Source organism: Lacerta agilis, chromosome 1 (genome assembly GCF_009819535.1).
Source record: "Lacerta agilis isolate rLacAgi1 chromosome 1, rLacAgi1.pri, whole genome shotgun sequence".
Classification (NCBI taxonomy): domain Eukaryota; kingdom Metazoa; phylum Chordata; class Lepidosauria; order Squamata; family Lacertidae; genus Lacerta; species Lacerta agilis.
Genome location: NC_046312.1, coordinates 41,181,705 through 41,253,793, shown reverse-complemented (window position 1 = coordinate 41,253,793; position 72,089 = coordinate 41,181,705). Strand labels below are relative to the sequence as shown.

Below are 72,089 nucleotides of genomic sequence, written 5' to 3'. Positions count from 1 at the left end.
GCTAACACATGCAAGGGATGGTGAACCCACCCAACGGCTTTGTGCCTCCCCCCACCTCCACCCTTAATATTGAGATACAGAGCAGAGCGCTACAGTCTGCATGCAAGGCTCGGCTATCAAAATTCTGCTCTTCAAATGGAGGTTGGGGGCAGATTTGGCCCCATTCTCCCCTCGTGCATTGGCTAGGAAAGTGCCCACTTCTTCTCCATGTTGCTAAAATCTTTACCTGCTGATTTCTGCCCCTCTGTTTAAGGCCAGGAGGAGGCCAGGCTGCTTTTGTTGTTGTTTTTCTGGACAGCTGGCAACCCCTACCCTGCACTCCACCATCAGACTCACATGTTGGAAGACGTTGGCTAAAGTAGCTGTACAACTCATAATGGAATATGAGAGTCACAACATGAGCGAAGAATAGTCATGGCATTATATAACCATCCTTCTGGAATGTGTTTTCCAAGCGTAGTATGATTGTGCTCCTCACTGGGTTCAGGTGACACAGCGGTGTCAGGATTGCATCACGCTGCAGGCCCTGGCAGTTTTAGGACCCAAAAGTACCTTGCTCCGAATCAGCTAAGGCTGCCAACCTTCTGCTCCTCAAGAGCTGCTTCAATCCGATATACACTCAGTTTTTCCAGGACTCCACCTCCCCGCAGGCTGATAATGGATGTTCCCTCTTTTCTCAGCTGCTGGAGCAGGCTGTTTTGAAACCAGTTCCAGCCTTCAGTTACTCATAGCTTACTGTTAAGTAAATAACCCTTCTTCTCACTTCCTGATCTTTGTGGCAAAGCCATTCTTTTGCATTGATAATTCTTTCCCCTCAGTACAACTGTTTAGGCTGTGTACACACCATGCATTTAAGACATCCCCCCACAAGAATCCAAGCAACTGTAATTTATCCTTTACAGAGCTACAATTCCCAGCACCCTTAGCAAACTACACTTCGCAGGATTATTCTTTGGGCACAGGGGAAAATGTGCTTTATAAATGCTTCAAATGTATGGTGTGTATTCAGCCTTAAGAGGGAAGGAGAGGCTGGCTGTGTAGACATTACTGGCTAAAAATGTGCTGAGGTTTTATCTTGTTGCGTTTCAAGTCTGATTTGCCTGTCGCTGTACCCCTCAGCATGGGTTGAGGTGTACTGAAATCACCTGCTATATGTCCATTTCATAACCCAATGGAATTGCCTTGTTGGTTTCCCTGCCCTTGTCTCCACCCCCCTATAATCCCCCCTATAATCTGGACAGAATGGAAGGTTGTGCAAATATACACACCTGGGATCAGTGTAAATTGAATAAGCATACCATGCTCAAGTTGGCCTGAAGCTGGCTAGAAGGAAATTACATCAAAACATAGTCTTTTTTCCAGAAACCATGAGATGGCTCTGGACCCTGGGCAAGTTTGTGTGTACATGAATTCAAAAAGAAACAGCAGGAGCGGACTGGAGCCAGAGTAAATGGCAGTGCGTACACAGCCAGAGGGTGAGCGAAATAAGCAAGATGTTTAGCATTGTCAATGTCAGTTGTGCACTGGGCCTCTCCAGGTGGCAAGCAGTTAAGTATCTGCTCTCTCTGCTGGGTACCTTTTCTGAGGACACCTCAGCACTCCTAGTGGGAAACCCAGCCACAAATAGTCATCCTTGAGGTCACCTTGTCATTTGTCAGTGGTATTGATGTTTAGTAATGATGTAGCCTTCCCTCCTAGAAGTCTTTCTCAGGACTGACACCATGGCTTTGGTATATCTTCCCTAAAGGGGCATAATCTTTACAATCTTTTTGGCACCAGGTTAAGACATCATTACTTACCCAGGCATTTAAATTCCCCAGGGCACTTTGTAATTTTTGACCTGTTCTCTTTTACTATGGCTACAAATGCTTGTGTTTTATTGTACTGTACACCAGTATTTCAAATTAATTTATTACTTGTCTTGTTGAACACCATCCTGGAAATTGGTTTTGATGAAGGTGGTATAGAAACGTTTTAAATAAATAAATAGCAGCTAGTGTCTGTTAGCTCACTAATTCCCAAAACAACTCAGTGAGGTAGGCTACTGTTGTTATCTTAAAATGCAGATAGGCAGGTGGACACTGAAAGACAGAGAGCCCTGTCTAAAAGCCACTGGACTTTCATGGCTGTGGTAAAATGTTAACCAGGGACTTTGTGGCCCACAGCTCATTCTCTTAAGCAGCTCCCAATTACAATTACTTCCCCTTCTTCAAGCACTTATGAACCACTTAAACATTACCACTATGATCACTGCATCCTCAAGATCTCAGGTATCATCAGATCTGAGTGTCATCTAATTTTCACTAGCAAAGCAATTTGCTACCAGAAATGTGTGATTTAAGTTTCAGCTCCCCAAAGGCAGTACATAGCTATTACATCATCGTGGAAAGTGGAGATTGTCTAGGTACTGTTTCTGTGGGGGTAAATGTATGTGAAGCTAGGGGTTTTAACAGTAAAGGAACTGATAAATAGTTGCTCATATAGAGAAAGAGGAGTCATTTTGTGAGCGTGACATAGATTATTACGCATAATTATTATGTGATGTTCATTGCAGGGTGCATACCTGGAGAGAAAGGGAAGCGTAGCCCCTGAGGGGGAAGATCATCTTTTTATGAGTCAGGGTTCACCTGAGAAACAGTCCCAGTGACATAAATAGTAAGATGATAATTTCAGGTGAAAGAGTAATTGAGATAGTCCTTGTGGCCAAGGGAAACATCTCTGGCTTGGTTCCAACTAGTTGGCTTAGCTTACTTTGGGGAATAACCTCCTCTCATGTTAAATAAAAACCACATCCCAGAATCAGACTGATGCATCAGCCAGTTCCTCTGATGGATGCTGTGACCTTGGAAGAGAAGCATCAGTGGTGACTTAAAGGTAAAGGTAAAGGGACCCCTGCCCATTAGGTCCAGTTGCGGATGACTCTGGAGTTGCGGTGCTCATCCTGCTTTACTGGCCAAGGGAGCCGGCGTACAGCTTCCAGGTCATGTGGCCAGCATGACTAAGCCACTTCTGGCGAAACCAGAGCAGTGCACAGAAACGCCATTTACCTTCCTGCCAAAGCAGTACCTATTTATCTACTTGCACTGCATGCTTTCAAACTGCTAGGTTGGCAGGAGCAGGGACCGAGCAACAGGCGCTCACCCCGTCACAGGGATTCGAACCACCAACCTTCTGATCGACAAGCCCTAGGCTCTGTAGTTTAACTTCCCCTAGTGGTGACTCAGAGACATTATTATTATTATTATTATTATTATTATTATTATTATTATTAGCCTACTCGATCAGACCAGTGGCTCTTCTTGTCCGCATTCTGTTCTCACAGTGGCCAACCAAATGCCTGTGGGAAATCCACAAACAGGACCCAGACAGGAAAGTGCTCTCCCTTCCTGTGGTTTCTAGCAACTGGTATTCCAGTTGTGGAGGCGTAGCATAGCCACCCAAGCTAGTAGCCATGGATAGCCTTGTCCTCCATGAATTTGTCTACTCCTCTTTTAAATCCATCCAAGTTGGCGGCCCTCACTTCCTCCTGCGGAAGCGAGTTCCATAGTTTAACTATGTACTGTGTGAGGAAGTGCTTTATCTGCCCTGAATCTTTCTGAATCACTCTGTAATTACAGCATTAGCCTCCATTTATTTTTATTTATTAAATTTTTATCCTGCGCTTCCAAAGGAGCTCAGGGCAGTGTACAGACGTCCTCTCCTAATTCTGGCCTCGCAAGGTAGGTTAAGTTGAAGGAAGAAGATGGTGGTGATGATCATTATTATTGCCAGTAGTAGTACCATCATTTATTTAGCTGAAGTGTGTGTGTGTGTGTGTGTGTGTTTGTAGACACATTTATGTCAGGGAGATCCCTTCCAACTCTACAATTCTGTGGTTCTCAGTCTGGGCATACATTGATATGGGGTGGTTAGTACTATCACAGAACACCAGAGAGAGGGAAAGATTGGGCAATTGTTTCATAATTGGAACACTGAAGTCACAAATTGAGCATGTACTATGTAATTATGTAAAGGTTAAGTTACTGGAATGTGCCAAGAAGGAAATGAAAGTACCCAAGTGGCACAGTGCTAGTAAGTCATAATGTATATTTTAAAAATGGCTGTAGTGACATGAGTGTTACCCTTTATTGCACTGCAGAGACTTAGTAGCAATGGAACTTGGGGATTCCTTCTATCAGAGACTTGGATATAGTCATTTAATATGGCTCAGTCAGCTTTCTGCTTTACATTTCCCCTTGTTTCTTCTGATATTTTTTTTTTAAATCTGGAATTTAAAATTAAATTCTGATTTTTAATTTTTTAAAAAAAGGGTGGGGTGTTAAATATTTTCTGTCTGGGTGCCATCCTAAAAAAAACGACAAACGTCTGAATGTCTTCTTTACGACCCATCCAGACCTGTGGCTTTATATTTGTAATTAGAGATTCTGTAGTAGAAGGAACAGCTGAAGTTGCAAAACCAGTCTCTTTGTGAAGTTAATGACCTTAGCCACATCTGCTAAGTATTTTTTTTACATGACTAAAGAACTCTTTAGTCAAGTACAGGTGTGTGGCCATAGGAATGACTGGCTAGCGCTGCTTTCAGAAGTGGGGAGCAAGCCATTCCCCCTCACCTAGCTAGAGGCAATGTCAAAGCAGGTGTAGGAGAACAGCCTGCTATGCTCTCCTCTTGATATGGGAAATGCAGAGGCTAGCCTTGTTCTCTGCTGAAACCACAGCCATACCTTGGGAAGCCCCTAGGAATCTCATGGGGGAGCAAAATCTATTGGGTTGCTAATGCTGGGAACCCTTTCATCTTATGCTCTCTCTCTCTCTCTCTCTCTCTCTCTCTCTCTCTCTCTCTGTGTGTGTGTGTGTGTGTGTGTGTAAATAAAACCATATATCACAACATAGCTGTCAACTTTTCCCTTTTTTTGCGAGGAATCCTATTCGGAATAAGGGAATTTCCCTTAAAAAGGGGGGAAAGTTGACAGCTACAGGTATGTATCACAAAGACACCACAGTCTCTGGTAACCTCTGTACCAAGGAAACCAAGCGCAAGGTATGTGCTAGCACCCCTTGAATTTCTCACTGCACTGAGAGTGGAGTGTGCTGTGCACAACCATATTAAGCATAGTCAATAGGAAGAGAAGCAGTACCATTCAGCTGGAAGCAAAGGCAACAGGGCTGATAAACGTCAGAGGATGTTGCCTTTGAGCAAGCTTGAGCAAGCCTATGGAATGCATTGCCACAGGATATTTCTGGGTGAAGTAGCTTAGCAGGATTAAATAGATGTGTGTATGCATCTGAACAACTAGATCAAAACCATTTCAAAGAATACCGGCTGTCTTGCTTCTGGGCATGCACCGATTTCCTGATAAATAATTTTCTCTCTTCAGTTTGTATTTCTGGATTCAGGCAGAAGATGCATTGTGACTGTTTTAGAACAAAGGCATCACTTTGTCTGCAGACAAGCACTTCTGTCTTCCAGCTTTGTTTTGTGTGTTTTGTGAGAGTCCCTCTCACAAGCACCTGTGCCCTTAATTATACACTTCTTTGCAATTATATGTTACTTCCAGCAAAAAAAGAGAGTTAATTATAGTAACCTAGATAGTAATAACTTCCCACGTTAAAGCAGTTATTAAATTACCTTGATGACAGTGTGCTACTACCCAGTGAACTGACACCATTACAACAATAAAGCTTTAAACCTTTCTTAAATAAAACCGAGTAAAAGATAACGACTGTAATGGTGATGCCCAGGGTTGTTTTCAGAGCTTCCTGCATAGCAGCTCCAGAACAAAACCTTCTGCACCAAACACTCCTGATCTCAGATTCACAATACAGTAAGCCAGAACAGTTAAGCAGTTCAGGGGAGAAAAGCAGATCCTCTCTAACTTCTATAGGGAGAGCCAGCCTTTCTCAACCTGGGACCTTCCAAATCTTTTGAACTACAACTCCCATGATCCCTCACCACTAGCCATGCTGGTTGAGGCTGATGGGGAGCTATGGCCCCAAACATTCAGAGCACACCACATTGGGGAAGCTTACAGAAGACACACAGGTGGCGGCTGAGTCACAACCCACACATACAATAAAACGAAGTCATTCACAATTGCCATTGGCTGGGATCGAAGGGCGCATGGCTGTTGCATCCAGCTCCGCTATGCTGGTGCACCCTATGGAAAGTAGAGATTATATGTTTTTCTACCCTGAACTGGTCCCAGTTTCCAGGATTCTTTGCAGGAAGCTGTTTAAAGAACCCGGCAGGCATGGAAAATAGGAGAACAGATAGCTCAGAGGCAGAAAGCACAGATCAGCCATCGTAGAGATGGTGTATAATAGGAGAGACGGAGGGAGTGGGGCTTTACTCAGAGCAATGCCATTACTGCAAGAGAGGCACTTTTCAAAGCCTCTCTCTGTGAATATTGAATAAAAGACTTGGTAAGAACTCTTCTTGTTTACCGTATCTAATTCTTGACTGTGCATTGTGGGAGGGATCAGATTCCCTGAAGCCTGACAATCACTTTGTCTGATAACATTGCTAGCAATGCAGCCACATGGGGCTGTGGTGGGTGGGCAATGCAGAGGTGAGTAGTGCCCGTTAGAAGATGCATGTGTTGAGCCTGAGCCAGGCAGGTTTTATGGCTCAGTTTGGGTTCATTGCACTTCTGGCTTCAAGTATGATGGCCTGCTTCTTCTGCTAATGTGTTCTTACGTGTGTTATGGGTCCCTGAAGAAGATAGTACTCTTAAAACACATGAGTGTTGGTCACACTTGTACCGGTCACAAGCATGGCAAGCCATCTCCACCCCCTCTCCTGGCCTTGTTAGTTTGTACACTGAAATAGTGGCATTACTGCTCCCACTAGCTCCAGCACACCTCCACCACTGGTGTCTGAAGCCGAGTACATAACATTAGCCACCATCTGTAAGTATCTTGCAGTTCCTTGAGAAATATTGCTGTTTTCCCTCAAACCATTTCCCATCCTGTTTGAAAACATAAGCTGCCCTTAAGCTGGGGGTAATCAGATAATTGTGTGTATGGCAGCATAAAATGTGACTTGAACTGCAGCAGAGGGAAATGACCTTGCTGCGTTTTAAGCCGCAAATCTGCACATGCCCTTTGTTTTTCTCCCATAACAATAGGTCTACAAATGCGGTGTGTGTGTGTGTGTGTTCAAGGCGGCTTGCTGCGATTCCACAGGTGTGCTTGGAGCGCCCTCTATTGGTTCACGTTTGCAGAGTACTGTAAATTGATTTCATTGTGCACAGATTCTCCAGCCTCGAGTGCTGCTGCTGTTGTCGTTGCTTGTTGTTCCTTGGCTTTGTAACTCGGAATTCAAATCAACAGGAAGTTCAAAACCGGCCTGCGTCTTTATAGCACGACGTAACCTCCGCTCTCCTCTATACTTATGCGGACTGGATTGGCACAAGCAGGTTTATTTGATAAATGAAGTAAATAGAATACAAACAGAAGGAAGCCGGCAGTAGCCTTTGAAGTACCGGTACTTTCCTAGGGCCAAGCTAGATTTGACGTGGGAGATCCATGATGCAGGATCTCCCACCGGTTTTTTTTTAAGAATTAATAGCAGCCTTGGAGGCATTGAGGATTGGCAAAAGCATGCTGAATCCAAAGAATCTAAAGAAATAGGATGTGCCACAACTGGGGAGGCTGTCACATGGCATTTTGTAGTTGTAGATATGGATTAAAGGGCAATCGTCATGGGTGCGCTAGTTGTATTTGTCAAATTGCACAAGAGGATGTATGTTGCTGTAGTTATGTGCTGAACATGGGGTCAACAGAGACCTGGGTGCAAATCACTGCTTGGGCATGAAGTTCACTGGGTGGCCCTGAGCCAGTCGCTGCCTCTCAGTCTGCTTGTTTCATAGAATTGTTATGAGGGAGGAAATGGGATAATCCAGTGAAGACAGGCTTGAGCTCCATGGAGAAAGGCTGGGGGAAGAAATGTCTATAATAATTTTTTTAAACAGTTTGCTAGGTTGCCAATGAATTCTGCACTATGTAATGTGCACAGGAAAAATAACAATACAAAAGCACTGATGAGATTATTGTGCTTGGCTGGTGCAGGAAAGAAGCGGGGAGTTGATAAAATGTTATTAAATAAAATGATTATCAAGAATTGTGGATGTTATATATATATTCAAATCTGATTTCCAGAAACTACTTTTAAGGGGTGTTACTTATGGCCCCAGCAACAAAAGTGTATACAACGGCCTACTATATTTCTCAAAAGTTTAGCATGCCATCAGTCATAAATAAAACTAAACAGTTTAACCCACTTTTGTTTATGATTGCCACACATTCTGGCAATGGAATGGTTAACTGAAGGAGCTGCACTCTCTTCTGTCAGGACCACCGGTTACAGAGATATTTATTATGGTATTTTTGTTTAACAAGAAAGGGGGTGGGAGAGTGGGAAGTTGGTTAATACTTGAGAAAAACAGTTGGCAAGGATATAATCAGGCAGGAAACAGGAAATGATGTCACTAGGTAACAAACAGGAAGCAATGATTATAATACAATGAGATCTCCTTGCTTTGGGTTGAAGCTTAAGGGGGGAGGGGAATTCCCTACCACCAAGAAGGTGCAGTTTTGGTTCCAACTATTTCAGCTTGAGTGCTTTATTTTCTGGGAAGTTCTGGGAAGAACATAGAAAAATGCTTAGTTAGCGTAATTTGTTAGAAATTCACCTATAAACCTACAGTATTAGATTTTCATACCAACATACAGCAAAATTCCATAGTAAGTCCCTATTATGGATGGGGAAATGGGGATATTAACTGAGAGGTTTTCTTTCCCCAAAAACTTTTTATTGATTATTTTTGTTACATACGAGGAGACACCAAAAAAACAGGTAACCAACAAAGGAGTAATACTGTACAGAGTTGCAGAATCAAAAAATAACAGCAAACCAGAGGTTTTCAAGAGCAAATGATGAATGCTTTTGCCATAATAAATGTGTTAAATTGTAACCCAATACCTATGCATATCTAGGAGTAAATCCTTCAGACAACTATAGGATTGCACTGTTAGTCTTTAAACCCACAATACTCTGCTGTTTGTACAGAAATTATGAATGGACACTTCTTGGAGTGTGAATTCTAGTGGAAAGTGGAATGCTGCCTTTGCTAGCTTTATTTTGAAAAATTGTACTTAAAATAACAAGGTTGCAAATGAATGGTAGGCTTGATAAAATATCACAGATATGAGCTAATATCTGTGAGGCAGATCCCCCCCCCCCCCGGCTCCAAATACAGATACTGATATACATCACATACACATCACATACACATGTTACTGATACACATCAGAAGTCAAGTCTGGTAGAAGGACTGATTCTTAAATCGGAAGCAAAATTTCTGCCCTAGCACAACAGGTCCATTTGAAAAAGAAAAAGAACAAAACCAGACTTTATGTGGTTTAAAAATGCATTGAAAAGTGTGGGATGAATGAATGAGTAATGGGAAGATGTGTAAATACCCTGCAAGCAAATCAGGATGAATGCAAGTTGAATGCTCATTGTCACATAATGCAACTGCCTTCCCCCAACAAATCAAAACAAATGCTCAGTAAAGACCAGACATAGTCTAAGCTTTGTGCAAGTAATTTAGGCTGAATGCTGAATAAACAGGTTGTCTGGAGGAGCCTATAGTTCTTTTCCTCTTTGGAGGAAATGTTTCCTCCTCTGTCTGGAGACTCGGTGGGTGTGCTGTGTAATCTGGGATCTTATACCCTCAACAGGCCTATCTGACACTCAGCTCCCTGAGGGGGGTGGGATCTGTTTTGAGATAGACAGGTGCTTTTAGAGGCAAAATGTGGTTTTGGCATTCCTGACTGATCAAACCTCCAGGACAGGGCTTGCTAGTGTAACTTGATTTGGGCCTAGCATTTGGAGGCATTAGTTTTGAAATGTGGCCATTCTAACTATTTTGCCAATTACCAATGGCAAAAGGGGGCAAGATAGGAATTATCTGTTGGCGGTGTTCCTTAACAGTCACCACTTACCTAAATGAACACTTAATAGCAGCGTTCAACACGTATCTGCACTCCTGGTATTGATGTGGACGTCAGTTGTGCTCGTTGTATTGATGTGGAAGTGTTGTCATGCAAAAGGTGGGTGGGTGTACAGCAAGACCCTCCTGGGCAGGGCTGACTATCGATGGGGTAAAATGAGCAGTACTAACTTGAAGGGGCTGGTTTTATTGATCAGTTCAAAGGGATGTTTTGTGTGTGGTGTACACAATTGCCTTGGGCAGAAGCAGAAAGACGGATGTTTTAGGAAACAAACCCTGACCCACGCCCTGTGGGTTTTTCGTTGTAAGAGCAAAGACCAAAACAAAAGGCACCAGTGCAAGTCAAGCTGGGGAAGTGAGCAACATTGTTGGGGAGGTTGGGATGGAGTGATGAAGGCGTGAGTTCCTCTAGGAATGGACATGCAGAGCAACACATTTCCACACTCTAAAATCATAGAACTGTAGAGCTGGAAGGGACCACAGTTGTCATCTAGTCCAGCCCCTTATAATGCGGAAATGCCCAAGGTGGGGCTCAAACCCACAACCCTCATGCCGTACTGACTGAGCTATCCCAGATGTCATCTGATGTCATCATGCTGGGGTTGACAGTTGGGTTGTCCTGCCCATCTGCCATCTGTGTCACCCTGCAGAGGTGGGGCCAAATAAGGATCTGGCCTGCAAAGCCAAAATGGTTCCTTACCTCTGGTCCTGAAGACCTGTTTATTGAACATTCATTTTGATTTGTTTGAGGGGAGGTAATATAATATTGCATCAAACACAAAGAAATCAATGGTCATAACTAACTTAAGAGTATATATTTCGGTGGATCTACTCTTGGTACAATTTGATCAGATACAACCATAATAAAATTAAGAGCTGTCAGGACAAATATATTTTATTTGCATCAGTGTTTTCCGCTCAGACTCTCTAGAAAGGCTGCGTATGAAACAACAACCTGCAGCAATGAAAATAGAGTTTGGCAAAGAGCTATAGAATCATACACTTATTCAGAGCTAGGGTTTGGATTAGGAGCAAAATGTACAGTCTTCTCTCTGATGTACAACAAATATATATTGACCAACCAAGGTGGATATAAGAATAAGAAATAATGGGGACAATGTAGAGACACAATGGTGTCAGCCATGCAAAGCAGAAATTTAGTTCACCACACAACTGGTCAGGTTGCCTCTCTCACACACAGAGCTTCCAAAAATCAGTTTTCCCACTATATGAGAAAAACTGTGAGCAAAGTTACTACCGTATATTGCTCTTTAAAATTTATGACCCCAGCTATGCAAAAGAAGTTGGTGGAGTCATTACTAGCACCAAATGGCTTCTCAGTAGACCAGGCATGGCCAAACTTGGCCCTCCAGCTGTTTTGGACTACAACTCCCATCATCCATAGCTAACAGGACCAGTGGTCAGGGATGATGGGAATTGTAGTCCCAAAACAGCTGGAGGGCCAAGTTTGGCCATGCCTGCAGTAGACCATGCCATTGTACAACGCACACAATCCTACTTCCTTTCACTTATGGCCACATAGAGTGTTGGAGATATGTGCAAATGTGTATTGTAAATCCGGTCTTTGGGTGTTTGATTTTCGTTGTTGTGTATACTGTGTATATACGGACAATGACAATAAAAAAAATAAAAAAAAATCACTCACCTGAACTTCAACTCATGACCAAATAATCCTGCAATTCAATTTCTGTGGATTACTTAAAAGAAAGAAAGCCTTGAGCTGTCCCTTCAGTTTTAGCTAAGAATTATCCCATTTGAAGGTTATACTGTACTAGCAACCTTTGGAGGTTTGGGAGAAAAGTCAGGGAGGTCTCATCCTGCAGTTGGATGTGTACACGTTCTCTCATATGGTTCACTTTAAAGCAATAATACTTTACATTCTTTTTCTTTAATCTCCTTAGGAGTTCATGCTTAGTTGGTAGTGGTATATATACTGTAGTTTCTTTTAGAGCTCTTGTTTGTTTCGCAGAATACAGATTCACATATAAATCCTTTTCATCTGGGTTCAATGGACATAGTTCTCAGCACTGTCCTTCCTTGATATAATTTTGTGCTTTGTCTTGAGACTCAGAAGCCAGATTTGGGTCTCAGTCCTGTTTGCTAAGCTGTGGGGAGAGCTCCCTGACTATTTTGTTGTTTAGCTGCTTTTTTTGTTTGAAGCAGGACTCTCTCTTTCTCTGTATGTAATCCGTGCGTTCAATTAAGAGAAGCATCTGTTGGGTTTATTTCACATTGCCAAGGAAGGGCTGCAGATCAGGAGCATCTGCTCTGTTTTTTGTCAATGGCTTGTTTTTCATAATTTGCTCTGCAGGGTGAGTGTTTGGGGATTGGAGGGATCTTTTAGTTTCTCCCATCTTTATTATTGTTTGCCTCAAATGGTAGTCAAGGAGACTGATTAGGATTTTCAGCTGATTTTCAGCTGATTTTACTAAGCAAAGAATTAAAGAGGCAAATGGAGTTTTAAAAAAGGTAAACAAAACTGTATCATTAAAAACAAGGGCAAAATAAGGACCGCTCATTAATAGTTGTTATGACTTGTTTAATGATGTGTTATGAATTATAGGCAGGATTCACCTAATGAACTCCATCAGAGGACAACCCTAACCTTAATCCTTCCACCCTTGCAACAGGGCTTCCCCCCCTCACCAGAGGGGGGTGTGTGTCAGGAGAACCCCAGAGCAACACACAGGCGGAGGATCACTCCATTTGGCCAGCTGATATGCTTACACAGACAGAATGTTTGTTAATAGTGTGACGTTGAATTCCACCCTCTGGGTTTGCAATTTCAAGTTGTTTTGAAAAAAGATTTTGTTTTAGAAGAGACAATGCACAGCAACCCACATAACCAAATACTTGGATTTAAACTCTTTCCATTCCTTTGGCTTCATGGACTTCAATCCAAGTACTGCAGCTCAGGTAGATAATGCTTAACATTTGTCTTACTTTAAGGGCCATAATAACTGTAGTAAACCTATTGCTAATTAGCCAACATCCTGTGATTTTTATGAGTAACAGGTTAGCAGTGCCTTTGCCACTCATGATCTGCGTGAAGACTGTCCAAAACCTCATGCTGTATTATTTACTACTACTGAGAAACATCCAGAAACAGTGATGTAAAACCACCACCAGCAGCATCATTAAACCCCTGGGCACTTTCCCCTGCCATTTCTGCCAAGGCATGATGATCAAGTCCTATAAGCAGTAGAGATGGCCCTGTTATGGGGAGGTGCAGGGTGCAGCTTGGCAGTTCCCATTTGGGGAACCTCTCTGCTGAGGTGCATTTATGTAACGCATTAACTTTCAGAAGGAATTTTAAAACAATCCTGTTTACCCAGGCACCCGATGGGTGAAGAATACTTTTCCTAGTAACCTTGACATTATTAGCTGTGCAAGTATGTTATTGCTTTACAGGTTTTTAGATGTTTTGAAGATGTTTCCACTGTATTGTTTTATCACTGATGTTGCACTGCCCTGCCCTCTTTTGGGAGGAAAGATACAAATTTAATAATTAAACACATTATTATTTGGGGAAGCAGGAATCTGGAAGCATACCCAGACCTGTAATAAACAATGCTGTGATCTAATGCTGAAAATAATTCAATTAGTTATGTGTCTTATATGCAGTTTCTAATTTCTGTTTTCTCACACATATTTTATCCTATTTACTTTGCATCCTGTTTAAAGCATTTTGGAATAGACAGCTGCTCTGATACACCCTGAACTCTGTTAGAGCAGAGAAAGGTAAAAAGCCAGCAAAGGAACTTTGTCGCTCGTTAATAGAATATAAAGTTGAGAAGTGAGTTTATTTATGCCCTGAATCCTTTTCCAGAATGAACAACAGATGTAATTTCTATTGTTGTGTAATAACTAATATAGGCCAGAGTTTTGTCCTTATTCTAAGGACTATGTAAAAAGCTTGGCTTTATTATACTTCTAGATTAAAAATGTAATAATTCTTACATCAAAGAAGCTTATCAACTTAAAAAAAATTACATTGAATTCATTCACCAGAAAGTTTGTGAACTTTGCACATGTTATGTAATGCCAAGCAACAAATTTATATTACTATAGGACCTGTTAGAACTCTTAGCCTCTATGACAAAGATTTCCTGTAAACACTGGAAGATCATGAAACTCAAGTCATAAAATGAGAAACCACACCAAACTTTGCAGTAGCAGGAAAGTATTTTCATTATTTGGAAAAAAAATAAAATTCAAACTTTGTCATCACATAAAAACATAACATGATAAGTAATAAACATATTTACACTTCTGTTTTTGATTATAAATATACATTATATACAAAATAATGTTACAAAATGTAGAAAATTCAGTGCTTCTGATTTTCTTTTTAAATTATTGAAATACTATGTTTTAAAATAACTACAAACAGACACTAGTATAAACCATATTATTGATTTCTGAAGGTCATTTTCATAACGTTCTTGAATGGTCAGACCAAAAGGTCAGTAGTGAACATTCTGAGCAAAATCTTGCTTGCACAATTCAAGGCTGGAGGTGAACAAAACTGATGCTGGGGATTTACAAGGTCAGGAACATTGCTCTTCCACCACAGAAAGCACAATCCCAACTTCCTTGAATGAAAATTTGCTTCCTCTCTCTGCTTCCGCCATATTCCCTTTCCCACAGTACATGTTTATCACTACAAACATCACAGCACTTCCTATCTGAAATGTCTATTATTATTGCTGTAAATTTGTAAGAGTCTGTGTGCACTGAGTTTTCCAGTTCAGAACTGCTCCTTTGGACTAAAAAACGTAAAGTTACTCCTTTCCTTGTAGCAGTGTGAAGGAATGAAGAAGCAGGACAAACCAAGAAATTTATGATTTCACCCACATATACTGTATCCCTCAATAAGTTCCCCTTGTAGCTTAGTCTTTCTTAGCCCAGCAGAGCTGTTGATAGTGGTGGTTGTTCTGCAGCAAGGAATAAAACTTCAGGGCTCATAAACACTTCCCTGGCTGTAAAAAAACCCACAAGTTTAGACTTGGAGGTTATTTGCAATTGAGGTGGTGGCACCAGATTCAGATATCCAACACAAAATTCCAAATCCTACCTAATGCATATGAAGAAGAAACACACTTCTATTCATAGTGACTAGTAGTGCAAAGGGCATGAAAACAGCTGATTGATTTTAAACGCACTTGTAAGGCTTTCTGTGAGCACTGGGATTAAGGTTCCTCATACTGAGGCGGCGGCAGAATTCTCCTCTGCTGTTTAAGTCCATGGATGTTTCTGTCATTCAGAAATAGGAGCAAATCCCAATTTACTGCTCAGTTCACCAAAGCATCATCCTAGGAGATGAAATGACAGCTCATTATCCATCTCCCCTTACATTGTCTGGAATACATGGAAGGGGAAAAGGGATGTAAAATAGAGAAGCAACAGGAGGTACTGGTAGTAAGTAACTCGTTGCCAATACTGTTTGGGTACTGCAGGGGGGAAAGGCAGTTATATCTTGATTTGGGCTCTCTAGATTCTTAAACACGCTTCAGGCACTTTCAAATCCAGAAAAAAATGGTGAGCTCATTTATTCTGTATCCATTATATGCATAGAAAAACATGTTTCTTCATTCATTCTTCTCACAGTATTGCTGGTTTATTCTGTGATGGCAGAGTGCCTTTTGCACCAACGGGCACCTTCCAAGATTGAAGTTTTGGAAAGTCACACAACTGTCCATGAGCAACTGGCAGCAAAGTAATTTCAAAGGCTAGTAAAAGACACCATCACTGCTTCTCCCCTCCCTGTAGTCAATTACATTCCTTCTATCAGACTTCAAAATAAGGGAACAGGGGGCCAAAAGATCTATTGCATCTTTAAATTCACAGTCTGTCCAGTTCACCCACTTCCATCCTCTCCTCCTCCTGAGAGCAGCAAATTGCATATAATTAAAAAAATCCAAGTCCAATCCAATTGTGAATTGTAAACAATTAGCAGGAATGTCCACCTTGTGGCATCTCCAACACTGAGGTGCAAACAGAGCAACCTTCATTCTTATACCTGTTTATAAACAAATGGGGGGGGGAGAAATTAGAAACAGGCAGTGCTATTCAAAATACAGATTAAAGATGCAATCCAAATTCCCCAGCAGTAGCAGCGGAGCTTTGTGAAGTAGTGGGGCCACCAGATAGGAGCGGGATAATTGACCTGGTGCTGTCAAGTGAGGGCAAGGGGACTGGCATGAATTTTATCAATTTCCCCTTCCTGTTGTAGCCCTTTGCTCCACATCCCATGCCTTTTTGAAACAGGTTTTCAGGGGGTGTGGTGTGCTATAGTGGGTAGTAGGAAGTGAGAATGCACAATTCTGGTTTCAGAAGTAAGAGCCTAAGCCAGTGTCTTTACTCTGGGATTCAGACCTTAAAAACAAAACAAAAAACCCCTGAATTTCTCTAACCCATTAATTTCTCTATTTTCTTAAGTATTGTTTGCAGGGATGATCTGGAGCAACACTAGAAATAGTTCCATTACTACCCACTACTTGCCAGATGTATGCAAATGATGCCTGAAAGTCTAAAACTGCATTGCTATCTTTTCAGATTTTTATTTTTTAAAATGAGACCTTAGCTCTATAAATTAATGACTATTGGTGACAAATATACAGCTTGGCAGCAGGATATCTGAAGGATCACCCCTCTCTGCATAAACCTGCTTGTCAGTTGTGGTCACCTTCCAGGGCTCTGCTCTATGTTCTGCAGCCAAGGCAGGGCCTTTTCAGTGATGGGACTCCAACTGTGGAACTGCCACCCAAGGGAGAATACACTGGCCCCTTCTTTATTGTCAGGTAGGTGGTTAAGACATTTTCCCTCTTTTAATATGTGTATTGTTATCTCTGTTTAATTTTTAGTTTTGAATGTCATTTTTGTTTGTATTGATATTTATTGTTGTAAACTGCTTTCAGAGCTCTTTTTGGAGCTAAAAGCAATATAGAAATGTTTAAGTAATTATAACAGCAGGCAGTGTAACACTCCAACAGTTTGACTTTAGCCCCAATGGCGCACTCTTCCGCGGATGACAACAAAAATTTAAATCTATGTAGGCAACATACATACCTCTGTGGCTATAACACACTCATTTCGCTCTTCTGCTATCACAAAGACAGACTGGTACATGGAATCCCTTGGAGAGCATATAGCTGATATTCTACATTCTGGCTTTTCACTGTTGGGGGGAAAAAAACCATGATAAAATTTCTGAGCAAAATTTTCTCGTTTCATGTGTTAAAACGGAAGAAAGGATCTTTTACAGTACCTGAGGCCATGAATGACAGCAAATATTTTAAAAAATGAGTTTCCAACCAATGACAACCTCAGTCTTCTATTAGGTGAGCAGTTTAAGCATAAAGGATCTAAGTAGAGGTGTTTTTGTGAAGTGAACAACTTTGACAGGAACAACCGCTTGCAGCCCTGCCTCATGTGTCATGATAAGACACAGTTTGTCTTAAATCATGGTTGAATTGTGAGTGTGCCTCTGCTGTGTGGGCCCTCTGTGTGGCTTCTCCCTACTTGCCCCACATAGCTCAAACAAGCCATAGTATCACGTCATTCAAACCCAGACCATGAATTGTTTGCTTTAAACTGACGATGAGCGATAAGCCAAAAATAAACTTAAGAACAAACATTAGTTGCTTTCTAGCCCACAGATAATGGTTTCTTGGAATCTGTTACAACATAGTACTACCACCTATCTAGCTACAGGATTGGCCTTGAATCAGTGGGCTGCAACCTGGCCGTAAGATGGGTCGTGCCAAGGCATTTACCATAATGTTATTTTATTTAAGTTTTAAGGAAGGTAAACTACTTCCAGAACTTGACAGACTGTCAACTCTCCTCTGTTGCTATGAGCAAAGTGTACTCTGCATGAAATATAAATGTGACAGCTATCCACTTTCCATGCTTTTCAGAATCTAACACACTTATGAGTTGCTCCCTACAGCTGTTCTTTGCACTACATAGGCTTCCTTGTTCACAAGTGCAGAGAAATTAGATTTCTTTAGAAGGAGTTCATACCTGCGTAACCAGAAGGGTGATTTCTCTCCTATACATTTTTCGCTTTTATGATATTTATCTTCCTGAGCCCCTCTACACGTCAGTTCCTTCATCAGGTTATAATCCAATGTGTGATTCTTAAGTTTGTAGTTTGATTTCTCCAGCACGCAGTCTACTTCAAGGTCTTTGTTTTTATTGGTGTTTTTAAGTTGAGACGCTGGGATGAGATTTTCCTTCTGGAAGTCAGACAGGTTGTTCATGGCTTCTGAATTCTGTTCTGGCTGTCTCTGCATCTGCCGGATAACTATAGCGATCATGCAGCACAAAACAAGAAGAGCCACTAGCCCAACTCCCATGGATATGGCCACCCAAGGAACCTGTTTAGGAGGCTCTGAAACTGAATGCACTGGAAATTCACAATGGCTGCCCATGAAGCCAGAAAGGCAGTGACAAGCAAAAGTAGTAGGATAAAGCCCAACATAGCATGTTCCCCCATTCTGGCAGGGCTCAGAGGCACATTCATCTCTAGTTCTGGTTTCACAGTTTTTGCCAGTGTAGCCTGGCAAGCAAGTACATGTATAATCATGTGTAGTCACAAGGTCATGACAAGATCCTCCATTGGAGCATGGATTTCTGGAACACTTGCTGATGTTTATCTCACATTTCTGACCGGAGAAACCAGGACGACAACGACACACGTGTTGCTGGCCCAAAACAAAGCACTGCCCACCTGTAGAGAAGAGCACAGTAAAAAAAGAAGTTAGGAATGTATTTTTTATTACTATTATTTAGTGACTGCTGTGTGTTGCACTGAACATAGAAGCAAATACCAAGAATACCCAGGCACTAGAATATACAGGGTGAGTCCTTTAAAAGAGGCCCCGTGGATGCAGAGTACACATGTTCCACGGGGCCTCTTTTAAAAGACTCACCCTGTAGTAGTACAGCCAACAGGGCAAAGTTTAGGAGAAGACATAACCTGATACAGAATCATCAAGAATGAAGCAGGAGGACATAAGCAAGTAGCAGGCATCACAGAATGTGTCTCATGCCCAGGGAAATGTTGTGGGAAAATATCAATTGGGAAATATTGACTTGATGCACAAGGAGACTTTTCTAGACACAGAGCAGCAATACGGAAGGTGCAGAAATGAGGGAATGTAGACAACAAGAAGAGGTCCAGTGACAGCTAAGATTGCAGAAAAGCAAGAAGATACGGTATAGAACTAAGATTTGGAAAACCAAAAATGGGTGTCAGATGGTCCATCAGTCACTTCAAAAATCCGATGGACCACATGAAAATTGCAGAGGGTCTTGGAGGCACTTATGGATTTTTCTGTCAGTTGTAGCAATTATAATGCACTACGCTAGATGTTGTATTATTTTGAATTCTATTTTTGGAGACACACTGTTCCACCTGAATAACATTTGTGGCCCATTAGTGGTCTACAGACCTATTTGGGAACCCCTATACTATAGTCTTATGAAGTGATTATGTATATAAACGAACAGCATTGCAAGCTACTCCTCCACCCTGTGAGTTAAAGAGCAACTTGGGAAGAGTTATTTTGAGCTGGGGGGAAAGAATCACTGGAGGGAAAGGGTTAAGGAGACTCTTTCACCCTCTACTCGGCCGAAGCTGATCCTTTTTTTAAAATGTGGAGAAAAAATATGCAACTCCATGTAACATGCAATATAAACCTCACAGATCAAGGGAGGAACACAGAATCAGATTAAAGTTTCATTATTGTCTGTCCCCAAAGGTGAAACTCCTCTGGTGAAAGGACTTACCATTAGAACAGGGGTTGTTGGTACACCTGTCTTCTTTCTTTTCGCAGTTGGATCCTGTAAAGCCCATAGGACAAATACAAGCATAGCTGGTTCCTCCTTCTCTTTCTAGGCATGTGCCACCATTAAAACATGGAGAATCAACACAAGTCAAGGCACTGTGCTCACAATTAACACCATCGTATCCTGGGGGACATGTGCATTTGTAGTATTTCCCTAAATCCTGTGGGGGGAAATTAAGGAATACTGTATATAAAATTTAGCTCCTTCAAACTAGTTGCTTTCAGTTACATTTCCTGTCCATTTTTCAAAGGGACATAAACTTTCAGAGATGTAAAAGCAGGTGCATCCAAAACAAATTAAATTAAAATGGAATCAGATTGGGTCTCCAGGTAAGTAGTAACTTGGGGACCAAGCAGGGCTAAAACACAACAAAAGTTTCATCTTACAGATGAAAAAGTAAATGCACACTATAAATTAAGTGATACTACTGCAAAGAGACTTGAGTTTATACCAACAATGTACTTATCAACTATTCATGGTTACTAAAAAGAGCACTGAGGGAATAAGACATATTAACCTGCTATGGACTGTACATACTCAGACACTACCAAAGTGAAGTAAGACATACTGAAAATACTACTTGCAGTATAACTGTAGCTAAAAGAAGGTACATGAAGCAGATAGGTGTGTTCTATATAGCAGTGTTTTTCAACCTTTTTTGGGCAAAGGCACACTTGTTTCATGAAAAAAATCATGAGGCACACCACCATTAGAAAATGTTAAAAAATTTAACTCTGTGCCTATATTGACTATATATAAAGTAATTCTCTTGAATAGGAATCAAATAAACACAAAGAAAGTATTTTATAATTACTTTTCAATTTTTCCCACGGCACACCAGGCAACATCTCGCGGCACACTAGTGTGCCGCGGAACAGTGGTTGAAAAACACTGCTATATAGCACCGAAGGCTGGGACTATGCAGGGTGATCAGTAATATTTTTGCTTTTGTATGTGTGCAAGCCCTATGTGAGCTTCAGGGCCCCTCTATGCCATAGCCGGGGATGCCACCATATCTGCATTAGCGCTACACCCCCCCTTTTTTGCCGATGCCACAGTGCCTGCTAACTTCTCCTTCCCCAGTGGCCATGAAGAGTCTCCAAGATGATATCCACCAACTATCTACCTTTAAATCATCATCAGAGGCCCTCAAAATAGCAAGAGGCTGCTAGGAGGAAGGGCCTTCTCAGGAACAGCATCCTGGTTCTGGAATGTTTTCCCTAGAGAGGCTCACTTGGAGCCTATTCTGTATTCCCTTCAGTGTCAGGCAAATGCTATTAAAAAATTCTCCCAGGCTTTTTAGGCACTTTTAATAGATTTTGATATTTTTGCTTTAAATTTTAAAGATCTGCCTGTGGTTGGTTTTCTTGATTTTTTTTCAACTGCAATGTGTTGTTTTTATTGTTTGTACTGTATTTTAACAATGTACACCCTCCTTCCCCAGACCTTTGGTAAATGGAGGGCACAGAAATACTGTAACCAGTCAATCAGTCCCTCCTCTTCACCTGTCAGACAGGGGTATTGTGAATATACAATAAGTATATTCATGCATACTACCCTGAACTCATTGGTGAAAGGACAGGATATAAATATGGAAAGCTGCTTTTTCTCTTTTCACAAATAAATTTCCAACATATAATTAGTTCTTACTGTGCAACTGCCTCCATTCTTGCAGGGGTTACTGTCACATTCGCTGATATTCCGTTCACAGTCAACACCAGTAAAACCATCTTTGCAGGAACATGTATAACTTCCCTGGCCAGTGTTCATGCAGGTGGCCCCATTCTTACAGGGTCTGTGATGGGTGCAGTAGTTCAGATCTGCAAGGACAGAAACATGCCGATGAGATAATTATGTTTTAACAAAGAACAAAAAAGATGAGGCACTAGAAGTAGCAGAACAGAGACTTTGACCAAAACACCTTCAATTTATTGTTCAATAGAATCAATGGAAATTTGTGTCCCCAGCCAGGAGGACTTTTAGGAATGCCTAAAATAAACTGATGCTGGGGGTGCATAAGCTCGGTACTTTTCCCACAATGTACCGTAGTTTCCATGTGCAATAAGACGAAAAACAAAGATAGTCAGCTGTTCATAACCTGGTATATCAAAAGGACATGGAAGGAAATGGACTTATGAGCTTTTAGTATCATGAATATAACCAAGGTAAGATGGCATACTTTACTTAATGATAGACAAGCAATCAGCATTTCACCTGCTAGGCCAATTAAAATACCCTTAAACGGATAGGCCAAGAAAAGGCCATATCCTGCAAATAACTATAGATGCATCTTTAGGGCTATAAGAATGATTTTGCTTTGAATCTGGGTGGACTGATAAGCCATTAACTGTACTGTGTTTGGAGCCAATACTTGTCTTTGTAGGTGCCTAAAGCTATTAGCAATAAGGGGATTTAAATGTGCATTTATCAAGTTGAAAAAGATACTATTAAGTTTATACACTTCCAACATTCTCATTAGAATAGGCTTTCTCTAGACAAAGTTTTTTCTACAAGGTTCGGAAATGTTTCTTAGGATGTTCAATCATACATAGGTGGTATGACTACCCTGATATATATTAACCATGTATGTGGTTAATAAATTAAATAATTGCATGTTTGCATATTCCCCATAAGGATTCCATTGTAGCAAAACAACTTGTAACCCCAGTTTAAAGTACAGATATGACTTTGGAGAACTATAGTTATTCAACTGAGATTACATCAGAGATCATGGAAACATGTAAGGTGCAGGGTCAAGCCTGTCCCTTGAAACAGAATCTTTCCCCCAGTTTTCATTTACCGGTATTTTAAATTCTGCATTTGTCATATAAGAATATTCCCATGAGTAAAAATAAGCCAGATTCTGTTTGCTTGTGATACTGTATGTTTAGAAAACTGCCTCAGTTAAGTACTGTATATGATAGATCACTAAATATAGTTTTTATAAGGGACAAGAAGCAAGACTAAATGTGTAGTGTAAATACTTAAAAGAAAAATATGTGCGAATACTTTTGAATGTTCCTGTAAACATATACCACTTTTACAGAAAGAGAAGAATTTAAGAGAAAATTTGACATTTAGCCACAATCATCTAAGATAATCAGATTCAAGCTCTATTAGTTAGACTTCTTGCAGTAACCTAAAATGTTAAATTTTTCCCTAAGAAATTTATCAGCAAGAAAAAAACTCACATCAAAATTAATGCATTTTTGTTATAACTACGTCAACTAACCTTGATCACAAAAAAGGCCTCCCCAGCCTTCATCACATATGCACTTTCCTGGTTTTGTACAGGTCCCATGGCGACAACCCACATGAGGGATACATTCATTACAGTAACGGCCTTTCCAACCACTACGACAGCTGAAAAGAAACAATTGAAATGTCTGAAGTAACTGTTACAATACTTTGAGCTTACTTGAAGTCAAAGGGAATTTTATCAGATGACCACTGAAATGAGTAAAGTGAGAAGGGAGAGAAGTGGGACTCATATACTGTTAATCACATTGAGATCTAATACAGCAACTACTTACATGCACTCTCCTGGCTTTCTGCAAAATCCACTTTTCTCTGAACACCCATCTAGACAGATAGCTGTTTCATTGAAAAAGAAAAAAGTTTAAGTTAATACTTTCAAAAATGCATTTCAAAGTATTTATTATTGTATTTGTATCCTTCAACAAGCTCAAGACAGCAGCCTAGTTTGCACATCACAGTAAATATTAGTTAACTGTTTACTGTAAACACACTGATCTGGGCTGCTGATCTGGCAACAAGCCATGATCCCTGCCTTAGCATTATGCTTGAATCAGGGACTGTGGCTTATTTCATGCCCCCAAACTAATCACCATGGTTTCAGCAAAACAAATCCTGATCCCTGGTTGGGTATAATGCTAAGCTAGGGTAATATTTTGTTTCCTCTTGCACGCTGGTAGGGAGGACCAAAGGAGTCCAGTAAACCACTAACTCTGGTTTATTATGTGCAAACATGGTCAACATGTTTTCTCATTGTGACAATCCTGAGAAGCAGTGACTGACCCAGAGGTAGGTTAGGCAGAGAGTGAATGGCCCACAATTGCTTACAGTTGTATTTTGCACTAAAAACAAAAATTCAAATTCTGTTCCAAAGATTCTCATATGCAATGCTCAAAATTATGTAAATCAATGTGAAGTGGGGAAATGTACAATTTTATGTATAAAACAAGTGTAATTTACATGCATTATTGTGAATCCAACATTTGATTTGCTTTTTAAAGGCAGAGAACTAGAAGAAACCTGTAGCACCAGCACCGTTCTTGAAGAAATTTCCTTTAGGCCATGAGTTTTTTTTTTATTTTGTTTTGTCAACAAATATTGACTTGGTTCCCTAAGACCAATGAAAACAAGAAGTGGCTGGATTTTTAAAATTCCTACAGCTGCACTGCCATCAGTTTTGATGATAGCTGTGATGTATACACAAAACTTTAGCAATAAAAAAACCTCTAACCTTCTTAGATGTACCTGAACCCATAGTTAAAATGCCAGTATGAAATTCACTAAGAAGCTGCCCTGGCAGTTGGAAGTGTTTTGAAATGTAAAATTAGACTTGAGAATGCCTTTTACAGTTCTTGTTGTCTAGAATATTAAGCTAAGATACTGGGGACATTTGATGCATCACCATCTAAAGCGGCTGACTGAAAGTTGCAAAGCGGGGAGTGGAAATGAGGGAGCTACATTCCCCCTATTCTTTAGTACCAAGGGAATGGGAGTGGAGACAACTGTGGTTCCCATTCATTTCCATTACTGCACATACACTACCTCACCCAGACAAATGAATGGACTTGCTTAGAGTTGGAGGTCTGTAATCAAAACAGGTACACCTGCAGCCCGGAATATAATTTTGAGAACCATTTCTATGGAGCCTAGGAAATTGCCAAAGGCCTTCGAAATGTAAAAAATGGTGCCAGAGAGTAAGTAACGTGAATTGGTAAAACCAATGCCTGGCAGCAGCCTTATAGAAACCTTCAAATCACATTTGTGTGTATTAATTAAAAGATGGTTCCAAAGGCAAACCAATTGCATCAAAGTACTGATGTCCAGTAGTGCAGCTCGGTCATTTGGAGACTGAATTTAGGAGAACCATTTAATCTGTAAACTGTGTGCATACACTTCGAGGGATGGAGAGAAGAAACTGGTCTCGGATATATATGGTAGTGGGTGTTTTTTTGTAAAAAATACTATTTTCATGCTTTAAGAAGGAACTTATTCGGCCCGTTCCAGATAAGACTTTTCGCTGGCGCCCGTTTCCTCATAACTGTCCATGTTATAACTATGAGGCGCTCATAACGGGGTTAGGAGGCCAGTGAGACTTATAGGGACATTTCTGGTTCTCAGTTGGAACTGGAAGGACACAGCAAGGCACCCGCATGTTGTCCTGCCTATGAGTTTAAACAAAACCCCGTCTTCATCCCTCTCTCTGCCTCGACCCTCACAGGTTCCTTTTCCAAATCCCCTCAGCCACCCTCTCGCCCGACCCTTCCAACCCCTCCGCCGAATCCAAGGGCTCGCGCACGCGCAGTGTCCCCCTAAGGAGGGCACCAGGGTTGCTTTGCTTTCATTGCCTCCGCCCCAGCTGTTGGCGCCCGCCACCGGCAGGGGGAGCTGTCGCGCCTTTCCCTGCCCTCGAGGCGCAGTTTGCGCGCCCGCCCGCGCGTTTTGCCCGCCAACTGTTCGCTGAGTGGGGAGGGGGGGGTAGGTCTAGGGCGGGAAGGGCGGCCTCGCTCACCGTCGGTGCAGTAGTCCCCCGTCCAGCCGGGCAGGCAGGCCATCCCACCGTCGGCTTTGCAGACGTAGTGGCCGAAGAGGTCGTCGCGGTCCTTGCAGAGGCGGGAGCAGTTGTCGCCGTAGTAGTGCTCGTTGCACACCACGCGGTAGGAGAAGTTCAGGCGGGCCCACTCGTGGCTCTGCTGGTCCTGCAGCCACGCCTCGCCCACGGCCAGCGAGCGCCGGATCGCCATCTGGCTGATGAGCCACTTCCGGGCAGGGGGCTTGGATCCTGCTGCGGCGGGAAGAAGGACACAAGGAGCTTTGGTTAGGGCTGGAGGGAGCATCGAAGGTGCTCGCGTCTAAACAGGATACTCTTCCCGAGCCCCGTCTCCCTTTCTCGCCACATCCAAGGCCCCTGTCTTTGGTTTGCGCCAGACTCAACTGCGGAATCTGGAATGCGTGAAGAAATGCCCCTCACACGAAGAAACACCACTCACTCACCACTCAGGGGGGGGGGATAAATAGGGCATAGAGGCAGGTGATAAGGTTTTGGATTGCAGGCAGAAGCACATCTCTTTAAAAATATAATAAAAAGCTTTCCACTGACAGTCACCACCCAAGAGTCACCACGATCTCACACCGTCCTCTAGCTTCAGTCCATCTGCTACACTTTAACCTTCTTTGCATGCCACTGCACATCCCAAAGGACCATTTGCACTCTTGTTTTACAGAACCCATCCCATAGTGTGGTGCTGCATCCTCGCGGGTTAGTTGCCACTTTCCCCCCAGCGGGTGGCAGGGCATCCGTTTAACGTCTGTATAATTAGCAGAAATCCAACATGTAAAAGATTTTCCACCCTGGCATTCTCCCTGTGGAGACATGCTACACCTGCTGAAGTTCTGCCTTGCAATACAGTTGTTTCAGGCACAGAGGCTCTGCTGGAAGCAGGTGGTAACTCTGCTCACAGTTCATCCCTTATGTCAAAGCACACTGCGCACTTAACTGCTCCTCTCGTCTGATGTGTCTTGGCTATACACAACAAGGAAGAATTCCCACATAGCGTTCTTTTGGCCCATGCTAACATGCACAGTGCTACCCACACACTATGCCCTTATTAAAACATTCTCACATTACATGCCAGCTTGTGCTTCCTCTCCAGTGTCACAGTAATTAGCGATGGCGTCTAGCATCAATCTTCTAGCCCCAACATACAAGCCCAGACTCTGTGCAATAGATTTCATCAGCTGGTGCCCTCATATTTTTTTAAGTAGCAATGCTCATTGCAACATGCTCAATATAATTAAAAACAGTGAAGGATTTTATTTTAGGGGGTGGGGTTGAAGGTAAGAAATCCTAATAATGCCAAATAAAGAGAATCAACCCAGCCCTCAAAAGGCATTTGTGACTATGTGTTACCACTGAAATTAAACTGAGGAAGAAAATTGCATTATTCAGCCCAAGTAGTGTGCCAAATAATGTTGATTAAAATATTAATAAGCCAGGAGTATACAGAGACATTTGGGGCTCAACCACTGGGCTGCAGTAATTTAGGGGGTCAGGGGTCACATTATAACAATGTAAAAGCACTGTTCTCTTTTGCCTTTAGTATCCATTATTGTTAGCTGTGGTCCTGAGAAGCTTTACAGAAAGCCTTTCAAAGTAAGAGCTCTTGTGCTGTTGAAATATCCTTTTCCTCTATGTCAGAAAAACATCCCAAAGCCATTATTCCTTTTCCAAAGGGCGGAATTTGAAAAAGGTGTAAAATACAGGAAAAGGCAGTCAGGACTTTTTGGCAGCCTTGCCGTTTTCTCACCAAAGAGCTCCTTTCTTTCCCACGCCAAAAATAAACGGGAGGAAACGCAATTGTGTGGAGATTAAGTAGGGGGACAAAATCAAAGCAAAACCCATCAAGATGTTGGGAACAGCTCTGCCTTGCAAATTAAAGCAAACATCGAAAATATATTCTGAACTTACATGCAATAAGTAAAAACAATATTTATTTATGTAGTTTGGGTGGAAGCTATTTAATAACTGTGCTGGCAGACTTGGCTATTTTGTGTTGTTTTTTTAAGCTAGCGTCTGCATAAAGCTGCAAGTTTTGAAAAGCTGTCGCCCCCTAGTGAGTAGGAAAGGAACGGCCATATTCACCTGCTGGATGGTAACCTTCGGGAGCGTGCCAGGCTTCGATGATCAATGAGAAAGTTCCCTGTGAATGGAAAGGAGTGGTGAGAGGAAGGCACAGAACCTAAGACAAGCGGGGAGTTCTAGTGATAAGTGATCGGAAAGGGACTGTCGGCCTCAGAGATTTAAAACAATCGGGTGAAACCAGAAAACCTCTACCTGGCGGTAGATATACATTTCAATTAATCTAATTGCAGATAGCATTACTTTGTCTGAGTCGATGAAATGGAGCTTCCTCCGGAGGACTGCTTTCATCTCCTGGGAAAAGGCGTCTCTCGCCTCTGACCAGGGTGCAGGAGGAAGAAATGTCCTCTGCCTCCACAAGACGACCCTTCCCACCCCAGCTTCGTGAAAAAAGCAACTTTCCCCCCAGCTTCAAAATGTGCACATTTCACTCGCCTTGAGCAATTCGCCATTCTATTTTGACATGCATTTTCAAAGCCCGCAGCTGAACCGCAGCTTTCTACATGGCACCAAGTTATGGAAACAAAACGTCGAGAGCAGGGTTTGTTTATATAGCCTGCGGCTGAACTAAGGCGGCCTCTGCTTCTTTTATTATTATTTCAACTTCCTCGCTCAACCCCCGCCCCGCTTTTCCAAGGCTGTTGAAGGTGAGCTCTCACCGGCCACGTGAAGTTGAAAGGTAACTTGATGGGGCTGCCGAAGCCCTCGGTCTCCCGGATGGCGAAGGAGTTGATCCCCAGCACCGGGGTCACGATGCTGCCGAAGGTGCAGTCGCCCGGCGAGATCACCGCCTGGTAATGCATCAAGCACACGCGGAAGAAGGTCCTGCAGCCGGACCCGCACGACTCTCCGCTCGCCAGCGCGCTTTGGCCGTTGGCAAAGTGCCGCAGCTCCAGCTGGAAGACGCCCGAGCCGGAGACCTTCTGCGCAAAGGGGAGACACACACAACAGCAGAGCTTATACCCGAGCTTGTTCACTTTGGGGCCAATACTTTCCAGAAAGAAAAAGAAAAACTCCCCATGCATATATATACATATTCCCCCCCGACGGCTGTGCCAACATCATTACCTGCAGCGTCACCGCGACAGCCAATGTCAAGCCCACGAGGCGCAAGGCTGCCATCCTCCCGCTATGATTTGCTTAATTCCTCCCGGACTGAGCTTTCAAGGCTCGCTTGTATTCCTCAGGTGGTCCAAAGATGCGCTGCTGTTGCTGCCTGGCTCTCCCAAGTCGTGGCATGCAGGTCAGTATGCACCTCGAGGTTTCCCTTCCAAGTACTCCCCAAGACGAAGAGGAAGGTATAATCCAGTGGGGCTGCTTTTTAAACCATCGGCGTGGTCGGAGGGTTAAATCCCGTCGTTTATAAAACTCCCAAGCCCAGAGGAGAGAGGCGGAGGGGCGTGTAAGCGTGGCGCGGCAGCAGCTCGTTCCTTTCCCCGACCTTAGCTGCTGCTGCTGTGCTCGCTCCGTGAGTGGAAAGCTGGCTTCCCTTCGCGCTGTTTATATAGTTGCCTCCTGGCCTCACAAGCTCATTATGTAAACTGTCCGTCAGGCTCGGGAGATCCCTCCCCCTTATCTTTCTGGAAGAAGGAACCCAATGTGGTGGAGAGCCCGCAGATCTAGAATTAATACCCTGCTGCTGCTGCTCCACACTGACCACCAAGGAGCCGAGCTGATTATGAAGAAGCCCCAGCATCTGTTGAGAGATTTAGTGCGCTCGCCACGGAGACGGAGCCCTCGCAAAGGAGAAGAAGGAGGCAGGCAACCGGGGAAAGATTCTGCCTTCTCATTCGGGCTCGAGAAGACGAGGCACTGCATGCTTCCTAAAGGAAGGCGAATGGAGTCCAAAGCGCTAGGGGACTTGTGGCTTTCCAGATGTTTTGCTGGACTCCGACACTTATCAGCCCCCAGCCAGCATGGCCAATGGTTATAGGTGAGGGGAGATGGGGTCCAACAACTTCGGGCGCACAGATTCCCCATCCTATGCACTGTTTGCTCATATAGTATTACCTGCCCAGGTGAGAGCAGGTAAGAAACCAGAACTGACGCCAGTTCTGGAGAAATCGAAAGGCGGATTTCCACACCCCTCCAAACATCTCCCCCCGGGCTGTTTGGCAAATCACTTCGATTCACAGGGCTCTGATGCCGGCGCACCTTTGTGCCCTAACCCTGTGGCTATTTCTACCTGCAGCCCCGAGGCGTAAGAACGGAGAGGGGGCAGGACGATGTATTAACGCTTGCGCTGCCTCCAGACGGAGTTAGGCGAATTAAAGTGGCTTTGCTCTAAAGTTGGTATATATATTCTTCCATACTCCTTCTGCGGCTCCCAAAGCCAAAGCCCTACCATTTGCGCCCCCAAACCCCACCAGCTGACTCTCCTTGGACCGAGGGAAGCTGCTCTCACCTCTCAGGTGAGGACCGGTGGAGGCAGTCATTTTCATCAACAGGAGAATCGTAACCGTATAGAGCTCTGTTTCCGTGACATCGAGGAACACGCATTGGGTACCAACCCTGTCCCAAGGGCAACATCCCCCGTGGTATGAATGGAGAGCCTTGCAGCCTGCCTGCCTGCCTGCCTGCCTGCCTGCTTGCCCGCCTTCCTCCCTCCTCGGAGCGGTGCGTCGGCTCAGATTGTATCCTGGCTGCAGGCTGGTGTGTGCCAATAAACCCCTTGGCCTGATTGCAATGTGTGCTTATTGTTGGGTCGCGTGTCCCTCATTAAAGCCAAGCACAGAGAAGGCCTTTCATGTGGCTTTTATTTCAGCTTGTTAAAAAGGAAGGGGAGGGAAGGGAAAGGGGGAGGAGGAGAAGATAAACCTTCAGCTGTATGATAATGAGGTCTTGCCACCTTTATGCCAGCCCCTGTCCGCGCTTCTCTTCACCTGTAAAAAATAAGTGAAATAACCGGTTGGTGCGTTGTTTTGGAAAACAGTGGGTGTCTCCCAGGCAGCCCTTAGGGAATACTCTTGTTTTATTTTGAGGCGAGAAAGCATAAACATAGGTGTGGGTTTCTGCCTGAATCAGACAGGATCGCCCCATGCACTTGCTTTCAAAAGAGCAACTTTTTGTGTTTGCGTGCGGCATGAGAAACGCCTGCCTTACAAAGCCTAGGAGGACCCAAAGCAAAATGTTGATTTAGGATATGAAGTACTAACAGGGATGGGTGGTTTTTTTGTTTTTTGTTTTTAAAGTGTGCCTGCCAGATGGCTCCTGGGGGAAGGGGAGGGGGAATCACTTGTTTCGAAATGGATGTAAACTTCTGCTGATCTTGCTTGACTCTAGAAAGTTTCTTTCCCCACCCCCTTTTATAAAGCCCTGCCCATGAACTGCTGAGCGTCTGTCGATTCAATATGAAAACCCAACGCTGCAGCGAGAAATAGCCACGATTCTCTGTAGTGTGGCTTCTCTCAGGATCTCCTCCAGTGTTTGGCTCGAGAATTTCGGGGTCCCTTGCACGGATCCATCCACACGCGCACAGCGTCCCCTTTCTCTTTTAATCCTTCGTCGAGAAGACACCTTGAGAGGGTTTTCTTGGAAAAACTCACCTGGGTCCTTTCCACTTACCGTCTCCCTCTCGCGCTCTTTCCAACGGAGTGTAACCTACAGGCTGATCATGCTTTGGTGTAGCAGAGCAAAGTTTTTTCCGAAGAAGACCCCACGCCCAGAGCGTTTCCCTTTCCTACTTGTTTGAGAAAGCGCCCCATGTGCCAGGGAACAGGTGCCCAAGACATCATCCCCCTTCGATGCCCAACCGGCTGGTCTCGAGGATGGAGATGGGGGTATCGCTCCCAAGTCAGGATCACAGGGCGATGGGTGCTCTTTCCTAGTCAGCAAGGTAGAGCAGGAGGTCCCTACTTCTCCCCTGAGCAGCCAAGGTCCCATCCTCACCCGCGAGCGCGTCAACTGTCAGCCCACCAAATCTGCTCGGGCGCTAAATAAAAACACGAGGCCAGATAACATCAGTGCTTGGTAAATGGTAATGAGCGCCTAACCCCGGGGGAACAGAAGGGCGGTGGGACTCTTTAATGCGCGGCTGAAAGGCTAGCTGGGTACTGCGGACCCGAGCAGATGTTCGTATGTGTGTGTTTTGATTTGGGGACTTGTGCTGGAGGTTTATGAGGCTAACCAGAGCCACCCCACGCCTGGCCACTTGGCCCAGGCGCCATCTGGCACAAGCGCGCACGAGCCGGGCACCGCATTGGGGCTGCAGATCCACAGGCAGCATCTACCATATGGACGCGCTCTATTCTTCTCCTCCTACCCCAGCCAATGTAGGTTAAAGCCAGAACAAGCGGGTGTCTCTCTCCTCCTCCTCCTCTTTCACAGCTCTGCCAAACCTCAGGGCAATTCTCTCTCTCTCTGGGCGAGCACCTTCGCAGATAGAGTTTCACGTCGAATCGGCGCGCTCTGGGCATCAGCTTCCCTCCGCGATCAAAATATTATGATGTGGACGGCCAAGGGTCCAGCCCCTGTGAAACCGAGCCTCTTTCTTCTTCTCAGCCCGGAGGTGGCCTCTCTCCCTCTTCGCTGCTTTCCTTTCTTCCCTCGACCACAGAATGACTCCTGACCTGGCACGCGTCGCCCAATAGCATCCCTCCGCTTTCGGATGGTGTACAAAACAGATGTGAAATCTTCTCGAAAGTCAAGGGTATTATTGTGCCGTTGTGATTGTAGCTATTAAAGAGGCGGTGGTAAAATAATAAATGCGAAAGGGGCCATCTGCTTTGTGTTGACCAAAAATTTAGATAAAAAGTTGCAGTGAGGAGCAGAAGGGCAGCTGGATCGAAAAGTTTGCAGAGGGCAGGTTCGAACGATCGTCGTTTAAAATTATTGGTATACTTCACTTTCATATTATCCGCCATATGGGAGCCCACAAGATAGCACCTGTATGGGGCCTCCCTTCTTTGTTTCGCTGCCATAATCCAAGACCAAACTCTTGTCCTCCACATCAAATCATCCAGGATAATCATATATATCTTCCAGATTCTGCAATCACAATCAGTAAAGAAGTCGAGAGCTACTATGGCCACCCAGTTAAATGTATCTCAATAGACTGGTCATATGACTTTTAATCACTTGGTTAGTCAATTAAATATGCATACATTTGCATTCCAATAAAATAATGGTTTTGAAGGTAAAAAAAACATTATTTTGAATTATGCATATGGTTGAGTCGCAGCAAGCGCTACCTTAGAAAAGGCATGTGTCTGTAGTTTTTGCCAGTACAATTTTTTTTAAAAAAAATACATAAGTAATTGTTTAAGTGCCTTATATATGTGGGACTTAAACAATTAATACATTTTTTTAAAAAAATTGTGAAGTTTCTTGGTTTTTAGTATTGTCAGTGAAATCTATTTAAAGGTAAGTTTTCATTGTTGAAGCCAGCCATTATGGAGCAGAGACAAGATAAATATGTGAAGTGTTTCACATCTTTCTTTTTTTCCAGTTTCATGCCTTGAATTCTTGCCACAACATCCATATAACCTGAAGGGAATTGTTTGCAAACTATTAGTGACCAATGTGATTGGCTTCAGTGAGCATTGCCTGTAATTGTTGGCACTTCCAGCATTAACTACTGGGAGCATTCCAACTAGTTAGCTATATCCTGATCCCTAAATGTAATTACATGGAAGACAAGTCCTATTAAAAGGAGGACTTATCTGCAAGTCAATGGGCTGCTAGTGTTTTATTTTATTCACACAACATCCTTCAGCATCTACCTTAAGGGCCTAATAGTCCATTTAGACTGCAGTCATGCTCACTTGAATACCAGTGACACAAGTCCTGAGCCACTCTTATGAGTTAGTCACTCTTATGTTCCCACGGACTGCAAGAAGATTAAACCTATCCATTCTGAAGGAAATGAGCCCTGAGTGCTCACTGGAAGGACAGATCCTGAAGCTGAGGCTCCAATACTTTGGCCACCTCATGAGAAGACTCCCTGGAAAAGACCCTGATGTTGGGAAAGATGGAGGACACAAGAAGGGGACAACAGAGGATGAGATGGTTGGACAGTGTTCTCGAAGCTACCAACGAGTCTGACCAAACTGTGGGAGGCAGAGGAAGGCAGGAGTGCCTGGCGTGCTCTGGTCCATGGGGTCACAAAGAGTCGGACACGACTAAACAACATGTTCCATTAAAATCAATGGGATTTCAGTTACTCATGATTATAAATTTTTCTGGGTTAGGGCCTTTAGTTTCAATTTGATTGAATTCATCCAGTTGTGCAGGATTGCATCCCAAGAGGTTAAAAGCTATGTCAATCTCAGAAGCTGCCTTATACTGAGAGACTGCTGATCAGAAGGCCAGACTCTTTGACTAGCAGCAGACCTCCAAGCCATCATGCTAAGGTTCCTTCATGATGTGAAGGGAGGAAATGGCCATCGAAATCTGCCACTGAGCCAACATAGTACGCTCTGATTCTATGTGTACTTTCTCAGGAGTCCCACTGAGATTTGCTTCTGGGGAGGTATATATAGGATTGCAGCTGCAGATATGACCCTCCAGAATTTGTGGGATGCAGAGAGACATACCTAGGACCCCTTGCACCCTTGGCAAGGAGCTGAATTGGTCTCCCCCACCGCCTCCAAAAACAACACTTTACCTCACACCTTTGTGCCATGGTGGAAGGATGGGAAGCTTCTCCTGCATGTCATCTCCTGCAATAGTGGTGGGGTGTCTCACCTCTGGTTGGAGGACAACTCTCATCCTCCCTGACAATTGGCCATGCTGGCTGGGGCTGGTGGGAGTTGAAGTCCAACACCTGGAGGGCCACAGGCTCCCCATCCCCTTGTGCAGTGCAACCCTTAAGAAAGTTGAATAATAAGCAAATCCCAATTAGTTAAAGGAGATTAAGGCTATGTATGCCTTAGCAGCTTGAAATGCGGCATAGCTATTTCCTCCCACCGTGTTTTAAGTACCATTTAATGTTAGTGTGTGGATTTATGCACGCAGAGAAAAAGGACAAGAAAGGGTTAATTTAGGTGTGCTTGCCCTACACCTGAAGCTGCACTTTTTGAGAGTATAAATACTCTTGCATTTACAGTATAGCCCTGGGTAGAACCTAATCTGCTGCAAGGAGGATATGTTGCAGGAAAGACCTTTTATTACTTTTGCTGTAATCTGTTGGGACAGACTGAGGTAGAATTACTTTATGCTACAACTATATGTAACTGCTGAGGAACTGCATTATCCTTTGGAGTACCTGTCAGTAAAGGAAGTGGTAAAGGAACACCAAACTGGTGTTTTTCTTTTAACAACCCCATTCTAAGTTTTTCCATTTGAACAATTGGTTGGCACAATCCTTGTTGGATGGGCTTTCTGCACATGCATGTTGATGTTCACAGCAGAGAGGAGCCAGGGATGTCTTTACCCAATGCTCATTACCTGATTTGTTTCCTTATGTTGAGCTTCATCTGCACACGTGCAAAGGCTGCCTGAAATGTACATGCCTCAACATAATCAGGGTCTTGCTTTTCTAATTGGATAGATGGCTGGTTTGGTGGAAAGCCCATCAGACAGTAATATTTCTCAAGAAGCTGCAGGATACCTATGGATTGTGGCTAATATCACACAGACTTGGTTTCAAACACCAGCAGTGGGAGTGCATTGGAGCGAATGGCGAAATGGTAACATCTGCACAGCCTGTTAAACTTGTTTGAGACTGTAGTCTTAGGACTCATCCACACTTCCCTTTTGTCCTGCTGCTTTCCCCCACAGAAAACCGCTCTTTAGCGCTCCATTGGAGCAAACAGCTATTTGAGTTTTCTCTGGATTGGCGTTTGCTCTGATTTAGTGCTAAATAACATGTTTTCCCTGGGAAAGGAGATGGGGAGGGGAGGGGGAACGGATTGGATCCGTGCTTTCTAGGCACAGGACAAGCGGGAATGTGAATGAACCCAATGGAACAGTTTGTACTATGGAAAAGTTGAAATTAGCTTAACCTCACACATTGGATTTCAACCTGTGCTTACGTAGCACACATATAAAAGAAAAATCTATTGTTGTACGGGCCCCAGAGCAGTTGTTGCAAATTTTACTGGGTGGATTCCCTGTGCTCCCACTGCACTTTGTGGTGAGGAAGCTGCTGTCAAAATCTACACAATTTAGTGTTTTACGTAGAAGATGAAATGGAGACTGATGCTACGTTGGTGCTGGATTACTTTTATCAAAAAGGTTCAGACACAGTCCAGACTGCAGAAAGCTTGGACTCACTTCCTTGTGAGAACCGGATGCTGGACTAGATGGGCCTTTAGCCTGATGCAGCAGAGCTCTTCTTAAATTTGGGCACGACCCGCCTCCAAGAACAGACTACCAGGCCATGTCACTAACAGCTTTTGAAATACTTCAGAGTTGTCCTATGGCAAGGGAAGTACCGGTAGCTAGAAACACAAGTTGTGCTATCTTCTGTGGTTTGGAGTAGGCCTAACAGGAAGAAGTTGCAGCTAAATCATGTCAAGTGTTAACCTAACAACTGATCATAAAACTCTCTTCCTGGGGAACCCCAGCAAGAACGGATTATGGAAGAACGAGGCTCGGGAGATTCAGTCTGTAACAAGATGATGTATTAATATAAATCAGGCCACAAAAGGAGGCAATTCTAGGTGTATCCTGTTGGCATTTGGAGTTAAAACGCTGATAGAAGCAGAAACTGAATGCTGAATCCCAGCAGGAGGAGCACACTTTACCCTGGAGGTAATCACACTGAGACTCTGAGTTTTGAAAAATAAGAAATGTTTATTGCAGGAAATACATACTTGATAGGAAGGATCCTAGTTCTATCTAGAGGAAGATGCAACAAACTGTGCTTGTTCTTGGATGGAGTGAGATCCAAAATAGTCATCTCCTTTCATGGGGGGGGGGAATGGGAAAGGAAGGAGGAAAGAAGGTTACAAAAAAGGTAAAATACTCCTGGACAGTTAAGTCCAGTCAAAGGTGACTATGGGTATGAAACTCATCTCACTTCAAGCTGAGGCAGCTTTCCAGATCATGTGGCCAGCATGACTTCTGGCACACGGAGGACCAAGATGAGTGCTAGAGCGCACAGAAACACCATTTACCTCCCCGCTGCAGCAGAATCTATTTAACTACTTGCATTGGTGTGCTTTTGAACTGCTAGGTAGGCAAGAGATGGGAACCACCAACCTTTCAATCGGCAAGCCCAAGAGGCTCAGTGGTTTAGACCACAGCGCCACCCGCTACCTTCTATGTGGAGGAAAGAAGACAACCCTAAGAGTGTAGGTCTAGCTTGAAGGAAGTTCGGCACAGGTTAAATGTGTTGGAATACCACAAAAGGACAGTCTAGAAAGCTTGGAGGTTCCTCTACTCTTTTCCATGCAGACACATCAGCTTTAGTGCTGTCTGAGCTGCATCCCAGCATTTCTACCTTATCCTTTTATAAGGAAAGGAAGGGCAGGAAAATAGTAACAGCCAAATAGATCCCACCTAAGAAAAATAGCCTGCTTCTACAAGGGGTTGGACACCTGGGAATGCCAATCTGTGGCAGGCAGGCAGAATCAGTGGGCCTGTTAGTCAGTGCAGAAACATAAAAATAGTGTCTGCAGGACTAGCTCTGCCACACCTTTAGTTGAGATTCTTTCTGATCCATGTTCTATTTTGCTGCCATTATTAGTTGGGGAAGCAGCCACCTGAAAGTCCCTCTATCCTTTGCTGTTGTGTACTGATAGGTAAAGGTAAAGGGTCTTTTCCAGGGGGTCTTCTCTTCTCATGAGGTGGCCAAAGTACTGGAACCTCAGCTTCAGGATCTGTCCTTCCAGTGAGCACTCAGGGCTGATTTCCTTCAGAATGGATAGGTTTGATCTTCTTGCAGTCCATGGGACTCTCAAGAGTCTCCTCCAGCACCATAATTCAAAAGCATCAATTCTTCTGTGATCAGCCTTCTTTATGGTCCAGCTCATCACTACTGGGGAAACCATAGCTTTAACCTTTGTCGGCAAGGTGATGTCTCTGCTTTTTAAGATGCTGTCTAGGTTTGTCATTGCTTTTCTCCCAAAAGCAGGTGTCTTTTAATTTTGTGGCTGCTGTCACTATCTGCAGTGATCATGGAACCCAAGAAAGTAAAATCTCTCACTGCCTCAATTTCTTCCCCTTCTACAGGTGAAACTCAAAATATTGTGGGAAAGTCCATTTATGTAAGCAATTATTTTTATTAGCTACTGGAGTTTCATGACATGCAGTGAGATAGGTCAAGCCTTCATTTGTTATAATTGTGATGATTATGGCGTACAGCTGATGAGAACCCCAAAATTGAAATTGTTAATTTGGGGTTCTCATCAGCTGTACGCCATAAGCATCACAATTATAACAAATAAAGGCTTGACATATCTCGCTTTGCATGTCATGTGTCTATCTCATATATTAGTTTCACCTTTTAAGTTGAATTACTGAAAGAAATGAACCTTTCTACGATATTCTAATTTTTCGAGTTTCACCTGTATTTGCCAGGAGGTGATGTGACCAGTGGGACTTAGTTTTTTTGATGTTGAGCTTCAGACCATATTTTGAACTTTCCTTTTTCACTCTCCTTAAAAGGTTAATTCCTCCTCACTTTCAGCCATCAAGGTTGTGTCATCAACATATCTGAGGTTGTTGATATTTCTTCCAGCAATCTTAATTCCGGCTTCAGATTCATTCAGTCCAGCCTTTTGCATAATGAATTCTGCATATAAATTAAATAAGCAGGGAGACAATATACACATTCTTGTTGTACTCCTTTCCCAATTTTGAACTAATCAGTTATTCCATATCCAATTCTAACTGTAGCTTCTTGTCCCACATAAGAGATTTCTCAGGAGACAAATGAGGTGATCAGACACTCCCATTTCTTTAAGAACTTGCCATAGTTTGCTGTGGTCAACATAGTCAAATGTTTTTGCATAGTCAATGAAGCAGAAGTAGATGTTTTTCTGGAACTCTCTAGCTTTCTCCATAATCCAGCGCATGTTCGCAATTTGGTCTCTGGTTCCTCTGCCCCTTCAAAATCCAGCTTGCACTTCTGGGAGTTCTCAGTCCACATACTGCTTAAGCCTGCCTCGTAGAATTTTAAGCATAACCTTGCTAGCGTGTGAAATGAGTGCAATTGTGCGGTAATTGGAGCATTCTATGGCACTGCCCTTCTTTGGGATTGGGATGTAGACTGATCTTCTCCAATCCCCTGGCCACTGCTGAGTTTTCCAAACTTGCTGACATATTGAGAGTAGCAAATTAACAGCATCATCTTTTAAAATTTTATTGTGTACTGATACATCGGGGCTAATCCATTATGGGCTGTTTGTTCAGAGGACTTTCATCTAACTTTCATTTCTGCAACACACAAGCTATGCATACAGAAGACACCTAGTTCAATCCCTAGCTTCTCCATTTATTAGAGGTGGGCTGAAAAAGATGCCTGTCTGAGAGCTGGGGGAGAAGCTGCCAATCGGGGTAGAAACTACCTTTGATGGATCAGTTGCCTGACTTGGTAAAAATTTGCGGCAGCACCAGCAAAACTCCAGGTGCAGTCAAAAGTTGTGGACTGCCTGCAACTATTTTTGCTGCTCTTTAGAAGAGAGCAAATTTCCCATACACAGCCCTGTTAAATCAAAATGATGTGGCTTATAGATTTACATGCATGTGCCATAATCAGCACTACCATTGGAGGCACATTTATTAAATGGGCACTAATGTGAGAACGGTCATTTCCTCTAAATTTCAGATCTCCCAACGAAAACAAAAGTTTCTCAAAGCATAACCTTATCCTGACAACAGAGTGTGAAAAGGTCTTCTTCTTTCTTTCCTTCTCGTTTTCTTTTGGAGGGGGGCAGCCAATGCTGTGCTCTCCAAATGATTTGGACCACTGTGCCCATCAGCTGCAGCCACCATTGCCAATGGTTGGGGATGATGGGAGTTGTAGTCCTCAGCGTCTGGAAGGCACCACGCTGCCTACCCCTGCTTTAGCAAAGGCTTCCTAACAGTGAAAGCGGTTTGTCAGGGGAACAGACTGCCTCAGAATATGGCAGGCTCTCCTTTGCTGGAGGTATTTAAGCAGAGACCAGATTGCCATCTGCCACGGGTGCTGGTTTCATCATGCATCACAGATCCTACACTGAGCAAGGGGCTAGACTACATGCCCTCCAGAGACCCTCCCAACCCGGTAATTCTATTATTCTAAGGGTACAGCACACGACAGCCTGGTGGAGGAGTTGCAATAAAAAACAAGGCTTCTTCTTGTAAGTTACATCTGCTGCCTCCACCTGCTCTGGCTTACTTTCTCAGCACCCATTTTCTGCAGTTCTTCAGTAGAGAGCTGCAGCAAGCTGAATGGCAGGAAACTGTGTGCAGGTAGTCGAGATTTCTGGATCGAGAAAATGGCTCTCTGGTATTAAGAAATTCTCCTAGTGCAGCCTTCCCCCAACCTAGTGCCTTGCAGATGTTTTCGACAACAAATCGCATCAGGCCCTGCCAGCACGTGTATTGTAGTCAAAAATATCTGCTGGGCACCAGGTTGGGGAAGTCTGCACTAGTGAGTTAGTTAAGTGTATTCAGCTCAGGACAAAAATGAATTCAAGCTGGGATGAGGGGCGTTTACAACCAGAGTGCTGCTCTCATGAATGGAGATCTCCCATGAATGGGAAAGCTGGACTAAAGGCTAGCTTCACTGGGTGGCCTTGGGCAAATCACTTTTTCAGTCATTCGCCCGTCATAGAAGAATAATGGAAATCATGAGTGGGTGTGGGTGTGGGTGCAACAGACACATCTGTAAATCAATCTCCATCAACAGGGTACTCTCCAGATGTTTTGGGCCACAACCCCAATCATCCCTGATCATTTGTCAAGCAGGCTAAGGCTAATGGGAGTTGCAAGTCCAAAACATTCGGAGGGCAGCTTGAGGAAGGCTGCTGTAAAGCAATTCTTGAGCTCCATGGAGGAAAGGAGGGATAAATGATATAACTGTAATTAATTAAATTTGGATACAGCACCAAAGACCCCTTTAAATAAAGACTTGAACTGCATTATTAACACACACACACTCTCCACCCATCCTTTCTCGCTCTCTGACATATTTATTCCATTTATATCCCACCTTTTTCTCCAAGGAGCTCAAGGTGCCATGCATGGGTCTCCTCCTCCACAACAACAACCCTGTGAGGTAGGCTAGGCTGAGAGAAGTGACTGGCTGAAGGCTACCTGGTGAGCTTCACCGCCGAGCAGGAATTTGGACCCTGGTCACCCAGGTACTAGACTGCCATTCTCAGCCCTGCACCACACAGGTAGTCGACCTTGTTTATTTGGTGCTTTTCCCTGTCAAAGCATTGCACCTCCCCTGCAAGTCTTCAGTCTTATTTTTGCGATCAGGTTTCCTTTATGGCCGATCCCCGCCCCCTTAAAAATCGCCTTTCTGTTTAGAAGAACTGCGCCTTTAATTCCGCGATGTTAAGTCATAAAGGAACTGAACAAAAACACACACACGCTTGCTGGTTTTGTTTTCTGCAGCCTCGAAACTGTCCCCCGCTCAGGAGCCTTGCCCACCCCACTCTCCCGCCCCCTTTTCTCTGGAGAGAGGAGCGCCGAGGGGTGTTAATGTGGTCGATTGGGGAGACAAGCGTTTGGAAATGTTTCCTGCTTCGCACAGAAGGAGGGGAGATTTGCAAACTGTTGCTGCCACATGGCTCCATTCTCATTGTAATGAGGCCGGCGCGTGCCTCATCTGCTCCAGGGGAGCTGCCACGAGCCAGCCAAGCGCGCCACGTGCCAACTGGGACAACGAGGCCCGCGCCAGCTCAGCCCGGCAGCCTCCAGACACCCGGAGCAGCAGCAGCAGTAGCAGCAAGGCCCGGCAGGAGCACACAAAGGACACCTGCTGCAGCCCCGGCCGGCAGCTGCAAGCGGGCCCGGCAAGCGCGCTCTCTCTCTCACCCACCCACCCACATACATACATACATACATACACACGCATGCACGCACGGCACAGGCCTGCCTTGGAACTTGGGAGAGGAGCCCGCTCGCCTGCAGGCAGCAAGGGCCGCGCCACTGAGCCCGGGCTGGCGCGCCTCGAGGGTCTCCTCGGTCGCTGCTTTGCGCGCTGGAGCCCGGACGGAGATCGGGATCGGGTAGCGCGGGACGCCAGGGCGAAGGAGGGGCTGGAGGTGGGCGCAGTCCCCTAAGAAGAGGGCGCCCCAGACCTCGCCTTTTCTCGCGGCTCTTGTTGTCTGGGTTGTCCTGCTTGGGCGCGCACGCGCGGCCGTTGTAGAAAGACAAGGGGTTTCTGTAGTTGGGTTGTCCAAGTGATAAGAAGACACAGGGCAGGGTGCCCACTTGAATAATATATTGCGGCGGCGAAGCTAGTAACCCCCGCCCCTCACAATCGATCACATGACATGGCGCACTATTTGAGTGGCAATGCCCATCAACTTTTTTTTTGGGGGGGGAGACGCTCAAATGGGGGTCTGAATATAGTTAATAGCTATCTTGGTGCCGGATCGAGCCATATTTGGTTTCAGGGATTTCCACATGTCAATATAATATTAGAAGCTGCTTTCGTTCCTTTTTAAAAAGCGGCTGCACTACAACACGCTGGGCATTTCGCAGACTTCATTTGTGGTTTGGCCGGTAAGTCGCTCCAAGGGGGTTGGGCGAGTATTTTGCCCAGAGCACATGAATCCCTGTTTTGGCGGGCAGTTGTGCAATTCTGTATAGGATCTATAAAGCGAATGCCCGTTCTTTCCAGGGGTTCTTTTAAAAATAAACCTGGCAGCAGCGCGCGCGCGCACTGGAAACCGTTTCCAGCCAATTGCATATCATCATCGTCACTACTCCGTATGAAATTAACCCCACCACATGGAGAGCAAAGGTGGTGGGACTTGAACCCGCTGAATCACAAGCTTCAAATCAACTCTTTATAGGGCAGACCTCAATCCCCAACGAATTTCCTACCAGGTAAATCTTATTGGGCTTGAGGGAACTTTGAAACCACATGTTTAGCAACTGGCGATCTTGTACTCGTTGCACGTTGCGTCTCCGCGTGCTTGGCGCTGCACACACAAAAATGAAAATGGCACAGCGCATGCCCAGAGAATTTGCCACCTACGCGGCACTGCCATTAACCTCCCCTCCCAAACAGAATTCAGAGCGGCAAATGGCAATAAGTGAACCAGCTAGCGATGTCTTGCTGGTGGGGTTGAGTGCTGGGGCTGGGCTCAATTACAACCCGGGTACGTCCATCTCTTGTTATTCAGAGTTTAACTCATAAAATGAGGCCTTTTGGAAATGGTATAACGATTACGATTGACTCCTGGGTTCCAAATCGATGGCTTCTTTTCCATACAAATGCATGTTTGTTTCTTGAAGTTCTCCATCTGTTTGGTAGCGAACACCTGCCATTCAGTAAATCGATTTTCCAATTTAATGTAACAGCTTCGCAGGACATCACCCCCCCCTTCCTCCTTTCTTTCCTCCCTTCGGGGCCAGATGCCACAGCAGCGCCAGCACTTCTCCTCTCCAAGCTAGCTCGGGGCCCACCTACCAGTCGCCTCCCCGCAAGCAGAACCCGGAGACGCTTCAATCTGCCCGTTTGCACCCAGCAGAGCACGGAGAGAAAAATGGTTATCCGCGGACATCCTTTCTTTCTAGAGTCTGATGGCTGCTCTTTTTCTGAGCATTTCCCAGGGTTCTTTAGATCCCGACCCAATTTTTTGGTAAAATTATTCATCAAGTGTATTTTAATTAATAAACTAATCACTTTATTTTTTTTAAAGAGATGCCAGGATGCATCACAGGGAAGGAAAAGGCACCTTGTACATGCAAAAAAATTACTTTTGTAAAAAAAAAGTGGGAGGGGGGGACTTGGTATGTTTCAGGAAAATAAAAAATATTCCAGGGCTGAATATTTAATATCTAAAAGCCTCATCTGCATTTAAAGCTTAACAAACTATAGTTCCCAGATTTCTTGGGGAAGCCATGACAGTTAAAAGTGGTATGACACTGTTTTAAATGCATAGTGCAGATGAGGCCCTAACTCGAACCCGAAGTACCTTCCCTTTGGTGAGCTAAAAAAAGGGGGGAGGTCACGGTGCATGGGGAACATTATCCCTTTGCAGAGGAATGTACGCATTCACGAATGTGTCTTTTCTGGAACTTGTTATTAAGCGCTGAGAGACAGGACCATCACTTGTGAAGATGATCAGGGCAACAACATTCTGATACATGGGATGCTCACAGGCAACTGAGGTGAGGCATGAAAGACTAAGGGCAATGGGGTGGCCGGGGAGGAAAACCAACAGCTACTAGAGAACAGTTTACTGGGCGTGCAGGCCCAGGGATGACGTCTGGATATTCCGGTTGGATTCCCATCTGCAAAATGATTAGCAAACCACCTCCTCTTTATTACTGCACAGGGTTGTTGTAAGGGCAAACGCATTGAAGATAGTAAAAACTAGAACGGTAAATGAACAAGCTGCAGCAAAATGTAAATCAATTAGAGTCCCCCTTTTATAATCTCAGCACTACTAATGCCCCTAAAACCTGAAGACTGGAAGTTCCGTAGTACAGAGAGACTTGCAGATCGATCCTTCCCATTGAGTTCCAAGTTTCTTCTTTCTAAGCGTGCACAGGATTGCAGCCTAGTTTTGGTCTTATTTGACCGAGAAGGATTTTCGAAGGCGAATGCCTACCTAACGGCTGCATACACCGTTTCTGAAGTCTAATGGTTGTTAGCACTACCCTAATCGTTCCCATTTTCCACATGGGGGAAAGTGAGACGGAGAGAGCAGCCTGACGAAGACTCCCCAGTAGAGATACGAATTGTATCGCAGATCGAAATCCAGTCCTCTCTCTGCACTGGAGAGTCCACTGCAGTCCGAAGCATATTGACTTGGAGGCAAATCCCATTGAAATCATCAATGAGACTCCCTTTCTGCCGAAGCACGCCGAGAACCGAGCTGAAAATCCCATGGATGTCATGGGGAATTTCGCCGGGTATGTTTGGAACCGCAGCCATCGGGACAAGGAGGCAACGGAGACTCCTGTGGGTCAGTGGTTTGTCCTTTGAAAGTTCTGGGGAATTTCGCCGGGTATGTTTGGAACCGGAGACTCCTGTGAGTCAGTGGTTTGTCCTTTGAAAGTTCTGATCTGGATCGGGGTGGGGAAATGGGCAGGCGACGCTTGTTGGTGCACAGGGAAAGTAATGGAGAACTGCGTGCTCGAAACTGACGGGCAGCCCTATCGAGATCCGGGACGGGGAACCAGCAGCTATCCCTGTGTTGATGGACTCCAACTCCCGTCAGCCCCAGCTGGCATGGCCAAGAGCCAGGGATGATGGTAGCTGTAGTCGAACAACATCTCCGGATTGCACCGACGTTTGGGCGACCCATCCTGTAAGGCTGGATTCTGACCTCATCCCGCGTGAAATGCACACTTGTTGACTTATTCCTTATTGAATTTATACCCCCGCCCTTCCTCCCCAAGGAGCCCAGACCTAACCATTCGCCATCGGGAAGGAAACTCCTTGGGCACCAGTTACAGGTAGGTAGCCGTGTTGGTCTGCCAGTCAAAACAAAATAAAATAAAAAATTCCTTCCAGTAGCACCTTAGAGACAAACTAAGTTTGTTCTTGATATGAGCTTTCGTGTGCATGCATACTTCTTCAGATACCAGCACTCCTTGTTCTTTTTGCACCTCGACCTCTGGACCAGGTCAAAGGCATACAGATCAAAGGCTTGGACGATTGTGGCCCTCGCTTTCTCCCGGATGTGGTGCAGCCTCCTCCATACCTGACTGTAGAAAGGCCGGCCTATCCTCCGAAGGGGCTCCTGCTAGACGCAGGCAGGGCCTTGTGCGCGTGACGTTCCCCGCTCCAGAGAAGGAACAAGGCCGCCTTTCTTGGCGTCGGGTTATCTCCCCGCCAAGCCCTCCCGGTTATCTGTTATCATGCCTCGTGAAACCTGCCGCTCTTGCTCCTGCCTCTCTCCCAAGAGCGCAGCGCTTTATCTGACAGTTATACTAAGCGCAGGAGCAAAAGAGGAGGCGAGGTATTGGATGATCACCGGGAAAGGAGAGGCTGCTGCTGCTGCTGGGTCTCGCCTAACGCAGCCCTGCCCCCAGCGCCGGTTCCTGCTCTTGCAGCACCGGGAGTCGAGCCAGGCGACCCTCCGACGGCTCCTGGCTGATCCTGCCAAGAACGAACCCCGAGCCGATGTTTTCTCGACCCTTTAGGATTCTTGGGGCTGATTGGCTTTCTCATTGTCCGCGTGGGACCTGTGTCCCCGTGTCAGTCACCGAATCAATGAATTGTAGAGTGGGAAGGGACCACCAGGGTCATCTAGTTCAACCCCCTGCAATGGTGGAATCTTTTGCCCAATGTGGGGCTCGAACCCATTACTCTTTAGGTTAAGCCCTAAAATGCCTCGCCCCAGTATACCTGAAGGAGCATCTCCACCCCCATCATTAAGCCCGGACACTGAGGTCCAGTGCCGAGGGACTTATGGCAGTTTCCCTCACTGTGAGAAGCGAAGTTGCAGGGAACCAGAAGGAAGGCCTTCTCAGTTGTGGTGCTCTCCCATTAGATGTCAAGGAAATAAACAACTATCTGACTTTTAGAAGACATCTGAAGGCAGTCCTGCTTAGGGAAGTTTTTTATGACTGCTATTTTTAATCTTTTGTTGGAAGCCACCCAGAGTGGCTGGGGAAACCCAGCCAGATGGATGGGGCATTAATAATAATAATAATAATAATAATAATAATAATTATTATTATTATTATTATTATTATTATTATTATTATTATCATGGTGTACTGCCTGAGTCTGCCAGCTTTCTGTGGCCACTGTGCCTGATTGTTCTGGCTGGGGCTGAAAGAAGAAGTAGTCCAAAACATCTGGAGAGCACCAGGGTTGAAGGCTTCTGTACTGTTTGCCTGCAGCATCTGGTAACCAGAGAGGTACGCAGCCTCTGAACACGAACATTTCATTTCTAGCTATCTGTTGTGTGAAGAGGTAGCTCCTACTGTTCGTCAGGGAACCTGCTGTCTTTTGATGACTGACCAATATTTCTCGACAGCACCGTCACATTGCTGGGTGTGGCAGTGCGTGCTTTTTATTGCACCCCATTTTATGGCTAGTCATCACCACCCACGGCAATCACGGAGGCAGCAGCTGCAGGGCCAACAAGACTTATTCAATGCTGAAATTTAGAGGGCAGATTTATGGTTGACACAAGCAGGTGCAGCTGTGCTAAAGTCAATGAAGTAACTTTTGCTGATGCAGTTAGGATCTCAGGTGGGTCTGGTATTTGTCTGTGCAGTTGCTTCCAAAGATCTTTGTGTATTTCTTTGTGGCTGTGTTGCTTGAAACCCTCGGAAATGCTGCTATATAAAACCTGGGCCTACAGAAAAACTGGCTTGACCTTCTGGCCTGGTCATTGTCACCAGCTCTGCTCCTGGATCTGATGTGGGGGGCGAGGTGGAAGGCGCTTCTGCGAAAAAAACCTGTTCATTATCAAGGGCAAGACGGCCAGAACCTAAATATATATGTTATAAGAGCTGTAACTTGAAGTGGTTGGACTTGAGCTTGCTTTTCCCTCCTCACTTCCATTCCTTTCCCCTCACATGTCATGTCTTTTTAGATTGTGAGCCTGCAGACATGGATAACGCCAGTACCAATGCTTGTAAGCCCTTTTGGCTAGATAAATGCCATAAATGCAGCAATAATATATATACATAAAAAGAAGGGCGAGAGAAAGAGAGAGAGGGCATTATTCTTGTTCCAAACATTTATAGCGTTAACTCCACACAGTTGTAGAATGCTCTCCCCAGGATGGTCCGACTGATGCCTTCATTATACACCTTTAGGTGCCAGGCAAAAACGTTCCTTTCTGGGTGCCAACTTGAATTCAAGGGGCCCAGGTAAGCCTCACACTGCATAATCAATCACAAATATTGGGAGGGGGGGTGAAAGGGCCTTGGCCCCTAGGAGTTGACTCTTATGGTTCCTCTTCAACCAGGCCTTTGATTGATTGACACCCTTTTAAAAGTGTTGTGGCAGGGCCGGGGGGATTATTGGTTTGGTTCTGTTATTATTTTTATTATGTATTTTGTGTTTTTTATATTGTAATTTTATGTTGTGAACTGCCCTGAGCTCTGTGGGCAGCAATACTACTACTACTACTACTACTACTACTACTAGTAGTAGTTAATGGGATGATTTATTTATTTATAAACAATGGCCTGTTCTATTTTACTGATACAATATTATTACTTTAGTTGTCATTGCTATTGTGATCATTTATGCAGTTCATCATGTACCAGGGAATTTGTATGTACACCCATATATCTGTGCCATCAATGCAGGAGGACGGCATTCACTTGGGAGAGAGCAGGAAAATCTTTGCATGAAAAGCTTCCCTCGTGGAGCAGCTTCCATTTGGTTGTACAGTGGTACCTCAGGTTAATACACTTCAGGTTACGTACGCTTCAGGTTACAGACTCTGCTAACCCAGAAATAACGCTTCAGGTTAAGAACTTTGCTTCAGAATAAGAACAGAAATCATGCTCTGGCAGTGCAGCGGCAGCGGGAGGCCCCATTAGCTAAAGTGGTGCTTCAGGTTAAGAACAGTTTCAGGTTAAGAACGGACCTCCGGAACGAATTAAGTTCTTAACCCGAGGTACCACTGTATATAAGTAACTCCCCCAGACTGTTGCATTGGTGGGTGTATTAGGATGGAATTGTTCACATGACTGGGCATAACACAGGTTTGAGGTAAGCCATAGTCACCTGAGCATAACTCAATGGAACATGTAAAGTATTAAGAAAGAAAATGTCTCTTTCAGTATGCACACACTGCTATTCTCTCCGTTGCTTCCAGACATTTTTCTTTTTCAGAAATCAACTGCTGGACAAAACCCAGGGACTAGCATGGTCAAATTTTACACTTGTAGTACTTCCTGGTTTAGATGAACCAATGGCAGTAGTGGAAACACAATGGTACTTTTTATTTTTTTTAAGGACAAATTCACTTGGAAGTAGGACAAACAATTGAAATGTCACTCAGCATTGGAGGAGGCCATTGCTTTACTATTGTCTGTTAATCTTGAGTGTGGAGAAGAATGGTGAGGACTGCTCCATTCCCGTTTACTGGAGTTTTCCTGGTTCGAGAGTTTTTATTATAGAACTGGGAAGCCTGAGAGGGTAGCTCAAGGACTGGCAAAAAGTGAATAGCAATTTATTAGGTACCACAAGCTCCAATGGTTAGCTTGCCATCTGTCTGCAATGCCTGACACTGGATTACTATTTATTATTCATCCTCAACCATTAATTATAGATCATGGAGCCTATATGCCATTCTATACATTCACATTTGCTATGCATTCACAAACACATTATGTAACGTTTTAAAAGCCTGGATTTTCCTAGCATCTCAAGGATAGGTGCGTTGGACTCCTCTAATGTCACAAAGGTGTAAATTAGCTTTGTCCAATCTGCTAAAATAACTGGAGAGTGAAGAGCTGCAATAGAAAACACTGTTATTGGGACCCACCTTGAGCCCCATAGTAAATCCAACAGTTTCCCTCCAGTGTCCTACTCTGGTTGCCGGCTGCTGATTTTACTTACCTATTGCCATGGACTTACTGCCAGATTTTGGAAAATGAATTGATCTCATAAGTTTGTTTGTTTAAGGTAATGTGCTTGATATCCTGCTCAACAATAAAACCTAGTAAGGGAATAACAAAACAGTGGAATGGGTTGTTGTGTTTCAGTGTTAAAACAGCATCGAAACCAACTTTGCTGCACAAATGAAAAGCATTTATCTGAAGCTGAAGAGAAAACTTTGCAGCAAGGGAGAGAGCTACAGACATGGGCTGCCACCATTGAATTATGGGCTCATATACATTAGGGGTGGGTGGGCAGATCAGGATATACTAATATATATCTAAGTGATTTGCAGTAGATCAACAAGGTTTTCTGTCTACCAAATGTATTAAAGTAGTGATAACCTCCCCCCCCCAAATAAATAGGCTGCTGAAACCAAGAAATCTGGGATGATGGGACATCTAGAAATGGATTTTTTTGCATGGAAGGACTATGAGGTCTTGTGAGATGCACTCAGATGCATCCTGTTCCTTAATTCAAAGTGCAAGTCTGCACCTCTTTCTAAACCACCATTTTTCAGTTGGTTTCTGTTGGTGAACCTGGGGGTTTTAAGGGAGGGGGGTGACAAAGACACAAAGTTGATTCTGCAATCTTGAAGTCCCCCTGATCTAACAGATTTGAAACCAGTGGAAATATCATCGCTTCCTCCAAAGAATTATAGTTATGTGAGGGTGATCAGGCATCATTTCATTTTGGTCATATAGTAAATATATTTCTATCCTGCCATTCCTCCAAGGAGCTCAGAACACCTTCCTACCACCCTAGTTCCCAGACTTTCTTGTCTAGGAGCCATGGCAGACATGCATTTGTGAACCAGGATTAAATGCATAGCTCTGGATTGCATCCCATATTGGCACTTGACATGGTGATATCAATATATCCTCTATTTGTGGAACGAATGGTCACACCTATCCATTGCAACATTAATTATCTTTAAACTCGTGACCTGGAGTTCTTAAGGCTGCATCTCTCTGCTGCCTCGGGGCCATTTTTTTATACCACCCAGGCCAATTACAACCCTTTGTGTAAGTAAACAAGGATCTGGTTTCCTCCTGGTAGCTCTAGAGCTAAATATTGCCTCTGCTCTGCAGGAAGAAGATGGTCAGTTGTGGGTGCTTTGCTCTAGCGTGGTGCAGGGAGTATAAATATAGCCGCATCTTCCCGACACTGGGTGACAGGAAGATGCAGAGATATTTAAAAATACCTGCTTTGACACTAGCCTAGTTTTTGTGCTCAGCAAGAAGCAGAAAGTTGGCCTACATCCCGTTTGCAATCACATTCTGCCATCACCTCCCTCTCCCTTCCCCCAAATTAACAAGAAATTGTAGGACATTTTCCAGAGTCAAAGGCAGGAAGTGAAGTGTATAAATAAAACAAAGTCACTAATTGAAAGGTGCTACTGTAGCTCCCATCTTATTCTGCTTTTGCCTTTATTTACTTTTTGCTCAGATTTCCCCCCCCTCAACTCTGTCTTTTCCTATTATTTTCCTGGATCTTACTCAGTGGCCGCTATTATCTTCCCACCTTCACATCTATGTTTTACTAACCTCTTTCAAATGTTAACTTTCACCTTCTTTTCCTGAATTGTTGCTTCCTTCCGATGCTTCTCTTTTCCCTTCTGCTCATCTTCGTGATGTGTTCCCACTCTTGTGCAGTGCGTTTCCGTTGAATGGGATTCTATTATGGCAGAGCTTGCTCAAGTATAAGAAAAAGATGCACATCTTGTTTTTTTCTCATGTCCCACTCCCCCCACACTAGGAATAATTTATTGTGGCTGTGAAAAGGGAGATTATGGTATTTAGCTTAACACATACGGATGGTTCCTTAAAGGATATTGATGGTTAGAATATGTTTGCTTAAATGACCACCAATAACTTTTGATGATGGCTGGTGGCTGCTAGCTATTAGTCACACTCTACCAGCTTGAAGCTCACTGGGCGACCTAAGGCTAATCACTGTCTCTCTCGGCCTGACCTACCTCATAGGGTTGTCATGGGATTAAATGAGAAGAGGGAGAAGTGTGTATACCATCTTGAACTTTTTGGAGAAAAAAGTGGTATATAAATGCAATAAATATATATATTTTAAAAAGTTCTGTGGTGCATGCTCTTAAATGTCATATAAAAATGTGTGATGCGTGTATTTTGTGTTACGTGTTTCTGCAATGTTGTCATCAGTAATAAAGAAGAGTAGTATGGAGGGCACAAGGAGAAGGGGATGACAAAGGATGAGATGGTTGGATAGTGTTCTTGAAGCGACACTAGCATGAGTTTGGCCAAACTGTGGGAGGCAGTGAAAGATAGGCGTGCCTGGCGTGCTCTGGTCCACGGGGTCATGAAGAGTCGGACACGACTGAACAACAACAACAGTATTTTCCTGCAGGAAAAGCATGGAGACACAAACACACACGCGTCTGTTTTGTTGCTTATACCAGTGATGGGAAACTGACTGACTACAGGTTCCTACTTCTTCTACTTGCCAAAAAACAGACAGGTGTGGTATTGTCAAGTGTGACGGTATACGCATTGTGCACATAGTTCTTTCCTCCATGGAGTTGACATCCAAGGTGGAAAACCATCCAGTGTTGAGGCTCTGGCTATTCAGAAAGATTACTCACAAGCAGTTCTTTTTTTTTTTCTAGGAAAAAGAGGTGCAGGAACTCCCATGCGCTTCCCCACAGCCTCCGACACAAAGCCACGAGCGGCATGCAGCCCCAAGTCTCCAACATGCAGCTCTGGGCGCCATGCTGGTATACTGCACAGCTGCCGGTATGCTAAAAAGAGGTGGCGGAACTCAGTTCTGGGGCGTTCCGGCTGAAAAAAAAAAGCCCTGCCTGCATGGGTAAAGCTCGTCACATACTTAAGAATGGGGAGAGCTCTTAAGAATGCAACTGTGTCATTTCAAGGTTACTCGTTAAATAGACTTCCTCTTTAGCTGCTTACAGATGTGGGAAGTGCTGGAATTTTAGTCTACGTGAAATATGGGATATTTGGCAGCAATAAAGGTCTCTCTCTTTTTGCACGACAAATAACAAGTAAGGGAAAACAAGGGGTGTGAATTAGATGCTGCTCAGTCTCTTTCCCCTTTGAGCTAAAGGAAAGTGTAAGGGTATTTCCTGAGAAGGAAGAATACCGTGCTTTAAAAATGTCCTTCCTTTAAAAAAAAAAAAAAGGTAGATTCAAAACTCCCTAAAAGTTGCAGATTTCCAGCTTTGAAAGGGGTTGTTACTGGCAAAAGGGACATGCAGAATACAGCCTTTGGAGCATGTATATTGGTTGACACAGGGATGCAGTCGGCGTATTTGCACAGTGCAAACTTAGAATGGAACTGCATGCTACGCCAATGTACATGCGCTGCAGCTGTGTGCTTGCTGAATAAGGTGGAGGGGCATTTGCAGGGGAGAATTGCCGTCTAGTCTTTTTCCAATGGGTTACTTCTGAGAGCAGAGATGAGCCCAGCTGGGATTAAAATGGTCTGGGGAGGTCAGTAGGGGAAAGCATTGGTTGGGGGTTCAAATCACTATTTCTCCCATGCAAATGTTCCTGGGCATCCATATTCGTGATATTTGGCAAACAAAGGGTTGGGAGCTTGTGGAATGAGTTCTGCCCAATATAATGGTCATGGTGAACTTACAGGCGTAGGGTTCTTTTCGAGATATGCAAATTCGGCAATGTTTTGTTTGTTTGTTTGTTTAATTCAACATAATTTATATACTGCTTGATTGCAGGAAAACCTCCAAGTGGTTTTCAGAAATATATAATAGAACATTAGAATTCTCGGTTAAAAAAAACCAGGAACAAATATCGAAAAACATTATTAAAATCAATGGTGGCTGAAAAGAGAGAAAACACATGCAATTTGTTCATGTTTGACTAGGCTTGCCAAGAGCATGATATTTTAAGCAGGTGTGGAGGGTTCTATTTCATTGAACTTGCGGTAAAGGTTGTGAACGCCTCCAGAGGACCTGTTTATTTTTAAATAGTTTTTTATTGAAGATTTTCTGATTTGTTAGCATTTATTCTGATTTGTTGATGGGGTGGTTATATGACAATGAGCATACATCCTGCATTCATCCTGCTTTGCTTGCAAGCGTGTTCATCTCATTGGTCATTCGTTTATTCCACACTTTTCAATTCGTTCCCCTGTCGTTTTCCAAACCGCAAATGTCCGATTATTTTTTTTAAAAGGGGATTTGTTGCATGAGGGCGACAGGCCCTTTAATCCACTTTAACAGCACAGACGTAACATTTCAGTATGCTCTCGAATTCTTCCTGCAAAATAGCGACAGTCTGGAGGCGTCCTGTGACACAAACCTTCGTGACATCCAGGGGCATGCCTCACCTTTTTACAGGTTTTTTGTAGCCTCCGCATTCTGATGGACGTGGCACAAGAACAAACGGTGCCTCATGAAAAGCAGCACTCCTATAAACTGCTCGAAAGCACAGTGGGCATAACCCAGCGGCAGGAAATTCCCATAATTAGAGGACCTGCTGATCTCACTTTCTGTGGAAAGGGGCAATTTGGGGACCAATTGCATCATGTCAATGTATATGTTGCCCAAACCAAACATGGTATAAATTAGTCGACGCTCATTTGTTTCATGAAGAGCATTGTTCCTCTTTTATTCAATGACCTTTTTGTTCTTTTACATCCTGGACCAATCAAATGTCATGGTTGTAGCTGAGCCCTGAGTGCAGACAATAGCTTATTCCGTCTATTCTGTTTGAGGGGCTGCAGGAATGGTCAGCCACTTTGTCATGTGGTGACTGGAGGCTGTTTAAAGCAGCTTTTCCCACCATTTAGAAAGAAGCCAAATCCTGAGAGGAAAACCCTGTCATAATAATAATCTAGATCCCATTGAAGTTTTTTCAGCTTTATGATTTGGGTGGGGTTGGAATGCCGAGCACTCGCTGGCTTTTTCGCTGCTGAAGAAAAAGAACAGAGTTAAAGAACAGAGACGTAACCACAAGCTGGTTATTGAAATGTGTTTGTTTATTGTGATACACAACTATTGAGTAGTCACACACATAGAACCTGCAACAAAATGTTGCAACAGGGACTTCTGGGCATTTCTCCTGAGTTTCCACCCCCCCTTTAAATGGGCATAAATGCACCCCCCCCATATCGAAACTCACATTTCGGAATCTATTTCTGCACTGATGCCTGACTCCCACACTAGTCTCAAACCACCCATAGTGGTTGTGGATGCCTCAGCTAGGATTTTGCATATGTCAAAAAATTTATCCTTTAGATTTGGGGCTAGACTGCAGAACCAAATTTTAGAACCAAGTCAAGGGCCTCGTCACAAATATATAGACACCCACACCCACACAATAAATATATGCATAATTTCACATATACATGCACATGGAAATACAATACTGTATGCTTGGTGGTTAGCTGTTATGGAGAGATGGATAAATACATAAACAATAGATTTTCAGACATAGAATCATAGAACTGTAGAGTTGGAAGGGACCCTGAGGATCATCTAGTTCAACCCCCTCCAATTCAGGAAAATGCAGCTGTCCTATACGGGGGATCGAACCTGCAACCTTGAATCAGCACCATGCTCTAGCCAATTGAGCTAATTGGTAAACATGCTGTGCATTTATTTTATTTTTTTAAACTAGGCTTAAATATGGTTCTTATTCTTCTTGCACAAGCTGGGTCTTTGGAAGCTGGCCGGCACCATTCACAACACAGGTTTTTATCTGACATCTTGTAGGACGGATGTCAGACTGTTTCCCTCCTTCTTGGCACTCCATCTTTTTCTCAGAGCCCAATCCCTTGTGTGACATCATCTGCTTTTCCTCCTCAGCCTTAGGCACAGTGTTTCTGGAGCTTGTTGCTTCCTGAACCAGAATTCCTAACTCAGGATAGTGATGTTGGGGAGGGGGAGGAGGAGGAGGAGGCGGTGACAGAGGGAAAAACTCATAGTTTTGTTTTGTGCGGAAATGTTAAATGAGAAAGGCAGCCGTGGAAAGTCCTTGCATAGCAACCAGCAGCACCAAGGTTATGGTAATTAATTTCAAATCTGTTTAGAAAAGGTCCTTTTCATGTTGGCCTGACGCTTTAAGTGGCTCAAGAAGTATGGAAAAACAGGAAACCAAGCAGCCTCATTAGGAATTGACTCTGCTCAGTAATTAGGAAAACAAGGAAAAGCAGGTGGTGAGGGAACTGAAGTCGGCCACAGAGCTTGGGATGGGAATTCTTGTTAGGGGAGGAGGGGCAAAAGCAGAAAGAATATTTCACCCGTGATCGCAAGACCCAGGACTGGGTGGACTGGACTCATTACATGCTTAGCAATCAAATAGCTGCCTTTGGAGACTGATAGATGTTGCCAGTGTGGGATTTAATTAATAACAAGGCCGTCTTTCAAAAGGCATCTTTGTTCTGCAGAGTCCAGGTTCCCCTTAGTCCAAATCACGTTAAAACAAATTAGCGAGCAATGGTGGGTTTCTCCAGGACATCCAGAAGAGAGGACACCAGTCATTGATATCCATTACGTTGAATTAGCCGAAAACTGAATTGGGTTGCTAATGTGAGGCTGGGTTGTATACCAGGGTGACCTGAGTCGAAGGAAAGGATGAAAAGGCAGTCGTTGGGTAGAAGAGGGAATCTTGGCAGGGGCGGTTCACCAAGCGAGAGAAAGGCTGCATTTGCTGAAGCCTTCACTCCCAGACAGCTATATGAAAAGGACAAGATCTTCTGTACACCTTTAAAGCTCATCTTGGAATAATCCATATTCAGAGGAGGTATTTAAAAAGGGCTCCAATTGGCATTTGTGTGGCTGTCAGAAGCATTTTTGCTTGTATTTTGTGAAATATGCATGGTTACAGCTGCACCTTCTGGAGTTTACGTCTCCATGTGAATTTTCAGCAGAGTCTAGCCAGTTAAGGCAGAATGCTTGGATCTAAGCCTCTTTAATCTCTCGCTAATGAATGCCACACTGGTCAAAACATAAAAACTGGTCCAAATTCAGGTGGTGCCCAAGGTCTGACATTTGGTTGTGCAAGGATTGCCAATGTTTCAGCCGGCCTTTGTATCTGTGCCTTTAACATGATCTGCAGCAACGAGTTAGTGATCCTGCTCATCTCTATTTTGGGAATTGCTGTACCTGCTAATTCTTTCATGTCAAGTTGTAGTTCAAAGCACAACTACAGAGGTCAGTCGAATTGCTGGCAACCTTAGGCCTTGCATCCAATAAATTCCTTTGTGTCAGGGTGCTCGAAGGGCCATGATAAACCAACAAGCCAAAGCAAATGAAGTACTTACCTAAATAAACTATTGACCTGAAATAATAATAATAATAATAATAATAATAATAATAATAATTCACAAAACATTTTACAAACTAAATAAATCACAACATAAATCATACTTAAATCATCAAATGCCTTCTCAGTAAAAGGAAAAAACAACAACAGCAACCCTTTAATGAGAAAAGTTATCTGTTCACGGATATCCCCTGGGTAGATAAATAGACGAAAACTGTTGTATATTTTTTTGCTGGGAATTCTTTTGCGCATCACCAGCAATAACAAATAACATCTGATCATAAAGCGTGACAATTTACATGCTGTTGTATTGTCACGTATCCTCTCAGGATACAGTGGCTTTCAGTCAACAAATTTTGATTCATTGTGCCGGGGTGGGATGGCGAACTTGCAGGACATGAAAGTACAATTTGGGATATTTCACAGACTGCTTTAGGTTGCAATAAACGGCTTCACATTTGTAACAATTTCACCTGATGATGTCAATGGGATTGTGCTCGAGTGCATGGCAACCTTCATTCCTTGTGTTTATTCCAGGACCGGCTCCAGTCCAGATTTTAGGCGGCCCTCAACAAAGTGGTGGGCTCCCTCCTACAGTGGTGGGTTTTCTCTGGTGGGGTGACCTGGCAGTGGCAGCAGACAAAAATGGCACTCTGAGAAATGCCATGCAGCCCCCCCCATGAGCTATAGCCAAGAACAAACTGGAATGCAAAGAGCATTGCATGAAGGTTTTGACCGTGGTTAGCTGAGAAATGTCTGCTGTGCAATTCCTTACATTGGGGGACAGGGACCCTCCAGGTCTCCAGATGTTGTTGGGCCTCTCATCAGCTCCATCTGGCATGGCTAATGGCCACCGCCACCGCCCCCCAGTCTTCTTGTGCCAGGCCTCCTCTTTGACGGGCCTTCCCCATAGGCTGGAATTCAGCTTTCCCCAAAACTCTGACTGGATACTGCTGGTTGTGCAGTTGCCCCTCCTGATGTTTCTGATGGGGTAATGGAGTCCTCTTGAAACACAAAGAAGAAGAAGAAGAAGAAGAAGAAGAAGAAGAAGAAGAAGAAGAAGAAGAAGAAGAAGAAGAGGAGTAGTAGTAGTAGTAGTAGTTTGGATTTGATATCCCGCTTTATCACTACCCGAAGGAGTCTCAAAGCGGCTGACATTCTCCTTTTCCCTTCCTCCCCCACAACAAACCCTCTGTGAGGTGAGTGGGGCTGAGAGACTTCAAAGAAGTGTGAGTAGCCCAAGGTCACCCAGCAGCTGCATGTGGAGGAGCGGAGACACGAACCCGGTCCCCCAGATTACGAGTCTACCGCTCTTAACCACTACACCACCCTGGCTCTCTGGGCCAGTCTGGGAAAAGATATCTGTAAAACATGTCGAGGTTAGATGCAAAACACCCCGCCTCCCTTGTTTCCAAGCCCAGCCACTTTGAAGCTTGTATATTTCTTCATGTTCCTGAAACCAGAAGCAACCTGGAGAAAACTGAGAGGATCCTTCTGCTGTGCCGTGCATGCCCCGCCCCCCGCCCCATTTTAAAAAATAAATCTACTACATGAAACATTGTTGGTCTCGCTCTCCAACCCCCCCCCCTTCTTTCAATTTCAGGAAGTTCCTTAGTGCCCTTTGCTTGATTTTGTTTTCCTTGTTATCGGGACAACTAATATTTTTTCCTGTTAGGGGAGAAAAAGATTTTCCCAAGCAGATTAAAGATCCCTCCCCCCCTCAAGTGTATGAATGGTGACACGGTTCACTTTTATTGCTCTGTTTATTTTTAAGAAATTGAGAAGGGGAGGAGGGAAATCCACCTTGATTTATCGTAACAAGATGTCCATCCCGGTGCGAGATGTGAGCTGAATTGAATGGTCTCTGCTTGTTTTCGACTCAGTTGCGGCTTCTTATCTGGTAGAATTCTGTGGGTGAGTGGGGAGAAGGAGGAAAAGCAAGTGATAAATTTTTGCTACAGCATGTATTGATGGCTTCAGGGGGTAAAATGGGAACAATGCAGGTTGCGATGCGAAAATCTCCCTGTTAAGTTGTGATAATCAGACAATGGCCTCCTTGGAATAAAAGCTGAACTAAACGGTTACTCAAGGGCATAATGCATCTGAGTCTCAAATGTCTCTGTACTAGTGTCCTGGTTATACACATAATCAATTATAAATGAAAATAATTATGATCTTGTAGATTCAACAAAATGAATTGGAATCAGGCCACTCAAGTCTTACCATGAAAAAAAGAAACGTTGACTAGCATAGTAATAAAATCTAATAATAATAATAATAATAATAATAATAATAATAATAATAATAATAATTTGTATACCACCCTATACCCACAGGTCTCAGGGCAGTTACAACATAAGATCACAATATATAAACACAAAATCATAATAAAACAAAATCAACCCAATGAACCTTCCCCTCCCCAACACATTTTGAAAGGGCATTGGGTGTTATCTAGTCCAACCTCCTAATACACGTCCAGCACCTGTCTTGTATCTGGGAGTATTTTTAAAAACTGAACTTTCATGGGATATTATTGAGAGTCAGAGGGATATACTTTAGTCTGTTGGACTAGGGCTAGGTGGGTGGCGAATCCAGAGATCAAGTTCCCACTGAGGCATGAAACTATCACCATCTCTCAGCCTAACCTACCTCACAGGGTTGTTATGAGGAGAAAATGGGAGAAGGAAGAACTGTGTGTGTTGCCTTGCGCTCCGTGGAGAAAAAAAAGTGGGATATACATGTCATAATCCAAGCCCTACATGCCATCCCATGAGACAGTCAACCTACCTGCTCTCCACATTTCGGTCCAGATCCTTGGACTGAAGCCCTTGGAGGAAGGGCAGGATTTAAATGTAATGTAAACATGTAATCATTCAGCAAAGAGCAGAATAGAGGGCACCACTGTGGCAGTGAGATTTCCATGTTCCTCATTATTTGTGGGTAGCACAACAAATGGACTGGGTGATAGGAAGCAAGAAAGACAGAGGTGGTTGAGTTTTTCATTTTGATCACCTCTTTCCTTCTCAGTAGCCATGGTACAATACAGTGGTACCTTGATTCCCAAATGCCTTGGAACTCAAACAACTTGGAACCCAAACACTGCAAACCTGGAAGTAAGTGTTCCGGTTTGCGAACTTTTTTCAGAAGCCAAACGTGCTCCATTTTGAGTGTTATGCTTCCGTTTTGAGTGTTAACGGTTCTGCATTGAGTGCCACACTTCCGTTTTGAGTGCCACACTTTTGAGTGTTAGGCTGAGGTCTATCTGTTTTTGCTATTTATTTTGCGTTTTTGTTTTGGCAGTTTTTTTGTTTTGTTTTTGTGAATGTGTGGAACCCAGTCAGTTCAGCTACTGATTGATTGATTGATTGTGTGACTGCAGTACATTTTTTTATTGCTTTCATTTTATGGATCAGTGGTCTCGTTAGATAGTAAAATTCATGTTAAATTGCTGTTTTAGGGGTTGTTTTTTAAAAGTCTGGAATGGATTAATCTGTTTTGCATTACTTTCTATGGAGAAGCATGTCTTGGTTTTGGAATGGACTTCTGGAAGGGATTAAGTTTGAGAACCAAGCTACCACTGTATGGCCCAGCTACCACTGTATGGCCCTTTTTACCTGACATCCAAGTCCTGCTCTCCAATCCAATGAAAAAGAAAAGCATGAGGATTATGTATAGAAATCTACAAAAACAAAATGCGGCCCCCCCCCATGTTTCTTTGATCTTCCGACGCAGCACTGAGTCTTGTTCTATAGTAGTTTCCAATATCAAGTCTTGCACTGTAAAGCTGAGAATTTAAAGGTTTTGAAAAGCTCCTGAAATTGTAACTGATGATTCAATCGAATCAGGCTTCATTCCAAGAATCTGGGTTGAACTGTGGAGAACAGGTTGGTTGACTGGCTCATGTGATGAAGTCTGAGGCTTGAAGCTCAAACACCCAAAAAGCATATGCTGTAACTGAGGCCTTATCCATATTTAACCTTTGGCTCTGGGCTTTCCAAGCACAGGCCTGTGTTTTAAAAGCTCTGTGTCTGAGTTTTTCATCCCAGTCAAACACTTACCACTCTGGTCTTTCCCAGTCAAACACTTACCACACTGTTTTATGTTTTTGAGGGAAACTCCACATGGGCAAGTCCTCCTAAGATCCCTGTCTGCATTTAGTTTTCCCTATTGCATGTAAAGAAAAGTAACTGAGATGCAAGATCTCCCTTCCCCCCCACTTCCTTCTAATTCTACACATTTGCACAATAGTCAACATTTCCTTTTGCTACCTTGTTGCGTTGTAAGGATCCCAGAGAAAACGCCAGAGAAAGAAAAACATTGAAGCTTCTTTATCTCGGATGCTCACTCCAAACTGAAAACAAAACCCAATCATTTCAAGTTCAACCTTGCCATCCACTTCCTCCACCCCCAACTCCTTTTTGTGCCTTTAATTACAACCCCCAATATGCAGCTCACCTACTCTTGACACCACACACCTTTTAATGTGTGGATAAGGAAGGTATTTGTTTGTTTGTTTGTTATCCAGAGGGCCGCATTCCCTTCTGTGCAACCTTCCAGGGGCCACATATCAGTGGTGGGTGGGGGCAGGGACAAAAGTGGGTGGAGCAACAGAGGTAAATAGTAGGCTAGTTTTCTGCACACACTCACAGTCCTCTCTGTCTCCCATCTGGGCAAGCAAGAAGCACGATCAGAGTTCAAGGACACATTCAGCCAATCAAAAGGACTCATGAAGGATGTGAGGAGAAGTGCCAAGGCCCAGATAGAGGGGTTCAGACGGCTGCATTCAGCCCCTAGGCCTGAGGGTTCCCAGCCTTGCTGTAACTTTGTTACCAAGATGAAATGAATGAACTAAGCCAGTGGTTCCCAATGGGTGGTCTGCAGACCCCAGGGGTAACAAAAACTACCATAGAGATATCGATTTTTTTTTCAAAAGTAGGGGGTCCATGGCTTGGCTTTTGAAAAGCCAAGGGGCTCCATCATACTTAGCTAACTGAACTAAGCAATAAAAATGGCAGAAAGTTGTTTTTTTTTGCTTAATATTCCAGAAGCATAAGGGTCAGTTTGGACAAACCATTAATAATTTAATGATTATTAATGACTGAGGACCAACTATTTTGAGGTTTAAAAAGCTTCGTCATAAGCAAGAACGCAGAAGCAAAGTACACTCAGTCCATAAACAGAACCCAAGCATGGGAACACAATTTGCTGGGGCCTGGAGCTAAAGTCCGTTGCCATGAGGAAAAATAGTGAGCTTGTGCTTGAGCATGTTTACGCAACCTTATTTTCCTGTATCTAAGTATTTAAATGGAGGATCTAGATATTGTACAGTTTTCTGGAGCCACTTAAAAGGACTGTAGAAGCAACTTCCCGAATAATTGGCTGCTGGTTGAAACCCTCTCATCTGAGGGTGCAAGAGAAAGCATGAGCAGAAAACTCTGGGCCTTATAGTTGACAAGAAAAAGACATGGTTGCCTTCTTCCTATGCATTACTTGCCTGAAGGGGCATCACACAATTACTGGGTCACAGCACCATGCTCCTGGCCCCACCCCAGCATTAAGCTCCGCTCCTAGGTGTCCATGTGTACTCCGCAGTTTGAAGAGAAGCTCCTTCTGCATAGGTTTCTATGCCACTGGGACACCCATGGTTTAAAAGTGCCATGTTTCAGTAAGTCATAGTTAAGATGAACCACTGTGCATCTGGTTTGGGGCAATGCTAAACTCTGGTTAGTTAACAATGGAAGTGGAAGCTTCTGTTCTCCTTCTAGAATATGCCATTATTTATAATTTCTGCCCCATAAAATGAATACAATTGAATATTAAAATCTATTTCTAAATGGAAGGGCAGGAATTTGTGCAAGTGGCCGCCAGGCTGCATGTGAAGTGCACAATATTTTACCCCTGTGATTGTAAAATTGCAGTCCTACCCAGCAATGTACTCTCTCCACAAGAGAGAGGATTGTTTCAGATTCCCTTCTTTCCATAATGCCTTTCAGCCAGGCTTATGGGGTTAAAGAGAAGACATGATTTATCACTCTTCCCAATGCTTCACACTTGTGCCAAGCAGTCCTCTTCCCCTTCCCTGGGCCATACTTTGGGAATCCTTGCCTGAGCACGTGACAATTGAAGGGCCATGTCTGGTGCTAAAAATCCAGAGTTGAACATGAGGCAGGATCCAAGTACAACAAACGATTCCACTTGTCTGCTCACCAATCAGTTGAGAGGAAATGACTGGAGTTGTCTTGCCCCACTGACACTGTGGATGAAGCTACATGGAGATGTTTTTCTTGGCACCAGCTCTCAGTTTTAAGAGACTTGCACGTGCCACCTGCTCTCTCTTAAGTCTTCCGCCAGCGAACGGAGCACACACTTCCTCTTCTTCTGAAGCAAATTCTGAATCAGTGGGTCTTCTGGGACAGCTTGGTTTGACGTTTCTTCTTTTTACAAAAAGAGAAAGAGATTCATGCCAATCTAAATTTCTTTTCCGTCCTATGGGGTTGCTGGGAAGCACACGGTGTAGCAGGAGTTCTTGCTTTTGTCTGAATGTAAACTCAGTGTCTTTGTCATTGTATGCATAGGAGGCAGTCTCTGCTTTCAGGAACGAAGGCTAAAAGAGCTAACTAAAAGGTGAGAGTCAGTGTAGGACCGAAAGCAGCTTAACACCACCCCCCTTTTAAATTACTTGTATATCGTATCCCATCTTTCTTCAACAGAACCCACACATTCTTTGATTAGCTTTAGGAACATCACTACATCATGTTCCTTCAGACCATGCACTGGGATCAAATTGTAATGAATCCTGCAGTGATTTGGATTATATGAAGAAGATGGTTCTACATATTCTGTGTCGAAGAATAAATCCCACCCATTTAGCACCTGAGAAAACCAATATGGGATTTCCCATTGCGAACAACTCATACCACTTCACGTCTCTTCAAGTTTCTCAGGCTGTTTATTCTTTCCCAGTAGATTATCCTGTATTCATTGAAATCACAAGGCAACTTATTCATTTTTGGCAGGGTACCGGTAATACTGTACGACCAAAATCATAAACAAAGGTCACAAATTACATTTTTTCCGCGTTGGGTTTTGGCATGTTACCTTGCGCAGATTCTGCTCATGACTCCCCCAGTGGGCAGAGTGTCTGGGACTCACATTGCTCCTCTCCTACCATCCATTATGCCCATGCCCTCCCCACAAGATGAAGAACTCCAACTCCTGGCTCTAGTTCTGCCAAAGGATTTAATGCTCAGATCAGATTGGTACATAAGGCAAAATATGGGTTACAAGGTTCAGAGGAAAGATACACGGCTAAGCACAAGCTAAGACATTGATCAAACAAGTGACACCCTCTCCATCTTCTTTTTGAAAAGAAGGGCAGCACAACTATTGGGGCAACTAGTGGTTGGGGGCCTGGGCAAACAGGTCTTCCTTCAAGTGGGTTGTCTCTGTGAGGTTTGTTCTCGCTGGTATCTCCATGGAAACAGAGATGGAGGTTGGCATCAGGGGGCGAGTCTTTGCTGACAGGAGGCAGCGAAGGAGGTAGCTCCTCAGCAGGAGGGATTGAGCTAGGGGTGTCAGAGCTGAGACATTATTTCAACAGCTCACTTGTCTCTCCTCAGGGTCAAAATCTCCACACACACCCCTCCAGCTCTCCAAGCCTTTCCTCAGCATCAGACAGTTATTGGGGTCCCACTAGGGCCTCTACCAAGATCCTTCTGCTCCAACTCTCTGAATGCTTCTCACCCCTTCACAGGGTCTGGTCACCTCCTTCATGACACCTCTGCAGGACACACTACTCCCCCCCCCCCCAATTTTGGGCATACAAGATTGTACCTGCACATGCCTAACTTAAAAAAAGAAAACCCCAGGAACTTCACAAGCAAGAGCAAACATTGTCATCTTTCAAAACAGGCAAAATGGATGCCAAGTTCAAGGCCCTCTTGTTTTTAAACATAAGTTTTGTCAGTAATTTCAACATATATTTTTTGTAAACCACTTAGAGGTTTTGATGGTGAAGTGGTATGCAAACTCAATTAAATAGATAATAGAGGATTCAGGTAGATTATTTGCATTGTGCTGTTAGTTTTGTGTGACTGGAATTGTGGTGAGTATCTTTGAAAAGCTTTTGCAGCTCTGCGTAGATAGTATGAGAGGTTAAGCAGACACTAAAGGGGGGGGGCTTTGTTTTTAAATGCATTCTCTCTTTCTCACACATAGACACACACTCTTAACAAATCTTGCTTTGCCAAATATCCCACCCATAAGACAAACAGCAGCCTGGCACTTTCAAATCAGATTGGGCATGTTCTTTAACAAATGATTCACTCATTTAACATCCAGGGGAACTCTTTGCAGGTGAGGCAAAGAAACAATTACCAGTTTAGGCACATAAAGTCACTAGTTCACTGCTGGGAAATGAGGATATATTCCAGAATGTGGACAGGTTGATTCTCAGGGCAGAACAACACAATATGCGGAGTCTTTAATCTTTCTTCTTAACAGTGGCAAAAGTATTTCTCTTGTAGTCTGGCTTTACCGATTTCTGACTGGGTTTTGTGTATGTGCTACAATTCAAATGGGAAAAAAACATCAAATACTTCCCCAGTAAACTGGCCACATTGTAGCGTGATGTTATGGTTACTGTGTTGAGTTAGGACCAGGCACACCTAGGTTCAAAATCCCTAAACAGCCATGAAGCTCACTTACCATCCTGTTTGAGGTTCTGCAGAGGGCTGGCTGCACAAGATAGAAGTCTGTAGATTTGTTCCTGTAACTGAGTTTGGAACCTCTTACATCTGTAGTCAATAAAGTCATGACCTGATTTAACCCAAATACTAGTTGTCATGTCTCATTATTCTTTGAATCTGGGAAGTCCATATGTCAGGGGTACACCTGGGCAAGCAAGTTGGTAGATTTGCTCCTGGAGCTGAGTTTGGATCAATGAGATTTAGCAAACGTGACTTCCGCTTCCCAGAGGTCACCCCTCGAGTGGCTACCACAAAAATGGTGGCGTTAGCAAGAATGCGAGACATTTAGGTTTTAGATTTGTCTTGTCAAACCTCCAGGGAATGACACTCCTTCTCCCTGGGAAAATGACATTAATGGTGACAGAGTGTTGTTAAACATGCAGGGAAAGAAGATTAACAGAGTCCTTTTCTCTTATTTGCAACAACCAGTGTTTACAGTACAAAATAGCCCATTGTAACAGAGTTCCTCCTCTGAATAGATCCCTCCAGAGTCGGGATGGACAAATCTGTCTCTAAGTTCCTCATTTTTCCAATCTTAAATTTGGTTCTCCACAGCCCTCATGAAAATTTATCAGCATTTTAGTGTGACTTTCTCCTAATACACGTAGGTAGCCATGTTGGTCTGCCATAGTCAAAACAAAATAAAAAATATAAAAATTCCTTCCAGTAGCACCTTAGAGACCAACTAAGTTTGTTCTTGGTATGAGCTTTCATGTGCATGCATACTTCTTCAGATACGTATTTTGTTTTTTCTCCTAATAAACAGATTTTTGTATGCTGTTTTGCCTAATACCATATACAGATTTTTGCTAGCTAGCCCCTAATTTAATGCATTTTTGTATGCTGTTTTCACCAATGTATGCATTTTAAGGCACATTTGCACCTTAATATATGCATTTTGCACATAATGGTAGGTTGGAGAACTGCACTGCACAATTTGGAAATTTGAACTTTGAAAGACAGCTGTCTTCCAGTTGCTAAGTGTGAATTACACAGTTTCTCATTAAAATACAAACATAATTACCTTTCTCCTCTGTCCCTATAACTCCTAGGTCAGCTCCAAGTATTGGGGGGCTCCTGAGCAAGACACACACCATGCACCCCCTTCCTCAGTGAGTCTACCTTCTTCCTGCAGCAGCCAGGTCCCTGCTGCAAGGGCCACTTGCCGATGCCCAACCATGCCAACCCTGAATGCTGGCTCGCGATGTGATTCAAATTTCAAAAAATGAAAAATGCCTTGAACTCGCTCTCATGTTCCTGTTGGCATCTTTCCAGATTTTGAATGCATGCGTGGACTTCTGAAGCTTCCTTCCACCAAGCCAGAACATTAGTGTATCGATCCTTGTGTTATCTGCTCTGATCAGTAGTAGCAGCAGTTCTCCAAGTCTCGGTATGGGAAAGTCATCTCCAGACCCAACACTTGAGATCCTTTTAACTGGCGGTGCCAAGAATGGGACCAAGGCCCTTTCTGCATGCAAAGCAGGAGCTCGGCCATGGAGCTATTAGAATATTGTGATGAGAACATCCAAAATCCTGTTAAGAAAAAGGTGTATTTAATAAATGCCAAAGTGAAACCAGTATCAGCCTAATATACATGCCAGTGATCATTTATTATACGATATGGAGGCTGGCAACACTAATTGACATAAAGGGACCCCTGACCGTTAGGTCCAGTCGCGGATGACTCTGGGGTTGCAGCGCTCATCTCACTTTACTGGCCGAGGGAGCTGGCGTACAGCTTCCGGGTCATGTGGCCAGCATGACTAAGCCGCTTCTGGCGAACCAGAGCAGCGCACGGAAATGCCCGCCGGAGCGGTACCTATTTATCTACTTGCACTTGGATGCGCTTTCGAACTGCTGGGTTGGCAGGAGCAGGGACCGAGCAACAGGAGCTCACCCCGTCACTGGGATTCGAACCGCCGACCTTGTGATCGGCAAGCCCTAGACTCTGTGGTTTAGACCACAGTGCAGTTTAGAACAAAGCACACTTTTTTAAGAAAAAAAAGATTTTTCTTCCCAGCACCATTTGCTGGGGAAAACAAATACGCGAAGAAGACAACACCTGGGCAGAAAAACCCAGAAGGCCTTGCTATGCTCCTGTTGAATGCTCTCTCATCCCAGGCAGAGCCACAGGAGATAGGAGGTGAGATTACACCTTTGTCTTGCTCCCCCTTCCTCAGCATGCAAATGTGCCAGATCCCAAGGCCTCTGTCCATATAGAGCCAACCCCCTTCTGCAAAATACTCCCCTGGCATCCCTCCTTGTTGGCAGGCTGGCTCCTGCAGCTGCCGTGAAAAACCCAGGCCCGGTGGATAAAAGAATGGGGAATAATCATTTAAACGACAACAACAGCAAGCCTGTCATATGTGGGCTGTTTTGAAAGGGCGGCATTGCTGCTCTCCCAGGCAACAGCAGGACTGCAAGGCAACTCAAGCAAAGCAGGTGACCTGGTCTGGGCAGAAGCTCTGCCAGTGTGTGCTGAGATCATGATGCTGTTTACAATAAAGCGGGGGGGGGGGCACTATAAAAGGAAAGGGGGGGAGGAAAGGAGCAGCTGAAATCTCCATGGAGACATTTAACCTGCTGCAATGGATGCCTTTGGGGGATTGGCACTGACCAGGCCCTTAGGAAGGAGCCCTGGCACAAGACCCACAAGAGTCTCATTATTACCCACATGGCTCGCACTGAGAAATAAATTTGAGGCTGCCTCTTGTTTGGCACAAGAAACAAACAGCACTGGCATAATATTAAGATTGGATCACCGCTTATAAAGAATCGAGATGCTCACAAAATGCAGGGTGATATAGAAGCCAGGGGACATAGCAGGCCCTGCTTATGAGGTAACGGAGGGAGGAGCCGAAGGCTTTGAGGTTTTTATTTTTCTCTCTTGCTGGGAGGAATTATTATATCTAGAAAAGAAGGAAACAAAATAGCTAACACACCTAATTACCGTACTGCTGCTAATTTATACAACAACTTCAGTTTGTGTGACCACCTGAATATAGTTTGCAAATTTCTGCTGGTGCAGAACGCAACCGTCTGATATCTGTTGAGTCCAGGAGTTTGGAACAGGTTACACTGATATCAAACCAGTTGATTTGGCTGCCTATGCATTTTTACAGCCAATTTAAAGTGCAGGCAGTAACCCACCCCCAACCTAAAATGGTTCCCTAGCACCTGCCCCTCCCAACATCCTTTTTGGTCCCATGGACCTTAGAGTTGGGCAAAGGGTGTTGAAAGTTTTCATGATGGCAGGGGGAGGGATTCAACTCTGGACAGAGAGATCCAGTATGACTCCTCTCAAAAGCCACAGGACCGCAACCATACATAGTTTTATATGAGCACTAGCCTGGATTCTGAAATACTTTTAGCTGTTGTGTTTAATACTTATTATTTACTGAAGAGCTATTTTGCAACCCAGTTTTTAATGCTTATGTAAGTTGCCTATTTTACCTTGAAATACAGCCTAGAATTGTTAAAATGAATCTTTTAAAATAATAATAATAATAATAATAATAATAATAATAATAATAATAAATTGCACCTTAAGATGAGCCTGAGCAATATTTAATTGCCTCAGCCTCTCAATGAGTACATGACATGGCAATTAAATAGAATTGAAGCTAGGGATTTGCATATGCATGCTTACAACTTGGTGGCTCAATCATCATATAATGACTTACCTATCTGAATGAGCTATTACTGATATAATCTTGGTACCCCTACCCAAAGTAATGCTTTTCATTAAAAAAGCCAACCAGTCTCATGATGTGTTAAACACCCAACATATTTAACTATGGCATAGGCTTTTGTGAAGCAGAGCCCTCTGGATCAAATGCTTGAAGTGGTAACACACACAAAAACTGGCTTTGATGGCCTTAAGATGCCAAAATACCATTTTTTATTTTTGCTGCAACAAACTGACAGTTTGTTCCCTTGGAAGGTGTTGCCATGGAACGTGAACACACATTCAGCTGCTGGTTATCTAAGGGATGTTCACTTATTACCGGTCATGGAGTATGAGGTGGGGTGCTCACACTCTGCCTAGTCTGACCCCTAGAAGAGAAAGCAGCTTCAACGGAAAAGGGCAACAACAGCAGCACAAGCAACAAAATGAAGATAATAGAGACAGTATAGCTCTGCAGCTTACTTGGCTTGTTTACATAATTAATTTTCAGGGCAATATTCTACCTGCTGCAATCAATTTCAGGATGTTTCAGCCGCAGCACATCCTTGTTGACTATCTCGTGGCGTTCACAAGCCAATTCCTTATGGAACCATTAATTTTATTGCAGGAACTTTAGAATCAAACACGCACTTTAAACCACGGCCTGCCCGTATCCTTCATGGCTGCCTGACCAGGTTGAGCTTGAAAGAGCGAGAGAGATGGAGTCCGAAATCAAACCTGAGTTCTGAACGGATCTCAAACCCACTAAGTTAGAAGTGTTTGGGAAACCATGTGGAGTGGATTTCCAAATGTGACTGCAACGTCCCCTGGGTCCCTCGCAGGGGCATGTTCCTGGGCATAGCTGTCAACTTTCCCTTTTTTTGCGGGAAATTCCCTTATTCCAGTGCCATTTCCCAATGCAAAAAAAAAAAGGAAGGTTGACAGCTCTGTAATCCTGGGTGGTCACTAAGGTCAGGCCCTCAGCTACCTGCTTCCATCATGCATACTGCTCAACTGCCCTGAATGGAGAGGGACATCATGGAATTACAGAAGCCACCCCGGCTTCTGATCGGATCCTAGACCATCTCGTTTTTCAGCCCGGCACTCTGGTGTGAGTCAGCTGGCTCCTCCGAGAGCCCGGGACCAAAAAAAGAGTGCCCTGATTTTAATCAGTGGGATGTTGAAAACAGATGCTCTATCACTGCACTACAGCAGGGGTCAGCAAGGTTTATCTTGCCTGGGCTGGATCGGTCCTGCGGAGATCCCTCCATGGGTCGGATTGTGTGCATTTATGAGCGCGCGTGCGCCTGCGAATTGCTGCGTCTGCATCTGTACATATGCAATTTTCGGAGCCGTGGAAGCGAGTCCCCGTGCCGTGCTGCACTGGTTTAGTGCAGCGCGCAAGTGGGCAGCTCTGTTTGGGGGCGGCTTGTTGGCTGGTCAAATGACCTCCACGGGCCGCTTCCGGCCCATGGGCCTTAGGTTGCTGACCCTTGCACTACAGTCTCTAACACCCCACCCCCACCCCCAAGTGCTTTAAATAGTGAAAATATCCCTACAGATCAAGCCTTCCTGACACTGGACTACAGTAACCCTGCTAAAGAAGCTGTTGTGCTGTTGCACATGTTGCTCTTCTCTGACAAACTCTGCATCACATGCACATGGAAATCACCGAATCCACCTACAGTAAACAAAGGAAAAGAGGAAGTGACTTATTGTAAAGTTATGTGAACTTATAAGTGTATCTTGAAAGTAAAGGAGTGCCATAAGGATTTAGGACTGCCAGGGGTTGAAAGGAAGGCCTGGCCAAGGGAAGTTGCTTTGGCTGTTTTTCTCAACTGGCAGACTCTTCCGATGTTTCAGTTGTATGCTGCAGAACCTCGCAGCAATTCTTTTGTGGGCTGTCTAAACTTGAGTGCCTTATTGTGTGGTTAGTTTGAACCTGTTTTGTTGTTGTTTAGTCGTTTAGTCGTGTCCAACTCTTCGTGACCCCATGGACCAGAGCACGCCAGGCACTCCTGTCTTCCACTGCCTCCCGCAGTTTGGTCAGACTCATGTTGGTAGCTTCGAGAACACTGTCCAACCATCTCGTCCTCTGTCGTCCCCTTCTCCTTGTACCCTCCATCTTTCCCAACATCAGGGTCTTTTCCAGGGAGTCTTCTCTTCTCATGAAGTGGCCAAAGTATTGGAGCCTCAGCTTCAGGATCTGTCCTTCCAGGGAGCACTCAGGCTTGATTTCCTTCAGAATGGATAGGTTTGATCTTCTTGCAGTCCATGGGACTCTCAAGAGTCTCCTCCAGCACCATAATTCAAAAGCATCAATTCTTCTGCGATCAGCCTTCTTTATGGTCCAGCTTTCACTTCCATACATCACTACTGGAAAAACCATAACTTTAACTATATGGACCTTTGTCGGCAAGGTGATGTCTCTGCTTTTTAAGATGCTGTCTAGGTTTGTCATTGTTTTTCTCCCAAGAAGCAGGCATCTTCTAGTTTCGTGACTGCTGTTAGCATCTCTTTATAGTTAATAACTCATCAAGTTGTCGTATGTTAAGCAGTGTGTACAGCAGTTAAAGCTGAACAAAGGAATACTATCGCAACACAAAGCGCACAAGGATAACAAATCGCAATAAGATGAAACTAAGTGAAATACTCTTGACACCCATATGAACAAGAACATTTATTGCATAAATAAAAAAATTAAACAAAACCAGATGCATTTCAACAAAGAGGTCTTCACTGGTCATCTCATGCATGACAGTGTACATAATGTGCCATTTGGTATATACAGTACACAGGTAACAAATGCGAAACTATGCCCAGCAATCAGGCTAAGTTATTAAAACAGCTGCATAAGTCAGAAGTGAGCAAAAATTAATAATTAAGAATAATAAAAAATTGATGAAAAAATAGAAATGTATTTATGACAAAGGACTTCTGCTGGGGAAGTGGGGCATCTGGAGAAGGAAAAC

General features: G+C 44.0%; 1 protein-coding gene across 2 annotated transcripts; it reads right to left on the bottom strand.

The window, feature by feature from the left end:
• Nucleotides 1-15,377: 15,377 nt before the first annotated feature.
• DLL4 (delta like canonical Notch ligand 4) lies at nt 15,378-29,462 on the bottom strand. Of its 2 annotated transcripts, none has more exons than XM_033145501.1 (11): nt 28,852-29,462; nt 28,443-28,706; nt 27,787-27,844; nt 25,657-25,929; nt 23,426-23,486; nt 23,125-23,255; nt 21,543-21,712; nt 19,833-20,052; nt 18,063-18,771; nt 17,106-17,214; nt 15,378-16,056 (listed from the first exon to the last, which is right to left on the bottom strand). In XM_033145501.1, exons 1-11 carry the CDS (start codon nt 28,903-28,905, stop codon nt 16,051-16,053), a joined length of 2,055 nt encoding a protein of 684 aa, XP_033001392.1. In that variant the 5' UTR covers nt 28,906-29,462; the 3' UTR covers nt 15,378-16,050. The 2 variants fall into 2 exon arrangements, with proteins under 2 accessions (XP_033001392.1, XP_033001399.1); XM_033145508.1 differs by having other exon boundaries at nt 25,657-25,926.
• Nucleotides 29,463-72,089: the final 42,627 nt, after the last annotated feature.

Excerpts from the sequence above, each read along its gene's own strand:
- DLL4 (XM_033145501.1), bottom strand. The coding sequence starts at position 28,905 with ATGGCAGCCTTGCGCCTCGTGGGCTTGACATTGGCTGTCGCGGTGACG. Across the intron at positions 25,930-27,786 it reads CGAAGGTTACCATCCAGCAG|CAGGATCCAAGCCCCCTGCC; the intron begins GTGAATATGGCC and ends TTCCCGCCGCAG. Across the intron at positions 21,713-23,124 it reads AGGCCTTTTTTGTGATCAAG|ATCTGAACTACTGCACCCAT; the intron begins GTTAGTTGACGT and ends CTGTCCTTGCAG.